The following is a 69476-nucleotide window of genomic DNA, read 5'->3' as shown; positions in this document are numbered from 1 at the left end:
ACTGATTAATAAAATATTTAATCAAAGTTTTTTGTGCAAAAAAATAGTCATGTTAAAATACCTATCAAATTACACATTTAATAATGAGAGAATGCATTTGAAACTTCATGCACAGTAAAGCTTTTGTATGACCATACAATTATTTAATCGCTAGGAGTGGGGAAAAAAGGTTATTGTGCATTGATAAGCACACCAAAGACGGCATTAACGATCAAATAAAGACGTCACTTCAACACTCCTATTTCACACCGTAGCCTGAACTTAGATTTCAGCAGGCTGTGGTTAAAGTCAGCGGCAGGGGGACAAGACATATTCACCGTCGTAGTACGGATAAAGCCTGAGCTGGAATGTGAAGCTAACTTAGGCTAGCTAGCTTTAGAAAACCCTAGGTCTAGCTTGTTTCGTAGTATACCACTCAGGAGTTGTGACACCTAAGACTATAATTAACAACCTCTGCATCATTCAAGACTATTGCTTTGTGAGAAGGTGTCAAAGTTCACAGTTAGCCAATGTTATGTAAATGCACCAGATTTAAAGTACCCAGGGCCTTGCCTCCAAATTAGAACAAGTCCGCTGGAGCCATGGCCCAGTGAGAAACGGGGTTCCCGGCCTGCGTAAGTGGAAAAGTCTGAGCCTTTTTGGTACAACACTGAGGCAAATCCTTGTTGGAAATGAGTCATTACTGTCTCTTTCCCCACTCTGTCTGTCTTTGTTTTGTCTGTGATAGGAACATGTATCCCTCTTTACTAACTCCTACCCACCTGGACCCCCATCTCCGTCTCTAAGTCTCTATTTTTCTTGTGGTAGTGTAGTTTGTCCTTCTCCTACCCCCTTTCCTCCTCACACATTTATTTGTGCCTGTACTATGAGTAATAAGGTAAGGAATTGTCCAAAAATGCAAAATAAATGAACCCACACAGCCACTATGTAACAGATAGGCAATAACACAAGTCCAAATGTAGTGTTGCAAACATCATGCTGCTTCTAACCATATTCCATGCAACTTCACCATTGGTTTTCATGTCCTACCCTGACCCTTTCACAGGGTTGACCATTTTTGTTCATAAAACAGCCATAACTCCGCTTGTGACGGGGGAATGGAAGCTTGTTTTGTTCAATAGTGAGGGGCAATTGAATGCAAGCTTCACAAACGAAATCTATCTTATCTATGGGTAAAAGGGTTCACGTGTTATGCTCGACTCAATCAGTTTTCCACCACAAAACACCAGAAAATGGCCAAACAGAGTAGAACCAGCTCACCTATTTTTACACTATGATTTGACTATATAATGCTCAATGTTTCTTTGAATAAAAAAGGAATAGTTTCACCATATCAGAACAAGTGTTACTCATTAATCACATTAAATAAATAATGATCTTCAGTAATTACTTTGTCAAATAATCGAAATAACCAGGACTTTACAACGATGGTGAAAACTTGGGGAAATGTTGGGGTTAATTGGGTTAAAATCTTCCTAGAAGTCAGAAAAACATGACGTGGGACATGCCAAAATTGGGATTTTCATTACTATTGAAATTTTGACCATAGTTGAATTTAGTTACAGCAGTATGTAACCCAACTGTTGAGTGTTTTTATCAAAATGTACACACAATGTCACAAGGACATTAAATGCATTCGTAGAACAACCTTTTACATATTTGGGTTGGGACGATCCCGAATTGCTTCAATAATCACAAAGGTTGGTAAAATAACAGTATGCAGGAGAAAACTTTTGTTATTTTGATGTGGAAGTGTGAGTTGACAATGTTTGTTCCTCCTATGCCTTTACTGTAGGCCATTTATAACCATCCCTCTTTCTCCTGTCCTAATTAACCCTTACATCTGATTCTTATCTGTTCCTATCTAACTCTGTCAAAAGAGGATTTTCTCTTCCCTATAAATATACCCAGTGAGCTTGTTTATTGGATTACCCCTGCCCCGCCCTGCTCCAGTCTGAGCCAATTACCATCACCCCCATCACTCAGAGAATTACTACCCCTCCCCTCCTCACAAAAACAATCCCTGGCCTCTGAACTGTATTCTCTGAGCTCCTCCAGATAGAAGTTGCCCACAGGCCCAGTGTAGGTTCCTAACCTGGACATACCCACAGGCCCAGTGTAGGTTCCTAACCTGGACATACCCACAGGCCCAGTGTAGGTTCCTAACCTGGACATACCCACAGGCCCAGTGTAGGTTCCTAACCTGGACATACCCACAGGCCCAGTGTAGGTTCCTAACCTGGACATACCCACAGGCCCAGTGTAGGTTCCTAACCTGGACATACCCACAGGCCCAGTGTTAGATCCTGACCTGGACATACCCACAGGCCCAGTGTTAGATCCTAACCTTGACATACCCACAGGCCCAGTGTTAGATCCTAACCTGGACATACCCACAAGCCCAGTGTTAGATCCTAACCTGGACATACCCACAGGACCAGTGTTAGATCCTGATCTGGACAACCCACAGGACCAGTGTTAGATTCCTGATCTGGACAACCCACAGGCCCAGTGTTAGATCCTGACCTGGACATACCCACAGGACCAGTGTTAGATCCTGATCTGGACATACCCACAGGCCCAGTGTTAGATCCTGACCTGGACATACCCACTTTTTGTGAAAGTAAAGTCATCTGCTGTAACTAACAGTTACAGTAACAGCTCTAATGCTGAATTTTCACCTCAACCTACAGAATCAAAGAGAGCAGAATCAAAGAGCAGAATCAACAACATCTGGGTCATCAAGACAGTTGCTTTGTGAGAACGTGTTAACCATAGAGAGGTGTTAACCCTTGTTCACAGTAACCATTGTTATGTAAACAAAGGCTGAAAAGTATCAGTGGCCAGGCCTTGGCCCCAAGTCAGTGTAGGACCGTTGAGGCCATGGCCCAGTGAGACACAGGTGCCGGTCCGTGGAGATAGATTCATACAAGTCTGAGCCCTTTGGGTTAAACACTGAGGGAAATCTCAGGTGGAAACATGGCATAATTATATGTGCTTCATGGCTTCAGATCAATATTGGCACATTTCTGGGAATGTCAGAGTTTGTTCGTAAACAGTCGTATTAGCTACCATGCCAGGAAACCCCTGCGTTACACAAGCAGTTAATTGAGTCAACGTGTGAGTACGTCTGTCCGTCTGTCTGTGGTAGGGATGTCTTCTGGTCTTCAGATAGACGGGAGCCTCATTCTGTGGCCTGGGAAGAGGATCCTCGTGGGTTCTTACTGACACATATAGGTAATACGGCTGAACCTCCGTGACCTCTCCATCTGTGTCACAGGTCTGCATTGGCCAATGACAACATTCAGGCTGTTTATTTTTCCTGACCGTAGCAAACCGCAAGAAGCAGTACACTGTAAAGCATATTCCATACAACTACTGTACTTATAAAGTCTCATTGCCTCAGGGTCAATATAAGCAGCTATAAACCTAAAAATATGGTGGAAAAAAGGGGTGGAAAAAAGAGTTTGGAGGCTTTTAATGAACATACTCAAATTCACCATTGCTAATGTGATTTCTTTTCAGCAGAATAGCGCAGAAAGGGCACTTAAAGAGAGTAAGTGATATTGGAAACAAGGACAGGGAAACCTTTTAAGAACTAGAAAAAACAAACTCTAGGTCTACCCAAACAATGCCTTGGTGGGACCCAACCCAAACCTTCAGAGAGAGAGTGAGGGAACGAGGGAGAGAAAAGGGAAGGGGTCCTAGATAAATACCAGTTAATGGGTCATAATGAGGCTTAATGACAGACGAGACCTTCCTACTGAATACAGAGAACAGCAGAAACAAACAATTGATAACAACAATCATAACAACTATGTCCGCCTCCGCCTTTGTAGGCGTCACATGATAAAGGTGACAAGCAATGAGTCGTCTGCTCCCATTTCTTGAGAATCTCCCCACAGAGAAAGTCAACACAGTTTGGCCTTTACTGAAGATGAGAAAACCCATACATTTGGGTTCTTGAGCAATTGAATGATTTTCATGAATGTAAAGGATGTCCATAGGCCAACATTTTACACATCAACCAATGTGCTCTTTGGTCCAATATTGATAGGAAGCCAATAAGGTGAATATTTATTTTTATCTCAAATTAAATAGTTTTCTTTCTCTTTAAAAGCAGTGCTTTTTTCTTTCTCTTTATTTAATGCTTGAGTTAAAGCTCTAGAGTCATGTAATATTGATTAGGGACTTCTATAGCCTGATTGAAACACTGTGAAGACAAATACGTCTATATGAAGATATCCTGAAGCAATAAAGACAAAATCCTCACATTACATAGACAAGAGTGATCTTGTCTATGTAATATCTTGGTTTGTTACTGGTTGTTGTCACCTGATCAATTTCATTATATTGCATCACGATCATATCATTCAAAAGGAAAAACTATACTGCAGAGGAGATGAACACCTCCATCCATGTGCTTTAACGGACTACTTTGTGGCACAGGACTGGACATAAGACACGACACGAGACTGGACATAAGACTGGACACGAGACTGGACATAAGACTGGACACGAGACTGGACATAAGACTGGACACGAGACTGGACATAAGACTGGACACAAGACTGGACATAAGACTGGACACGAGACTGGACATAAGACTGGACACGAGACTGGACATAAGACTGGACACGAGACTGGACATAAGACTGGACACGAGACTGGACATAAGACTGGACACGAGACTGGACATAAGACTGGACACAAGACTGGACATAAGACTGGACACGAGACTGGACATAAGACTGGACACGAGACTGGACATAAGACTGGACACGAGACTGGACATAAGACTGGACACAAGACTGGACATAAGACAGGACACGAGACTGGACATAAGACTGGACACGAGACTGGACATAAAACTGGACACGAGACTGGACATAAGACAGGACACAGGACACAAAGCCAAGAGAACACCAAAACAAAGAGAAACGTACAAAAGGAGTAACAATACGAAAGAGACATCTAAAAGATAACAACCAAGATGGACACCCTGGATCCCTCCGCTCTCGCAGGTACCACCTCCGCTGTGACCTATGACTCCAAATCAGAGATGGTGACCCTACCAGGAGGGGTTGTCTCCGTGGCAGGCATCACTGTGATAACCGGGGGCGCTGAACAGTCTTGTGGCTCCTGCATGCTAGCCTTTGGTGTTTGGGGCACTCTGATTGGCCTAAGCGTGGTTGCCCTGGGAATCTGGGACCAATCAGTGCAGGTCGGGGGCCGGACCTCGGACCTCCTGGGGCTGGAATTGGTGGTTCTGGCTATCAGTTTTGGGGTTGTGGGCAGTGTGGTGGGCTTTCGCTTCCTGACGAAGAGGAGGAGAGAGATAATGAGGGAGGATGGGAAGGTGGTGCTCATAGGGGAGAGAGGGAGGAGTGTTATAAAAACTGTGACAGTAAAAATGAAAAAAAGAGAGAGGAATATGTTTTCAAGTCATGATTATTGCACAGTCACACTAATATTTAGTGGAAGAAAAGTCATGTTTTATATGTATGTTATGAATTTGTTACACACCATAAACATTTATTTTGGTTGAGTAATTTTAAGATAAAATATTTGACAATCTCTGGTTCCATGTGTAAACGCCAATTCTATCCCCTCATGTTATGGTGTCACATAGACCTTTATCTCTCTCTCTTTTCCCTCCTTCATCTTCCTCAATCTCCCTCTTCAATCTAGGTGGAATGCAACAGGAAAGGGTGACGATGAGCGGTTTCCTGTGGAAAACAAAACACAATTTTCTATGTAATGCAAGTATTTTATAAGATTAATTTTCACATGGTCAGTGCGCGTCGCTCTTCACTCTTTCTTGATTCAGACAGGTTCACCATTTGTAAAACATTGCATAACATTTCCATTATAAAATCAAATCAAAGTTTATTGGTCACATACACAGATTTGCAGATGTTATCGCAGGTGCAGCGAAATGCTTGTGTTTCTAATTCCAACCGTTTAGTAATACCTAGCAATAATATTCCAGAAGCAAAATATATATACTGTACATGATTAGAATACAGTATATACAGTACCAGTCAATAGTTTGGACACACCTACTCATTCCAGAGTTTTACTTTATTTTTTACATTGTAGACTAATAGTGAAGACATCAAAACAATGAAATAACACATATGGACTCATGTAGTAACCAAATAAGTGTTAAACAAATCAAAATATAATTATATAAATATAATTATATAAATATAATATTATATAAATATAATATAATATAAATATAATATAATAATATAAGTTGTCATCCTTTTCCTTGGTGAGAGCTTTGCACACGATTGGTATTCCCTCAAACAGCTTCACCTGGAATGCTTTTCCAAAAGGAAGGAGTTCCCACATATGCTGAGCACTTGTTAGCTGCATTTCCTTTAATCTGAGGTCCAACTCATCCCAAACAATCTCAATTTGGATGTGGTTGGGTGATTGTGGCGGCCAGGTCATCTGATGCAGCACTCCATCACTCTCCTTATTGGTCAAATAGACCTTACATAGCCTGGAGGTGTGTTGGGTCATTGTCCTGTTGAAAAACAAATGATAGTCCCACTAAGCGCAAACCAGATGTGATGGCGTATCGCTGCGGAATGCTGTGGTAGCCATGCTGGTTAATTGTGCCTTGAATTCTAAATAAATAACTGACAGTGTCACCAGCAAAGCACCCCCACACCATCACACCTCCATGCTTCACGGTGGGAACCACACATGCAGAGATCATCCGTTCATCTACTCTGCGTCTCACAATGGCACGGTTGGTTGGAACCAATTATCTCAAATTTGGACTCATCAATCCAAAGGACAGATTTCCACCTGTCTAATATCCATTTGTCACGATCGTCATAATGAGGAGACCAAGGCGCAGCGTGGTAAGCGTACATAACTTATTTAATGAAAGAACGAACACTATACAAACTATACAAAACAACAAAACAAACCGTGAAGCCATATGACTAGTGCAAACAGGCAACTAAACATAGAATAACAACCCATAAAATACCCAAGGAATATGGCTACCTAAATATGGTCCCCAATCAGAGACAACGATAAACAGCTGCCTCTGATTGAGAACCAATCTAGGCAACCATAGACATATAAAAACCTAGACTAGAAAACCCCCTAGACATACAAAAACTAAACAAACCACCCTCGTCACACCCTGACCTAACCAAAATAATAAAGAAAACAAAGATAACTAAGGTCAGGGCGTGACACCATTGCTCATGTTTCAAGCAAGTCTCTTCTTATTATTGGTGTCCTTTACTAGTGGTTTCTTTGCAGCAATTTGACCATGAAGGCCTGATTCATACAGTCTCCTCTGAACAGTTGTTGTTGAGATGTGTTACGTGAACTCTGTGAGTCAATTATTTGGGCTACAATATCTGAGTCTGGTAACTCTAATGAACTTATCCTCCACAGCAAAGGTAACTCTGTGTCTTCCTTTCCTGTGGTGGTCCTCATGAGAGCCACTTTCATCATAGCGCTTGAAGGTTTTTGCGACTGCACTTGAAGAAACTTCTTGAAAGTTCTTGAAATTTTCCAGATTGACCATCATGTCTTAAAAGTACTGATTGACTGTAATTTCTCTTTGCTTATTTGAACTGTTCTTGCCATGATATGGACTTGGTCTTTTACCAAATAGGGCTATCTTCTGTATACCACCCTTACCTTGTCCCAACACAACTGATTGGCTCAAACGCATTAAGAAGGAAAAAAAAAATTTCCACAAATGAACTTTTAATAACAATGCACACATGTTAATTGAAATGCATTCCAGGTGACTACTTCATCAAGCTGGTTGAGAGAATGCCAATAGTGTGCAAAGCTGTCATCAAGGCAAAGGGTGGCATCTTTGAAGAATCTGAAATATAAAAATAATGTGTTATTTCATAGTTTTGATGTCTTCACTATTATTCTAGAATGGAGAATAGCAAAAATAAAGTAAAACCCTTGAATGAGTAGGTGTGTCCAAACTTTTGCCTGGTACTGTATATAAAAAGTGGGTAAATGAGTATGTAACATTATTAAAGTGACTACTGTCCAATGACTCTATGTACATAGGGCAGCAGTCTCTAAGGTGCAAGGTAGAGTACCGGGTGGTAGCCGGCTAAAACAGTGACTAAAGTTCAAGGCAGGGTGCATGGCAGAGGCCGGCTTGTGGTGGTTATTTAACTGTCTGATGGCCTGGAGATAGAAGCTGTTTCTCAGTCCCTCGGTCCCAGCTTTGTGGACGGTGCAATTGCAGTACCAGGCGGTGATACAGTCCGACAGCATGCTCTCAATTGGTGCATCTGTAGTTTGTGAGGGTCTAATAGGCCAAAGACAAATTTCTTCAGCCTCCTGAAGTTGAAGAGGAGTTGTTGCGCCTTCTTCAGTACGCTGTCTGTCTGAAGGGACTGTTTCAGGTTGTCTGTGATGTGTACGGCAAGGAAATTTTGACCCTATCTACTACGGCCCCGTCGATGTGAATGGGGGCGTGCTTTCGCTGCTGTCTCCTGTAAGTCTACGATCAGCTCCTTTGTTTTGTTGACGTTATTTTCCTGGCACAACTCTGCCAGGGCCCTCAAATCCTCCCTGTAGGCTGTCTCACCGTTGTTGGTAGTCAAGCCTACCACTGTTGTGTCATCAGAAAAATTGATGATTCAGTTGGAGACGTGCAGGGCCATGCAGTCATGGGTGAACAGGGAGTACAGGAGTGGGTTGAGCACAGATTTTATTGGTCACATACACGTGTTTAGCAGATGTTATTGCGGGTGTAGCGAAATGCTTGTTTTTCTAACTCCGAAAGCACAGTAATATCTAACAAGCAATATCTAAACATTTCACAACATGTATCCAACACACACAAATCTAAGTAAAGAAATATAATTAAGAATATATAAATATATGGATGAGCAATGTCAGAGTGGCATTGACTAAGATACAGTAGAATAGAATACAGAATATACATATGAGATGAGTAATGCAAAATAAGTAAACATTATTAAACTGACTAGTGTTCCATTTATTAAAGTGGAAAGTGATTTCAAGTCTATATACATAGGCAGCAGCCTCTAATGTGCTAGTGATGGCTATTTAACAGTCTGATGGCCTTGAGATAGAAGCTGTTTTTCAGTCTCTTGGTCCCAGCTTTGATGCACCTGTACTGACCCCACCTTCTGGATGATTGCGGGTGAACAGGCAGTGGCTCGAGTGGTTGTTGTCCTTGAGGATATTTTTGGCCTTCCTGTGACATCGGGTGCTGTAGGTGTCCTGGAGGGCAGGTAGTTTGTCCCGGGTGATGCGTTGGGCAGACTGCACCACCCTCTGGAGAGTCCTGCGGTTGCGGGCGGTGCATTTGCCATACCAGGTGTCACACCCTGATCTGTTTCACCTGTCCCTGTGAATGTCTCCACCCCTCCCAGGTGTCGCTTATTTTCCCCAGTGTATTTATCCCTGTGTTTCCTGTCTCTCTGTGCCAGTTCGTCTTGTATGTTTCCAAGTCAACCAGCGGTCAACCTGTTCGCCTGCTTTTTGCATTTCTCCTTTTTCTAGTCCTCCCGGTTTTGACCTTTGCCTGCTTCTGGACTTTGTACCCGCCTGCCTGACCATTCTGCCTGCCTTGACCACGAGCCTGTCTGCCACTCTGTACCTCGTGGACTCGGATCTGGTTTTGAACTTTTGCCTGTCCACGACCATTCTCATGCCTACCCCTTTGGATTAATAAACATTGTAAGACTCCAACCATCTGCCTACTGTGTCTGTATCTGGGTCTCGCCTTGTGTCATGATACCAGGCGGGGATACAGCTCGACAGGATACTCTCAATAATTGTGCATCTGTAAAAGTTTGTGAGGGTTTTAGGTGCCAAGCCAAAAAAGGTTAAAGCGGCGCTGTTGCGCCTTCTTCACCACACTGTCTGTGTGGGTGGAATATTTCAGTTTGTCAGTGATTGTGTAGGAACTTGAAGCTTTCCACCTTCTCCACTGCGGTCATGTCGATGTGGATAGGGGGGTGCTCCTTCTGCTATTTCCTGAAGTCCACGATCATCTCCTTTGTTTTGTTGACATTGAGTGGGAGGTTATTTCTCTCCGGGAAGAAGGGCAGAGGTATATGTTTCATGATTAACGACTCATGATGTGATTGTGATAACATACAGGAAGTCAAGTCCTTCTGTTCACCCAACCTAGAATACCTCACAATCAAATCCTGACAGTATTTTCTCCCAAGATAATTTTCTTCGGTTATAGTCACAGCCGTGTATATCCCCCCTCAAGTCGATACCACGATGGTCCTCAAAGAACTTCATTGGACTTTATGCAAACTGGATAGAACATTTTCTGGGCTAGGGCAGTGTGCAGTGCAATGTTGATTGCGTCGTCCGTGGATTTGTTTGGGCGATATGCGAATTGTAGTTGGTCTAAGGTGTCGGGTAAGGTGGAGGTGATATAGTCCTTAACTAGCCTATCAACGAGCAAGAAAAAGTATGTGAACCCTTTGGAATGACCTGGATTTCTACAGAAATTGGTCCAAAAATGTGATCTGATCTTCCTCTAAGTCACAACAATAGACAAACACAGTGTGCTTAAACTAATAACACACCAATTATTGTGTTTTTCTTGTCCACATTGAATACACCATTTAAACATTGGAGATTGGAGATGTTGGTTAGAGCAGCCCTGCAATATGAAAAAAACAATCACAAGACGTGAGTTTGCTATTCACATGAAGCATTGCCTGATGTGAACAATGCCTTGAACAAAATCTCAGATCTCAGAATTGTTGACTTGCATAAAGCTGGAAAGGGTTACAAAAGTATCTCTAAAAGCCTTGATGTTCATCAGTCCATGGTAAGACAAATTGTCTATAAATGGAGAAAGTTCAGCACTGCTACTCTCCCTAGGAGTAGCCGTCCTGCAAAGTCGACTGCAAGAGCACAGCACAGAATGCTCAATGAGGTTAAGAAGAATCCTAGAGTGTCAGCTAAAGACTTGCAGAAATCTCTGTAACATGCTAACATCTCTGTTGACGAGTCTACGATACGTAAAATACAAAACAAGAATGATGTTCATGGGAGGACACCATGGAAGAAGCCACTGCTGTCCAAAAACATTGCTGCACATCTGAAGTTTGCAAAAGAGTATTCGGATGTTCCACAGCACAACTGGCAAAATAGTCTGTGGACAGATGAAACTAAAGTTGAGTTGTTTGAAAGAATCACACAACCCTATGTGTGGAGAAAAAAAAGGCACAGCACACTAACATCAAAACCTCAATCCAACAGTAAAATATGGTGGAGGGAGCATCATGGTTTGGGGCTGCTTTACTGGCTCAGGGCCTGGACAGCTTGCTATCATCGACAGAAAAATGAATTTCCATGTTTATCAAGACATTTTGCAGGAGAATGTAAGGCTATCTGTCCTCCAATTGAAGCTCAGCAGAAGTTGGGTGATGCAACAGGACAACGAACCAAAACACAGAAGTAAATCAACAACAGAATGGCTTGAACAGAAGAAAATACACCTTCTGGAGTGGCCCAGTAAGAGTCCTGACCTCAACCTGATTGAGATGCTGTGGCATGACCTCGAGCGGTTCACACCAGACATCCAAAGAATATTGCTGAACTGAAACAGTTTTGTAAAGAGGAATGGTCCAAAATTCCTCCTGACCGTTGCGCAGGTCTGATACACAACTACAGAAAACGTTTGGTTGAGGTTATTGCTGACAAAGGAGGGTCAACCAGTTATTAAATCCAAGGGATCACATACAGTGCCTTGCGAAAGTATTCGGCCCCCTTGAACTTTGCAACCTTTTGCCACATTTCAGGCTTCAAACATAAAGATATAAAACTGTATTTTTTTGTGAAGAATCAACAACAAGTGGGACACAATCATGAAGTGGAACGACATTTATTGGATATTTCAAACTTTTTTAACAAATCAAAAACTGAAAAATTGGGCGTGCAAAATTATTCAGCCCCCCTTAAGTTAATACTTTGTAGCGCCACCTTTTGCTGCGATTACAGCTGTAAGTCGCTTGGGGTATGTCTCTATCAGTTTTGCACATTGAGAGACTGACATTTTTTCCCATTCCTCCTTGCAAAACAGCTCGAGCTCAGTGAGGTTGGATGGAGAGCATTTGTGAACAGCAGTTTTCAGTTCTTTCCACAGATTCTCGATTGGATTCAGGTCTGGACTTTGACTTGGCCATTCTAACACCTGGATATGTTTATTTTTGAACCATTCCATTGTAGATTTTGCTTTATGTTTTGGATCATTGTCTTGTTGGAAGACAAATCTCCATCCCAGTCTCAGGTCTTTTGCAGACTCCATCAGGTTTTCTTCCAGAATGGTCCTGTATTTGGCTCCATCCATCTTCCCATCAATTTTAACCATCTTCCCCGTCTCTGCTGAAGAAAAGCAGGCCCAAACCATGATGCTGCCACCACCACCATGTTTGACAGTGGGTATGGTGTGTTCAGGCTGATGAGCTGTGTTGCTTTTACTCTAAACATAACGTTTTGCATTGTTGCCAAAAAGTTCAATTTTGGTTTCATCTGACCAGAGCACCTTCTTCCACATGTTTGGTGTGTCTCCCAGGTGGCTTGTGGCAAACTTTAAACAACACTTTTTATGGATATCTTTAAGAAATGGCTTTCTTCTTGCCACTCTTCCATAGGCCAGATTTGTGCAATATACGACTGATTGTTGTCCTATGGACAGAGTCTCCCACCTCAGCTGTAGATCTCTGCAGTTCATCCAGAGTGATCATGGGCCTCTTGGCTGCATCTCTGATCAGTCTTCTCCTTGTATGAGCTGAAAGTTTAGAGGGACGGCCAGGTCTTGGTAGATTTGCAGTGGTCTGATACTCCTTCCATTTCAATATTATTGCTTGCACAGTGCTCCTTGGGATGTTTAAAGCTTGGGAAATATTTTTGTATCCAAATCCGGCTTTAAACTTCTTCACAACAGTATCTCGGACCTGCCTGGTGTGTTCCTTGTTCTTCATGATGCTCTCTGCGCTTTTAACGGACCTCTGAGACTATCACAGTGCAGGTGCATTTATACGGAGACTTGATTACACACAGGTGGATTGTATTTATCATCATTAGTCATTTAGGTCAACATTGGATCATTCAGAGATCCTCACTGAACTTCTGGAGAGAGTTTGCTGCACTGAAAGTAAAGGGACACTGAGTGAGCTCTTTCATGACATAGACTGACCAGGTGAATCCAGGTGAAACCTATGACCCCTTATTGATGTCACCAGTTAAATCCACTTCATGTCTCAATTGTCTCAAGGCTTAAAAATCCTTCTATAACCTGTCTCCTCCCCTTCATCTAGACTGTCTGGATTGTGCATGCATGCCATTCAGAGGGTAAATGGGCAAGACAAAAGATTGAAGTGCCTTTGAATGGGGTATGGTAGTAGGTGCCACGCGCACCGGTTTGAGTGTGTCAAGAATTGCAATGCTCAACCGTTTCCTGTGTGTATCAAGCATGGTCCACCACCCAAAGGACACCCAGCTAACTTAACACAAATGTGTGTTTGCCTCCCTCTGCTGGAGAATGTACTGTACTCATTCTTCACGCCCTTGCTAGCAATACTCAAAACTAGTTTCATTTTCTATAGTTCATGCGAAGGCTTATGAATTGCCTAAGAGTACTGACACATTTCCTTCACTTCCCAAAACCATTTGTCATTACAGTAGTCACTCATGTTACGCAAAAATGACACTTTTCCTGCAATTTCAGCGCATAGTCAGCACGATTTTCTGTAAACACAACTGGATCTGGTTAATATACAGTAGCCTATGGAATGACTGCGTAGAGGAAATTGGATACCTGGCCACGTTTTTGCAAACATCTGCTGGTCTTTGCAGTGTTCAGTTGTTCACATAGTTATACTGTACTTGATTAACCACTGGGAAAAACAGTCGGTGAAAAAAGGAGTGAAAGGTCATATTACGTGAAACGTTTAGACAGGTATTAGAGAAGGTCACCTGACAACCCTTCAACGTTCCCCTCATCACGTGTCATTGTTCAAGTTAGGAACTTGTTTTTACTCACAAGACCAGCCATGTCCCGCCTCTTTTACACGGCCGTTGGACACTGAGAACAGCCTATCACTCCGATAGGCCAGAATAGGAATTCGGTCAACTGAGTCTAAATGAAACCACATCCCCTTCTTCAAACTCGCTGTAGGAGTAATTGATATCTTCTTCAAAGTAAACGACTGGAATATTACCCGTTTCAACAAATGATATACAAGTTTTGGGAACTAAAGAGACTCAAAGGTGAGTTAACATATAAAAAGACAGAGTGAACGTTTTGGTTCAGTTCTCCCGAACTACAGTAGGCTGAACAGTTGGCCAAATGAAATGAAGGTGATCTCGTAAAATCTATAAGGTGACTGTTGTCAGTCAATGGTTTATTTATACCGCAAACGCCATCATGTTATTGCACTTGAGACCGGCTAGATCGAGTTGGTGTTTATTGCTTAGGCTGCATCGTCGATTATTCTTTGGACGTCCGTCTGTTCCTGTCATTCAATATCGTGTGTGTGTGTGTGTGTGTGTGTGCGCGCGTGTGTGTGTGTGCGCGCGTATTTGTAGTACTACAGTACCCAGCAATACGAACGACCTATTCAGCAACAGGTGGTAAATGTTTGTACAGTCTGAATCGTCTTGGAGGACAGACTGCCTAATAATCTGACAGTTACTTTATTTTCATGTTTTTATTTTATTTCATCGTTATTTAACCAGGTAGGCCAGTTGAGAACAAGTTCTCATTTACAACTGCGACCTGGCCAAGATAAAGCAAAGCAGTGCTACACAAACAACACAGAGTTACTCATGGAATAAACAAACATACAGTCAATAATACAATAGATCAAGTATATATACAATGTGTGCAAATGAGGTAGGATAAGGAAGGTAAGGCAATAAATAGGCCATAGTGGCGAAATAATTACAATTTAGCAATTAAACACTGGAGTGATAGATGTGCACAAGATGAGTGTGCAAGTAGAGATACTAGCGTGCAAAGGAGCAAAATAAATAACATTATGGGGATGAGATAGTTGGATGGGCTATTTACAGATGAGCTATGTACAGGTCCAGTGATCTGTGAGCTGCTCTGACAGCTTGTGCTTACAGTTAGTGAGGGAGATATGAGTCTCCAGCTTCAGTGATTTTTGCAATTCGTTCCAGTCATTGGCAGCAGAAAACTGGAAGGAAAGGTGGCCGAACGAGGAATTGGCTTTGGGGTGACCAGTGAAATATACCTGCTGGAGCGCATGCTACGGGTGGGTGCTGCTATGGTGACCAGTGTGCAGATAAGGCGGGGCTTTACCTAGCAATGACTTATAGATGACCTGGAGTCAGTGGGTTTGGCTACGAATATGATGCGAGTGCCAGCCAACGAGAGCATACAGGTCGCAGTGGTGGGTAGTATATGGGGCTTTGGTGACAAAACGGATGGCACTGTGATAGACTGCATCCGATTTGCTGAGTAGAGTGTTGGGGGCTATTTTGTAAATTACATTGTTGAAGTCGAGGATCGGTAGGATAGTCAGTTTTACGAGGGTATGTTTGGCAGCATGAGTAAAGGAGGCTTTGTTGTGAAATAGGAAGCCAATTCTAGATTTAATTTTGGATTGGAGTTGCTTAATGTGAGTCTGGAAGGAGAGTTTACAGTCTAACCAGACACCTAGGTATTTGTAGTTGTCCACATATTCTAAGTCAGAATGTGGGCAGCGATCGGTTGAAGAGCATACATTTAGTTTTACTTGCATTTAAGAGCAGTTGGAGGCCACGGAAGGAGAGTTGTATGGCATTGAAGCTCGTCTGGAGGTTTGTTAACACAGTGGCCAAAGAGGGGCCAGAAGTATATGGTGTTGTCTGCGTAGAGGTGGATCAGAGAATCACCACTTTAAAATAACAATGAACAAGAATTAAACGTCATCAGTGATATACGTATCCAGGGACAAGGCTTGCCAGACATTGGTCTAGGTTACTTGGGATCCACTGCCTGTAGGTGTGAGGCATAGACCAGGGTAGTGGGTACTGTCATGTGTTTTGATCCCCAGTTAGGAGCCTGTAGGTGTGAGGCATAGACCAGGGTAGTGGGTACTGTCATGTGTTTTGATCCCTAGTTAGGAGCCTGGTGGTGTGAGGCCTAGACCAGGGTAGTGGGTACTGTCATGTGTTTTGATCCCAAGTTAGGAGCCTGGTGGTGGTAGAAGGAGGGATCTGTGAGGAGGACAGGTGTGCCTGCTAGGGCAAATCAGGGTGGGAAACACGGAAAGTCGTGTGTGAGAATTAAAAGGAGTAGGCTTACTACCCGTGCATGGAGTCATTTTGCTTAGTAATGCTAAATGTTAAGTCATTCCAATTCTGTATACTGCCAGGTCACTTGTCTAAAGGCACAACCTGTTATTGGAGAGAGCAACAGACATATGTAAAAGTAGACAAGACTCATAGTGTGAATAAAGTAAATAACTCGATACACACTGTAGCACTTCTATGTTTAGAGTTCACATTCTAGCCCTCACAGTGAGAGACAGGAAACAGAACAGAAAGAGAAAGAGATGATGGTGGTTTGATTGTTGTAAAGGGGGTTTTACTTCTAAAAAAAATAGTCATGTAGTATGTACCTGCAAGCCTATATTTCCTCAAATGAAAAAAAACAAACATTTCCACTGACATTGTAGAAATGATTATGATTATGTTTTTTTCTCTCTCTTTCAGAATGGGCACCAACCCCCCCTGACATCAGCTTCATCTAGAGCAGAGGAAGGGGCATCAAGGGGAATAGGGGGGTCATTTACTGTAGAAATGGAGGAAGGACCATGTACAGTGGAGAGATGGATGAAATGGGAGTAGACATGAGTGTGAGAGGTCTAGATAAACTAGGTGGGTAGGTATTTATATATGAGGAAGAAGTGTATTGACAGACACACAGTTCATATACTCATATCAGCTGAGACCCATTAACTTATATATAGAGAGGGATGGAGTGTGGAGAGAGTATCCTGTGTGGGTCTGGGGAGCTGGATCTGGACCCTGACATTGTGAGTGAAGAGGCCGGGAAACTGTACTCAGAACTACAGGTAAACACACATCACATCCACCACTCAACTGCTTTCTGTCCTATCGCCCCTTTCCTGTCTCTCTATCTCCTAGCTGGCTTTTCATTCCTCGGTCTCTTCTCCATCACCACCCACACTCATCTGATGCTACCCCCCCATCCCTCTTTCCCTGCTACAGACAGTGATAGAGACCCATGGCGTAGGGGTTGTGGAGTCCCTGGTGCCCATCCTAGTATGGGTCCTGGAGGGTCTGGCCAGCTGCAGAGCCCAGCTCAGAGAGAGGGAGGAGGAGGCCGAAAGAGAGAAAGGAGAGCGAGATGCGCTATTGGAGAGATACCAGAGTGAGAAACTACTGAGGAGAGAGAGCCAGGAGGTGAGAGGGGATGGAAGTGCTTATGGTTTATCATTTTTTTTAAATGCAAATGTGATATGGGGTCAGGGTTTGGGTTCTATTCTTTTTCAACTCAGTCAATTCAGGGTGTTGATTAAAATTCATAAATAAAACGTTTCATATACAGTGCCTTGCGAAAGTATTCGGCCCCCTTGAACTTTGCGACCTTTTGCCACATTTCAGGCTTCAAACATAAAGATATAAAACTGTATTTTTTTGTGAAGAATCAACAACAAGTGGGACACAATCATGAAGTGGAACGACATTTATTGGATATTTCAAACTTTTTTAACAAATCAAAAACTGAAAAATTGGGCGTGCAAAATTATTCAGCCCCTTTACTTTCAGTGCAGCAAACTCTCTCCAGAAGTTCAGTGAGGATCTCTGAATGATCCAATGTTGACCTAAATGACTAATGATGATAAAGACAATCCACCTGTGTGTAATCAAGTCTCCGTATAAATGCACCTGCACTGTGATAGTCTCAGAGGTCCGTTAAAAGCGCAGAGAGCATCATGAAGAACAAGGAACACACCAGGCAGGTCCGAGATACTGTTGTGAAGAAGTTTAAAGCCGGATTTGGATACAAAAAGATTTCCCAAGCTTTAAACATCCCAAGGAGCACTGTGCAAGCGATAATATTGAAATGGAAGGAGTATCAGACCACTGCAAATCTACCAAGACCTGGCCGTCCCTTTAATCTTTCAGCTCATACAAGGAGAAGACTGATCAGAGATGCAGCCAAGAGGCCCATGATCACTCTGGATGAACTGCAGAGATCTACAGCTGAGGTGGGAGACTCTGTCCATAGGACAACAATCAGTCAGTCGTATATTGCACAAATCTGGCCATTATGGAAGAGTGGCAAGAAGAAAGCCATTTCTTAAAGATATCCATAAAAAGTGTCGTTTAAAGTTTGCCACAAGCCACCTGGGAGACACACCAAACATGTGGTAGAAGGTGCTCTGGTCAGATGAAACCAAAATTGAACTTTTTGGCAACAATGCAAAACGTTATGTTTGGCGTAAAAGCAACACAGCTGAACACACCATCCCCACTGTCAAACATGGTGCTGGCAGCATCATGGTTTGGGCCTGCTTTTCTTCAGCAGGGACAGGGAAGATGGTTAAAATTGATGGGAAGATGGATGGAGCCAAATACAGGACCATTCTGGAAGAAAACCTGATGGAGTCTGCAAAAGACCTGAGACTGGGACTGAGATTTGTCTTCCAACAAGACAATGATCCAAAACATAAAGCAAAATCTACAATGGAATGGTTCAAAAATAAACATATCCAGGTGTTAGAATGGCCAAGTCAAAGTCCAGACCTGAATCCAATCGAGAATCTGTGGAAAGAACTGAAAACTGCTGTTCACAAATGCTCTCCATCCAACCTCACTGAGCTCGAGCTGTTTTGCAAGGAGGAATGGGAAAAAATTTCAGTCTCTCGATGTGCAAAACTGATAGAAACATACCCCAAGCGACTTACAGCTGTAATCGCAGCAAAAGGTGGCGCTACAAAGTATTAACTTAAGGGGGCTGAATAATTTTGCACGCCCAATTTTTCAGTTTTTGATTTGTTAAAAAAGTTTGAAATATCCAATAAATGTCGTTTCACTTCATGATTGTGTCCCACTTGTTGTTGATTCTTCACAAAAAAATACAGTTTTATATCTTTATGTTTGAAGCCTGAAATGTGGCAAAAGGTCGCAAAGTTCAAGGGGGCCGAATACTTTCGCAAGGCACTGTAGTTTAATGAATTTTAATAAACTTTTGTTTTTTGCCTTTAGCGGTATCTGGAGTTGGATGACCAGATTGAGCAGGAGCGGAGGACGATGAGGGGAAGAGAGAAGGAGAGAGAGAGGAGGGAAAAAGAACTGGAGAAGAAGGCCAGAGAGCAGGCTGACCAATGTGAGTGTCTGACTGGGTCTGGGTGTCCATCGCTTCCTCCCTCTATCTCCCCCTTTATCTCTCAATTTCAATTCGAAGGGCTTTATAGGCATGGGAAACATATGTTAACATTGCCAAAGCAAGCGAAATAGATAATTAACAAAAGTGAAGTGAACAATCAGAAATGAGCAGTAAACAGTACACTCACAGCAGTTTCAAAAGAATAAAGACATTTCAAATGTTATATTATCACTATGTACAGTGTTGTAACAATCTCTATCTATTTCTCTCTCTCTTTATGCTTACCCTCTTCATGCCCGTGTAGATTATTTTACATTCACATCCTTCATTCCCATCTTTTGTGTTACAAACTGAGGATGTTTGATAAGACCATGGCAAGTAGGCTAGGGCAGAATCAGACTGGGACCCTGGTCATTGAGACACACTGTACTGTATGTGATGCTAATTGCTACTGTGTGTTGTTTCTGTGACAGTGGTGGCCTTGGAGGAGCAGAGGGCTGGACTGGGCAGAGAGTTGAACACACTGAAGCACACTCACAACAAGGTCAGACGACAGCATGTTTAGACTGACGAGGCTGTTTGGGACTCAACCTCTGTGTACTCTTCTCTCAGTAACAGCTGCTGTCCATCATTGTGGAAATGTATTTTATTATCCCTGCTGTCCTTCTTTTTCTATCTCCATTTTCACTTTCTCTCACTCTCTCTCAGTTGGTGCTCAGTTATAAGGATCTGCTGGAGAGGAAAAGGGATCTAGAGAGAGAGGGATCTCCACTAAGGTTAGCCACCGCTCAATTCAGTTAATATGACTACAACAACATGGAACGGTATGCAGTCTTTCCATTCTAAAGATATCTCTTTCACTGTGGTTCATTCATTTGATGGTTTCTGATTTTCACTGCGTTATGATGTTACAATTGTTCCCTGTCTGTCTTTAGTAACCATGTGCGCTCCAAGAATTCACAATCTACCCAGGGCCAGTCAGAATCCTGTGTTAGCGGGTCGGAGGTACGTTCTCTAGATTTGATAACCTCTGTACTGTCTTGTAGCAGTAGTATTTTTCTATGGAAGTTGTCCTTACTGACTCCTCCCCTTTTCAAGCTAACTGATCGAAGGCCAGAAACACCTCCTTGTTCTGTCCTGTTGGAAGAACCGGTAACCAAGGACGATAGGGTGATTGACATTGTCGTAAAGCCAGACAGAGATGCGTCCTTCATCAATGACATCATAAGCTCCACCCCTGAGCTGGCGAAGTTTCATGGCCTTATGAATGCCAGGTATGTCCTGTATGTGTGCACTTACAGTGCAAGATGAACTGTACTGACTTTATTGCATTACCAAGAAAGCTTTTATTTTACACATTCATAACAATAAACCAACTCAGCCACAACTAGTTAACTGTAAATCAGACTACTTCCCTTCACAGGTCTGTCATGGTTCAGAAAGACTCTTGATGGGACATCTCCCCAACACACATTTTACTGTTGGACAAACTGACACCTACTGCCCCCAACCTTTTCTCTGTTACCCATGTTCCCTAGCACCCCGGTCCGAGCAGACGCCAAAGAGCCATTCAGAGACAAGACCAGCATGGGGGAAGAAATTAAGGAGGTGGAGGAGAAGGAAGGAGAGAAGAAGGAGGAGGAGAAAAAAGAGGAAGGAGCAAAGCAGGAGAAGGAGGATGAGGAGGAGGATATGGATAGTCTGGAATGGGAGCTGAGGAACACGGAGTCTGTGTTCTCAGAGCTGTCTGAGCTGAGTCAGGAATACATAGAGAGTGTGGACCAGGGGGCCAGTGTCAGAGGTACGGCCATTAGGCAAGGGCACACCTACGCCCCCTGTTTGCAGTGAAACACTGCACTGGTTGTTCACATAAGATGAAATGTATGCCCTTTGCTCTCTTAACACATACAACCTAATTTTACAGCCAGAGGAAGGCTAGGGGGAAAGAGCTGAGGCAGATGGAGGGGGTATCTTAGGCAGTGCTGGGCAGTAGGCACAAGTTAGAGTGGCCTGAAGTGTCAATGTCATGAGAACTGGCATGAGCAATTAAAAGCTAGTTGTTCTGTAAAGGGTTGACTTAGGGTTACGGTATGGGTTAATGCTATTTGTGGTGAGAACTGTTTGTTTTTTCTTGTCTGTGCAGGCAGCACCGACCAGTTTGAGGAGATTCTTTCTCAGTATGAGGAACTGAAACACAACCAGTAAGTCCCCGTGTTTATCCCACCGTTATTATTACCCTACTATGTCTAGTCCTGTATGACTAACTGTGTGTGTAGGGGGCTTACCATTCACTATGCCTCTGTTTCATTTAGATACGTTGACAGAGTGCACATTGGGCCTGAAGTAAAACGGAGCACAACGGGTCCTTTGTTTACTGTATTTACTCACTTTTGCATTCTGTCATTCATTTTCTCTCTCACTCACTCTTACATTATCTACCTCTCCCAGTGAGTTAGTGAATGCTGCCCGGAAAGCACTGATCTCTCGTGTGGAGGAGCTGACCAATGAGAGGTCAGCTCTTAAGGTGGAGGTGACTTCCTGCCAGGAGACTGTCACCCGATTGGAGGGAAGAATGAAGGAGATGGAGGAGGAAACCAAGAGGTACCCAACTCTAGTGTCAGGTTGTTGATGGTTGGCAGAATGAGACGAAGGTACAAACAATACAAACAATATTTGTTAATGTGGTGTGATTCATTGATTGCGTGTGTTTCTGCTTTTATGTAGACTTCGGAAAGAACTGGAAGCAAATCAATCAGATGATGATGTAAGAGGGCTTTCTTTGTATTGTCTCTTTATATTCTGCTAATAGATTTGTTGTAACTTTTTTTTGTTTCTCTAATGGACTTGATGTACTCTAACTAGAATGTTAATCTGTTACCCATAGTCCTCTCTGCCCATATCGCTGCGTCGGTTCTCTCGTTCGGAGATGTCCCGTGTTGTCATGGAGAAGAACCAGTATAAGGAGCGTTTGTTTGAGCTGCAGGAGGCTGTGAGACGCAGTCAGACCATTCGGTAACCATGCCTGCCTGTCTCCCCCATAGAAGTAGACTGACAGGAGGTTTCATAGTCCTGTGGAGAAGGGAATAACTCAACTCTCCATCTCACATCCCTTCTTTTCAGGGCCACCCAAGAAGAGAGGATCACAGAGAGAGAGAGGACTAGTGTGTGGAGAAGGTGAGAGTGAGGGAGTGAAGAATCAGGAAGGAAAATATAACTTTTTAATTTGGCAATTATTGCAGTAAAGAAGTCCACAGATACTGTTAACCACTTTCTTCACTTTAAACCTTGAGCTGCTAACAGGCACACAACCACACATATTTGGCCTGGCTCTGACCCCTGACTTCACAACATTTAGCTCAATAGCTGTTCATATTTACCTGTGGCTACACAGTCTATAGCCCAAGCACATGACCAGAGTGCCTATGGGAAAGTTATGTGTAAGAGTTATTGTATTCCTGTGAGGTGGGCAGAGCTTCTGGTCAATTGCAGTCAAATTAACCATCTCTCTGTCCATTCAAGATTCAACCGTTTGTTTGGCCTGAACAAGAACCCCTTGGTTCCGTCTGCTGCTCTAGCGCTGACCCTGCCGACGTCCCCGTCCCTCACTCATTCACCAATGGGGTCTCCACGGCAATTGGCTGTCAGTACGACTCAGACAGTGTACGTTGATATGATGATAATGGGATTACATGTCTTTGGAGCTCTTTCCAACAGCTCAAAGTGCTTTACATTGTAAGGTTTGAAGTGAACTCACCTCATCTACTACCATAGGTTACATTAGTAACTATCATAAAGCAGCACATCTTTTTAAACCACTCTCTCACCTACTGCCCCCTCTTCCCCTCTGTTCTTCCTCTTCCCGCTTCCTCCCAGTGGTGCCTCCCCTGCTACAGCCCTGTCTCCGCGGGTCAGGAGGAGGGAGCTGTACAGAGACATCCGCTCCCATGTCTGGGGAACCCTGGGAAAACGCCAGGTTCATGGCTGGAGCATGCCGCTGTCTCACACACAGGTGAACATGCATACACACACATACAGTGCCTTCAGAAAGTATTCACACCCCTGGACTTTTACACATTTTGTTGAGTTACAAAGTGGGATTAAAATAGATTTAACTGTAATTTTTTGTCAACGATCTACAAACAATAATCTGTAAGTAATGTCAAAGTGGGAGAAATTATCATATTTGAAACATTTATGGAAAATAAAACACTAATCTATCTTGATTACGTAAATATTCAACCCCTGAGTCAATAGATGTTAGAATCACATTGGGCAGCGATTGCAGTGAGATTATAAATAGTATTTTTGGCTAAATCTCTAAGAGCTTTGCACACCTGGATTGTACAATATTTGCCCATTTATTATTCTTTTGAAACTTCTTCAAGCTCTGTCAAGTTGGTTGTTGATCATTCCTAGACAGACATTTTAAAGTTTTGGCTTATTTAAGTCATGTAGGTTATTGTGTTTTAGGTTATTGTCCTGCTGAAAGATGAATTTGTCTCCAAGTGTCTGTTGGAAAGCAGACTGAACCAGGTTTTCCTCTAGGATTTTTTTCTGTGCTTAGCTCTATTACATAAATGTTTTTATCCTTAAAAACTCCCTCGTCCTTGCAGATGACAAGCATACCCATAACATGATGCAGCCACCACCATGCTTGAAAATATGAAGAGTGGTACTCAGTTATGTGTTGTTTTGGATTTGCCCCAAAACATAATGCTTCGTATTCAGAACAAAACATTTCTTTGCCACAAAAAAATGTTATTTACCGCATGTTTTCCAGTATTACTTTAGTGCCTTATAGCAAACAGGATACATGTTTTGGACTATTTTTATTCTGTACAGGCTTCCTCATTTCTCTCTGTCATTTAGGCTAGTATTGTGGAGTAACTACAATTTTATCCTATCACAACCAGTAAATGTTTAAAATCACCATTGGCCCCTGAGCGGTTTCCTTCTTCTCCGGCGACTGAGTTAGGAAGGACGCCTGTATCTTTGTAGTGACTGGGTGTATTGATACACCATCCAAAGTGTAATGAGTAACTTCTCCATGCTCAGAGGGATGCTCAATGCCTGCTTTTTTTTTGTTGCATCAGTGCTTAAAATTCACAACTCTACTGAGGGACCTTCCAGATAACCTTATGTGTGGGGTACAGAGATGGAGTGGTCATTCAAAACAGGATGCACACTGAGTGAATCCATGCAAGTTATGTGACTTGTTAAGCCACACTTTTACTCCTGAACTTATTTAGGCTTGCCATACCAAAGGGGTTGAATACATATTAACTCAAGACATTTCAGCTTTAAAATGTTTTATTTATTTGTATAATTCCACTGTGACATGGGGTATTATGTGTAGATCAGTGACACACACTCTCAATTGAATCCAATTTAAATTCAGGCAGTAACACATCATAATGTGGAGAAAGTCAAGGGGTGTGAATACTTTCTAAAGACACTGTAGGTAAACACAATATTTACTTCAGAGGTGAAAATACTCACACAGACTGTGGAAGAAGACACAAACCTTAATCTGGTACATACAGTATATTGTGTGGGATTATTGCAGGATTCCTCAGAGCCGACCCCTGAGCCCAAAGATGTGCCTGTCCTAGTGCAGCTCAGACTGATGGACCAGAGAGATTCTACAGCCAAGGTAGGACATACTATTCAGAAACATGTCTACAGTCAGTGCTATGGTTTTTAACCCAGACAGTCTTTTCCCAGAAGACAGTCCATAACTTGTGTTTTCTCTCTGTAGCTAAACTGTGCTGTTGCTGTTACACCTGAGATCTCAGGCGAGACAACGGTAAGGTGGTCATTACTGTCAAATTACTAGTTCTAGTCACAGTAACTACCACTTGCAGTACCATCTAACCACCATTTTCAGACCATGTCATGCCAATGGTTTCCTCAATGCCAAATCGACCAACTACCAACTAGCACAAATCGACTAACTACCAACTGGCACTTCTTGTAGATCTGGGAGGTTTGATAGGTAGAATCAATAGGGTAGTAGCTCCATGTCCACTGACAGGCTAGATGGAACCATATTGTTTAGCATACTGTTTACACCCATCCAAACCGTTTAGGTCTACACACAAACACCTAGTGGGTAGGGGTTAGGGCAGTGTTTCCCCAGCTCGGTCCTGGGGACTCCAAGGGGTTTTGGTTTTTGCCCTAGCACCACATAGCTGATTCAAATGATCAACTCATCACTAAGCTTTGATTATATGAATCCGCTGTGCAGTGCTAGGGCAAAAAACAAAACGTGCACCCCTTGGAGTCTCCAGGACCGAGTTTGGGAAACACTGGGCTAGGGATTGATCTGTCATTTCTCAATAGTAGGCATCACTCCTCTCTCTTCCATCCACTCTGTCAGTGTGCAGTGTGGGTGGTCTCTGGTCCCGCCTCCAGTAGTGATGTCACAGTGATCAACCCTGCGCGGTCCAATACGGTGCTGGATCAGTTCAGCCTCCCGCCCACCTCGCCCGTCCTATGCATCTGTGCTGTGCCCCCTACTGGTCAGTGCTATCTATTACTCTCCGGGTAAAAGGTACCCTTAGGCACAGATCTAGGATCAGCTTACCAATTTTAGATTTCTGTAGACTTGTTAACCATAGCCACCATCATTTCCAAATCATCACTCAACTAGTTATTTCCATTAGCATTGCCAGTGTTTAAAGCATTGTTATCGCTTACTGTCTCTGTTCTGTTTCTGTGTCATCAGGTGACACCTCAGGAACTGTGTGGATTGGAACTCAGGAAGGAAGGTGAGGTGTGGAGATCAGAACCATGCTGTTCCATGATATGTTAAACAATTAACAGTTGCTCATTCTCCCTCTCCTCTCTTTTTCTCTTTCTTCCTCCATTCCCAGTGTATTGGTACACTCCGCGTCCACAGCTAGAAGGCGCTGTCTGCAGTCTATCTCTCTGTCTGAGGGTGTGCACTCTCTCACGTGAGTACTCCTGTACCCAGTCCGATATAGACCACAAGCCCCTACAGTTGGACACTTGGATGACTAGATCTGAAAGGATAATTGTGTACCAGTTTGAATATTGCATGTTTTGTCTTTGTTTACTTTCAACTCTAAACCTTTCAGGTATTCACAAGGTCATGTCATTGCTGGATTAGCCAATGGGACGCTTGCATTCTTCTCGCACAACCCAGGTAATTCCCCCTCTCAGGTTACTGTCAGGATTAGGTCAGGTTACTGTCAGGATCAGGTCAGGTTACTGTCAGGATCAGGTCAGGTTCCTGTCAGGATCAGGTCAGGCTACTGTCAGGATCAGGTCAGGTTACTCTCAGGCTATGGACAGGATCAGGTCAGGTTACTGTCAGTATCAGTTTCCTGTCAGGATCAGGTCAGGTTCCTGTCAGGATCAGGTCAGGCTACTGTCAGGATTAGATCAGGCGATCAGGCTACTGTCAGGATCAGGCCAGGCTACTGTCAGGATCAGGTCAGGTTACTCTCAGGCTATGGACAGGATCAGGTCAGGTTACTGTCAGTATCAGTTTCCTGTCAGGATCAGGTCAGAATACTGTCAGTATCAGTTTCCTGTCAGGATCAGGTCAGGCTACTGTCAGGATCAGGTCAGGCTACTGTCAGGTTACTGTCAGGATCAGATCAGGTCAGATTACTGTCAGGGTCAGGTTACTGTCAGGATCAGGTCAGGCTACTGTCAGGATCCAGTCAGGTTACTATCAGGCCATGGTCAGGATCAGGTTAGTTTACTGTTAGGATCAGATCAGACGACTGTCAGGATCAGGTCAGGGTACTGTCAGGATCAGGTCAGGTTACTGTCAGGCTATGGTCAGGATCAGGTTAGTTTACTGTCAGGATCAGGTCAGGTTACTGTCAGTATCAGGTTACTGTCAGGATCAGGTCAGGTTACTGTCAGGATCAGGTCAGGTTACTGTCATGATCAGGTTACTGTCAGGATCAAGTCAGGTTACTGTCAGGATCAAGTCAGGTTACTGTCAGGATCAGGTCAGGTTACTGTCAGGATCAGGTCAGGTTACTGTCAGGATCAGGTCAGGTTACTGTCAGGATCAGGTCAGGTTACTGTCAGGATCAGGTCAGGCTCCTGTCAGGATCAGGTCAGGATCAGGTCAGGCTCCTATCAGGTTAGGTTACTGTCAAGATCAGGTCAGGTTACTGTCAGGATCAGATCAGACTGCTGTCAGGATCAGGTTCCAGTCAAGCTACTGTCAGGTTCCAGTCAAGCTACTGTCAGGATCAGGTCAAGCTACTGTCAGGATCAGGTCAAGCTACTGTCAGGATCAGGTCAGGTTACTGTCAGTTTTCTGTCAGGATCAGATCAAGCTACTGTCAGGATCCAATCAGGTTTCTGTCCGGATCAGATCACTTTACTGCCAAGATCAGATCAGGCTACTCTCAGGATCAGGTCAGGCTACTGTCAGGATCAGGTCAGGCTACTGTCAGGATCAGGTCAGGCTACTGTCAGGATCAGGTCAGGTTACGGCCAGGTTCTTATCAGGATCAGGTTAGGCTCCTGTCAGGATCAGGTCAGGCTCCTGTCAGGATCAGGTCAAGCTACTGTCAGGATCAGGTCAGGTTACTGTCAGGTTCCTGTCAGAATCAGGTCAGGCTACTGTCAGGTTCCTGTCAGAATCAGGTCAGGCTACTGTCAGGATCAGGTCAGGATCAGATCAGGCTACTGTCAGTATTAGATCGCCCGATCAGGCTACTGTCAGGCTACTGTCAGGATCAGGTCAGGTCAGGATCAGGTCAGGCTATGGTCAGGGTCAAGTTAGGTTATTGTTAGGATCATGTCAAGTTCTGGCCAGGATCAGGTCAGGCTACTGTTAGGATTAGATCTGGTGATCAGGCTACTGTCAGGATCAGATCAGGCTACTGTCAGGATCAGATCAGGCTACTGTCAGAATCAGGTTAGGCTACTGTCAGGATCAGGTCAGGCTACTGTCAGGATCAGGTCAGGCTACTGTCAGGATCAGGTCAGGCTACTGTCAGGATCAGGTAAGGCTCCTGTCAGGATCAGGTCAGCCTCCTGTCAGGATCAGGTCAAGCTACTGTCAGGATCAGGTCAAGCTACTGTCAGGATCAGGTCAGGTTACTGTCAGGTTCCTGTCAGGATCAGGTCAGGGTACTGTCAGCATCAGGTCAGGCTACTGTCAGGATCAGGTCAGGATCAGATCAGGCTACTGTCAGGATTAGATCGGGAGATCAGGCTACTGTCAGGATCAGGTCAGGTCAGGCTATGGTCAGGCTATGATCAGGATCAGGTCAGGTTACTGTCAGGATCAGGTTACTGTCAGGATCAGATCAGATTCCTGTTAGGATCATGTCAGGCTACTGTCAGGATCCAGTCAAGTTCCGGCCAGGATCAGGTCAGGTTACTGTCAGGATCAGGTCAGGCTCCTGTCAGGATCAGGTCAGGCTCCTGTCAGGATCAGGTCAGGTTCCAGTCAGGCTCCTGTAAGGATCAGGTCAAGCTACTGTCAGGATCAGGTCAGGTTACTGTCAGTTTCCTGTCAGGATCAGGTCAGGCTACTGTCAGCATCAGGTCAGGCTACTGTCAGGATCCGATCAGATTTCTGTCCGGATCAAATCACTTTACTGTCAGGATCAGGTTACTGTCAGGATTAGGTCAGGATCAGATCAGGCTACTCTCAGGATCAGGCTACTGTCAGGATCAGTTCAGGCTACTGTCAGGATCAGGTCAAGCTACTGTCAGGATCAGGTCAGGTTACTGTCAGGTTCCTGTCAGGATCAGGTCAGGCTACTGTCAGGATCAGGTCAGGATCAGATCAGGCTACTGTCAGGATTAGATCGGGCGATCAGGCTACTGTCAGGATCAGGATCAGGTTACTGTCTGGATCAGGTTGCTGTCTGGATCAGGTTACTGTCAGGATCAGGTTACTGTCAGGATCAGGTTCCTGTCAGGATCAGATCAGATTCTTGTTAGGATCATGTCAGGCTACTGTCAGGATCCAGTCAGGTTACTGTCAGGATCCTGTCAGGTTACTGTCAGGATCCTGTCAGGTTACTGTCAGGATAAGGTCAGGTTACTGTCAGGATCAGGTCAGGTTACTGTCAGGATCAGGTCAGGTTACTGTCGGGATCAGGTCAGGTTACTGTCGGGATCAGGTCAGGTTACTGTCGGGATCAGGTCAGGTTACTGTCGGGATCAGGTCAGGTTACTGTCAGGATCAGGTCAGACTCCTGTCAGGATCAGATCAGGCTACTGTCAGGTTACTGTCAGGATAAGGTTACTGTCAGGATCAGATCAGGCTACTCTCAGGATCAGGCTACTGTCAGGATTAGATCAGGTGATCAGGCTATTGTCAGGATTAGGTCAGGCTACTGTCAGGATCAGGTTCCTGTCGTGATCAGGTCAGGTTCCAGTCAGGCTCCTGTCAGGATCAGGTCAAGCTACTGTCAGGCTATTGTCAGGATCAGATCAGGCTACTGTCAGGATTAGATCAGGTTTCTGTCAGAATCAGATCACTTTACTGTCAGGATCAAGTTACTGTCAGGATCAGATCAGGCTACTCTCAGGATCAGGCTACTGTCAGGAACAGGTCAGGCTACTGTCAGGATCAAGTCAGGTTCCTGTCAGGATCAGGTCAGGTTACGGCCAGGTTCTTATCAAGATCAGGTCATGCTCCTGTCAGGATCAGGTCATGCTCCTGTCAGGATCAGGTCAGGCTCCTGTCAGGATCAGGTCAGGCTCCTGTCAGGTTACTGTCAGGTTCAGGTCAGGCTACTGTCAGGAACAGGTCAGGAACATATCAGGCTACTGTCAGGATTAGGTCGGGTGATCAGGCTACTGTCAGGATCAGGTTACTGTCAGGATCAGGTTACTGTCAGGATCAGGTCAGGTTCCTGTTAGGATCAGGCCATTTTTCTGTCAGGATCAGGTTCCTGTCAGGAATCAGGTCAGGTTCCTGTTAGGATCAGGTCAGGTTCCTGTCAGGATCATTTCAGGTTCCAGTCAGGCTCCTGTCAGGATCAGCTCAAGCTACTGTCAGGATCAGGTCAGGTTACTGTCAGTTTCCTATCAGGATCAGGTCAGGCTATTGTCAGGATCAGATCAGGCTACTGTCAGGATCAGGTTACTGTCAGGATGAGGTCAGGATCAGATCAGGCTACTCTCAGGATCAGGATACTGTCAGGATCAGATCAGGCTACTGTCAGGATTAGATCAGGCGATCAGGCTACTGTCAGGATCAGGTCAGGCTACTTTCAGGATCAGATCAGGTTCCTGTTCGGATCACTTTACTGTCAGGATCAGGTTACTGTCAGGATGAGGTCAGGATCAGATCAGGCTACTCTCAGGAACAGGCTACTGTCAGGATTAGATCAGGCTGCTGTCATGATCAGGTCAGGCTACTTACTGTCAGGATCAGGTCAGCTTACTGTCAGGATCAGGTCAGGCTACTATCAGGATCAGTTCAGGATCCTGTCAGGCTACTGTCAGGATCAGGTCAGACTAGTGTCAGGTTCAGGTCAGGTCACTTTCAGGATCAGATCATGTTACTGTCTGGCTCCTGTCATGATCATATCAGGTTACTGTCAGGATCATATCAGATTACAGTCAGGATCATATCAGTGCATATGAAGGAAAGGAGGGAAGAAGTGGTACCATTTAAGTTTTAGATACAGTGGTTCTGGCTAGAAGGGATACAGTTTATTTCAGAATGGACCTTTCGTAGCAGGTTAGGACAACTTATGCAACAGGTTAAGAGAATTAGCGTAGCCGGTTAGGATGATTAGGTTAAGTTTAAGAAAAGGGTTAGGGTTAGCTAAAATTCAAAGAAATGACGTCAACTTGACATAAACTGTATTCCATCTATCCATAACCACATACAACCTGTGATTTGTAAGAGACTGATGACTGATAATCATCACTATATTTGACAGGTGGATGGGATCTCCAATCACATGAGGTTTTGCCTCTGGGATCAACTCCACTGCAGCCCATTCGCTGTTGCCTAGCGAAGGGTGCGTACTTATGGGTAGGATATTGGAATCGGGTTCATGTGGTCGATGTCGAGAATAGAAAAGTGGAGGTAAGAGTTTGACGAACCTGAAAATATTGTGTGTGTGAATTCAGAATGGTTTGCACATTGTATTATTTTGTCTATTTCCCACCTCTCTTTCAGCAAACTTTAACCGTCTCGGAGCGCAGTGAGCAGCAGGTGCGTTTCCTGTGTGCGGCAGGAAGTGGTGTGTGGACGTCCTGCCGGCTCGACCCTACACTTAGGCTTTTCGATTGGTCCACTGGCCGGCTCCTGCAGGATGTGGATCTGACCCCTCTGGTCACCAAAACACTGGGTAGGAGCAGGAACAGGATTCTCAGTTCATTAATCTGTTTATGTTTATATTGCTGATGTGAGCATGTAATGGCCCACATAGAAGTTAATGTACAACTTTGAATACATTTTCTTCAATTTTGCTTCAATCCTTACCTCCTCAACCCAAAAACGGAACCCACTCTGCTTGAATGGATAAGCTCCTGACTGTTGGTCTCTCTGTCTCTCTTCTCCAGGCCCTGCCTTCTTGTCTCTCTCCCCGCTGCAGATCTCCTCCCTCACCGTCATCTCTGGCCGGCTGTGGGTGGGAACAGGAAGTGGCGCCATCTTCTCCATCCCTGTGTCTCTCAGTGAGTACTAACCTCTGGCCCCCAGAGGTCAACAACAGAATCACCTGAAAGATAATGCCCTTACACTGGTCATATGTCAATTGTCTTCTTCTCTGCGTTCCATAGGTTCAGAGTCTGCCTCTATACCATACTGCTCTTTGGCGGCAGCACAACTGTGTTACCATGGACACCGCCAGGCTGTCAAGTTCATCATTGCTGCACCTGGTGAAAATCTCTTATCGTTGTTAATTCATTCACTGTTGTGTAACAATGCAGTTATTCTACAGTAGGTCTATTCAACTGGCCGCCCCTGGCCCTTTGATCAATTCTGAACATTAATCAATGATCTGCAAAAAAAATCCCCTCCAAAAGCTGACGTTCAAGGTCAAAATGACAAGCACTATAGTGGTTGTCTATAGTGTAGTTTCTAGTGTTTTTTGTGGTTTCTAGCGCCTATGTGGCATGTTGATTATTTTTTCTTCATATGAATTTGTCTCTAGTGTTTGAACGGTTTAAGCTACAACATATTATGACCCCATTCCTGAAAGCTACGACTCTCAGCAACACTACGTGCCTTCTGTTTCCCTCTCTGATGCTCACAAGGACTTGTTAGAAGGGAGTGGGATAAATAAATGCACCTTATGACTGTGAGAAATGAATTCAAAGCTTCCGTCCCACAGACTGGAATTTGGCATCACCTGATTTTACATATCTTTGTGTTCTTTATTAAGATGCTTAGTTTTCAGATTTTAAAATGACCTAATTACGTGTAAGAAGCTTTTACTAGTTAAAATAATGAGCGAGTTTTGTGACTTCCTTTTCAATGATGAGCCTCGACTCACGTTCGTTGAGCGCCCTCCACTTCTTTCCTAATTACTTTTAGCAACATTTAATTTGAAGAAAGTTGCTTTTTTGGTCATGTGCGTTGCTTTTTTTATACAGTTCTTCCGAAGATGAATTGCATGTGGAAAATGTCTGTCCCCCTTAAAATGAACCTTTCTACCTTTCTATCTGGCCCCAGTAGGAATGTAGTTGAATAGCCCTGTTCTACAGTATTAAATACTATGCAGTTATTGCATAGTTATTAGACAGTATTATATTGTGAGACTATGTAGTTATTACATAGTTATTAGACAGTATTATATTGTGATACTATGTAGTTATTACATAGTTATTAGACAGTATTATTGTGATACTATGCAGTTATTGCATAGTTATTAGTATTCTATATCTGTGTTCCCCAGGCTGTGTGACCAGCTCCTCTACAATAGGAGGCGGTGCTGTAACTCTAGTCTCTGCCTCTCAACTCATTCTCAGTGGAGGAGAGGGCTACATCAACTTCCGCATCGGTGAGTTGAGGACATCACGTGGTTGTCATTAGTGGTTGTCTGACTGACTCTGTCTCCCTCTTACCTTTCCCAGGCGACGACGCGAATGACGGTGCGCCCGAAGCTGCCCCGCTGCGATCAGACCGCAGTCACATGATCATCTGGCAGAGCCCCACCCCCTCCCTGCCCAGCGCCGCCCTTTGACCACACCCACATCTAGTCTAGAATGAGACAAGGAAGGATTAGACAGAGATGTCATACAAGAGACCAGGAAGTACAAATGGGAGCCATGTTTTAATGGGCTTCATTCACTAGGAGTTCCATTTGGATTTTTGTTCTAGAATCTTGGGATTAAATTAAGACATCGCAACTTAATCCTTCTTGTCTCATTCTGTTATTCAGTTGCTACCCTCATCCCCTTGACTAAACCTTTCACCTGGTTAACCCAGTCTCCTCTGTGTGCCTTAATGTGATTTGACAATCGTTGCTGTGAGATTGGTTATTGTACAATGTTTTGTGTTTTTTGTGAAACATGTTTCCTCATCATGGTAATCATATATGGGCAGCAGGTAGCCTAGCGGTTAAGAGCGTTGGGCCAGTACCTGAAAGATCACTGGTTTGAAAACCTGAGCTGACTAGGTCAAAAATCGGTCTGTGCACAAGAGCAAGGCGCTTAACCCTAATTACTCCTGTAAATCACTCTGGATAAGAGTGTGTGCTAAATGACTCAAATGTAAATATCATCATCACTGTAGCAAAGTATTTTACAGTAAGAGTCATCATCTCTGACTTTTGGTTGGTCAGTTAAGAATGGTTTGGGTTTGTTTTAACCACAAAACATGCACACTCAGTAGCATATCATTCCATGACGTTGGCACAAGGCATTATACCCTTGTTCAAACTCGTTTACATTGATACTGAGATGTAGCGTTGAAGCTGCTGGGTTCATAATAACTATTCTTGCATAAGACCCTGGCCTTCAGTTCCCATTGCATGCTGGGTAAATCTGCAGCGTAATTGCACTTTATTATCGTGTGTGTGTGTGTGTGTGTCTTAAATCTTTTGAAATGATTGGCTAATCCTCTTAAAGATCCCAGAGAAATGATCTTATGTCTGCTCGTTATGACTTTGTGAAACACACATGGTTTGTTAAAACAAAAAAAATTAAGTTTTCATTTGCAGAGCGATAAGGGAGTGGAAGTCTCAAAAGATACTTAAAGTATTTTATGCCAGTTTTGAAAGTGTGTTTGTGTGTGTGAATCATGTCTGAAAATGTTCATCATAACTGGACTCTATGCAAGATAATCTGTATCTACTTAAATCTATGAAAAATAAACTTTGGGAAATACTTTCATAAAAGATCTGTTTTCAAATCAATATAATGTAATACTTTTCATCCCAAATCTTCACAAATGACCTATGGTAGGTTATTTTATAGTTTTAATACAATTTTATAATTTAATACAAAAACCCTATTATGATTCAAAGAACCACAAAACATGGATTATTATGAATATAAAGACCAATTATTTACAGAGTCAAGCCTAAACAAACCAACCAAGTGAACTATGAATAGCCTCCATGCTTGATCGTTTAAAATCCTATTCAGACAGTCTGTACAATTCTGTTATCTACCGGAGGTGTTTCAGCAAAGGTCAAGTCACAATAAAAAGCAATGACCGACTGTTTTTACATCTTGCAATTGACACTAGTGAACTAGCAGTATGTAAGTCTCTTCCAACCGTGGAGGCGGTGGAACTTGGGTTAAAGAATGAGGGAGTTCTATAAAAAATCTCTTAAAAATGTAATCTTATTCCTGCCCCAGGTGAAGCGGGTTAGAGTTGATTACATTAGTTTTGGAAACGGGCTCCCTCCCGGTCGTGAGCCCAGTGCCCCGTTTTGGCCGACGGCGAAGTCAGCTCCTCAAAAAAAAGTGACAGGTTAACCACATGGAATAATGAGTAGGATTCTGGGTTTTTACATACACAAATGATTGCTTTTTGATAAAAAGGCTATCTGCCTTCAAACTAGTTTGAAAATGTGAAAATATGCTGCCTTGATGACAACATGAACGAACGGCACAGATTACTGTTTGATTTGAGAAGGGTGCTCCTCCCAACCCCTCTTTTGCCCGTTCACATCACGGGCCATAGCCTGGTTCATTTAATAGCACTCCCTCAATGCTAACAATACCGCTCCCAGACCCCCAGGCAGTTTGACTATCAGGGGCCAATAGTCTAATGGAGACAGTGAGGACCCTCCCCTACAACCACACCCTTCTCCTACGCCTGACCATGAAGCATCATGAGGGGCTACTGTGGCTCCTGGGGAGTCGTATCCTGCGGCTGAGGGAGCGGGCCAGCCGGTCCATGGCACCCATGGTTCCCCCTAGCTCCTTCCTGGAGGTCAGGCCCTCAAGGTTCCCGCTGTACCACATGACCCATCCTCCCAGGGACATGAGCATCAGTAGAGCCCCAGAGTACACCAGCAGGTCCCCAAAGTCCTGTCCCTTAATCTCTAATGGGGCAAAGACCCCCACCAGCAGAGCAGACACACCTAGCAGGTCCATCAGTATGGCAAACGCCAGGGCCAGCTTACAGTGGGACAGACCATCATAGTGCTGCGCCATGGTCACTCACCTGGGGGACAAAGAGGTGGGGGAGGTGAGGTGTGTGGCACATTGACAGACATACATCTTGTGCATTGACATTGCTCAGAGTAAAATCACAACAGTCACCTCTGGCAATGATAGGGAGTTCACTAGGCCTACTGGTCGAGTGGGAGGATATTGTATGAACATAAACATGACACCATGGCGTGTATGTTCTGTAGCTATTAAAGTACAGCTATGTATGAAATAATGTAACCATGGTCAAATAACTACAGTATGTTATTTAAATATTTACTGTGTCTGTGTATTTAGGCCTACACTTAAAAAAAAAAAACGTTTTATATAACATTGTAGGTTCCTACAATACTCTTCAATGTATCTTTATTCATAGGAAAAACAGGTGCCACACCTGAGCGCTATGATACTCCCAGCACAACCAAGACACTTTTGTGTTTCGATGCCCGTTAAAAAACGGATTTAAACACAGAAAAACACAACAGATTAATACTCACCTCATCACAGGTGCAAATGCGTTTTGATTAGTATCTTTTCAATGTTTATCTCTTAAAAATGTAAGTAGAATCCACTCAAACTGTATCCTTCCGGTTCTTCACTGGCAGGTAAAAACAGTGACTCATAAATGAATAATGTTACCTGACACCTCTCCACTCCCCCATCACCTGAACTTTTCTGCACTGACGAATATCATTGGTCCGGTGTCCTTTGGTAAGAGCAGCACTAAACGAAATCAAGAAAAACCTGTCAAACAATATTTTACTTTTCAATTATTTTCACACTGACATTTATTTTGGAATATGAAATATAATGTATATACTAAACAAAAATATAAATACAACATGCACAAATGTCAACGATTTTACTGAGTTACAGTTCATATAAGGAAATCAGTAAATTGAAATAATTGAATTAGTCTCTAATCATCTGAGACCAGCCACCCATTGGGGAGCCAGGCCCAGACGATCAAAATTAGTTTTTCCCCACATCAACTGTCCGTCCAGGTGGCTGGTCTCGGATGATCCTGCGGGTGAAGAAGCCAGATGTGGAGTTCCTGGATTGGCGTGGTTACATGTGGTCTGCGGTTGTGAGGAACGTTGGATGTACTGCCAAATTCTCTAAATACGAAGTTGGAGTCGGATTATGGTAGAGAAATTATAATTCAATTATCTGGCAACATCTCTGGTGGACATTCCTGCAGTTAGCATGCCAATTGCACGCTTGCTCAAAACTTGAAACATCTGTTGCATTGTGTTATGCGACAAAACTGCACATTTTAGAGTGGCCTGACTGTACAGCAGCGCCTTTTCGTTACAAACTACATTTTGGGAAATATTAGACTCTCCCTTAGGTAACCGGAAATGACGGCAAAGGACGTAAACAAGACTTGTAAAATAAACGCTAAATTGTTATTGTTCTAGCTAGGTACGAAAGCTGACAGAATGAACGGGATTTACATATGAAATACGGTGTTATAACGACTGAATAACGGTTCGTATATCATTGATTTGTGGAGAACTCCGCCAGAAAATAGTTTGTGCGTGTAAGAAGCAGTGAGCTTGCTACTAGTAAAATAGCTAGCTGCGGACTATCTAGCTAGCCTGTGTAAGATGAGTCCTTATGGCAATTTGATGTGTAGCTAGCTAACATGTCCATTGTTTATTATAACGCTACATCTTGCAAACTAGCATGTCAGCGACGAACATCGTGTATAATGTGCTAATATAACTTTCTAGTACGCTCGCAAGTGTAACGTTAGACAAAGGGGAATACAGCGATAATAAGTAGGTAATTTATTCTGCATCTCAGCTGAGAATTGCCATACAGTAACTAACTACTTGTAATTACATTTCTAGTGACATAATTGCATCCACGAATGATTAGTTAGCAAGCTGAAGGCAACACTTCGAAGTTATTACTAAACTGACTGCACACTTTTACATTTGCAACGAAACATCGTCAATGGGAATTGTTATCCATCATTGGATGTTGTGTGCCAAATGTAATGCATTAATAAACCTGTATTGTTTCTGTACAATGAAGGGTGCACGAGATGCAGGAGGGAAATATTAATGACGCTTTGCCTACCTCCAAGAACCACACAGGCTCCCACCCCATGCAGAGTAAGATTGTGAAACCTTCTAAAATCTGCATCATTGATATAGATGTGTATTAACCTCTTCATGACAAAGTGATAACAGTTATTTATCCATAATAATGCCTACTGTATATTTCTCCCTCTGTAGCTCCGAAGAATGAGGATGCCTATGAAATCTCCATTCCCTTTGAGGAGAACAACTTTGAGCAGCAAGGCTTCTTCAATCAGAATGAGCAGAGTTTTGAAGGTTCATATCAAAGCTTTTATTTCCTACTAGATCAGAACCCATACCATAGATGAATGTAGTTGAATGACCATCTGGAAGGACAGTCCAGTAAAACAACTCACCTAGTTTCTCCGGTGTGAATCAGTTAGTGATTAAGATTAATCCTGATATTCATTCCCTGACCCTTCCTGTGTGTGTTTCTCAGAGTCGCCCCCTCCCTCGGGTGCCCCCCCGCCAGGCAGCTCGTACCTGCTGATAACCAACCTGCGGACGCAGCTGCAGATCTCCCTGGAGAAGAACTCGTGGCTGCACAAACGCATCGATGACCTGGAGGAGGAGAGGGACTTCTTGCGTTGCCAGCTGGACCGCTTCATCTTCTCTACCAAGACCCAAGGCCATCAGAACCAGGGCCCCTGCGAGAGCCAGTACAGCAACGGTGAGAGAGGGGCATGGAGAGGTTTTGGGAAGGAGGCTGGACACAACCATGATGTAGAAAGATGTATTGTGATTAGAGAAGTTCTACCATGCTAACCACACCACCCATGTTGCGTGCACGAGCGTTGCTAAATAAATGTACACATGTTATTCAATAATTTCATCCCAACTGCTTGTGCGCCTCAACCAGCGTCTGCTTAGCCAGGCGCTAAAATAGAACTTGGTTCTATTTTAGACGCTTGATGTGCTGCAAGACCCGCCTCTCCCATCTCCTCATTGGTTTTTAGGAGCATATACCCATGTGGGTGATTGAAAGATGGAGGTCCACACCACCATTTGGTGGTGGTAATCTACTTTAAATATGGTTGCCAACCACCATATAAAACTCCACAAAAGAAGAAGAATGAACAAACAGCCCCTTTTTGTTTGTGGATTAATTATCGGAGTAGAGAACACATGATTTTGTATGACTCAATATGGGTAAAAATTATAGAAAGATCCAGCAAAAAAAAGGACCATATGCATTTCATGTAAAATAACATCCCAATGTTTATTTTCTAGGATAAATTATCTAGCAACAGCAAGCTAGCTAAATGTCCATGAATGTTTCATGTGTGTTTCAACCTGTCCCCAAATTAATATAGTTGGTCCACAGTTGGTTTGGTATTTTAACCTGTATGTCATGAACGCGTCTCGTGGGGATAGACAAAATCAGCAGGTAGACGCACGCACGCGTGGAGCCGGTTTGTCAGCATGTAAGACAACATATTTTTTACAGGCATAGATTTATTCTCGGGAACCGTTGTTTTTCCTCCTGCAGGCTATGACTCTAGACGTTTTGAATGGAAGCCGAGGAGAGAGGGGGAGCGGCCAGCTGGTAAGGATTGCTTTATGACCTCACTAGTCCCTTGTTGTTCATGATACATGTATCTAGATTCAGAGCATATTCTATATATTCTCATCACCTCTCACCACTACTGGTCTCAGTTCACTGATCACTCTCATTGATCTTCTCTTTGTTAACCCTTTCAGAGCAGAAGTCCGAGTCACAGCGTTTCACATCTCGTCAGATATTCCAGCGAAGACCATCCCCCACTGCCATGGCCCCACCCAAAAACCACACTTCCAGCACGATAGCCAATCAGATGGCCGCGATGAGCTCCATGTTCAGCTCCGGGGCCTCCCAGAGCCTCTTGCAGGGGCACAGCAGTGGCAGTAGCAGCGCTATTAGAGCCACCATGAGTGACATGAATGCACACGGGAGCGTAGGGCCAGGTAATGGGATCCAGACTAGAGGTTGACATATGAACAGGACTCTTACAGGTGCCAAAGGATTCTGGCAGGAATGGGAGATTCCTCCCGAGTAAGTGCAGTGGTCTAAGGCCCTGCATCGCAGTGCTAGCTGTACCGCTAGAGATTCTGGGTTCGAGTCCAGGCTCTGTCGCAGCCGGCCGCGACCGGGAGACCCATGATTCGGCGCACAATTGGCTCAGCGTTGTCCGGGTTAGGGGAGGGTTTGGCCGGCAGGGATATCCTTGCTTATGTATATTTGAGAAATTCCATTTACTTTTGATACTTTTGATACTTAAGTATATTTAAACCCAATACTTTTAGACTTTTACTCAAGTAGTATTTTACTGGGTGACTTTCACTTTTACTTGAGTAATTTTCTTTACTTTTACACAAGTATGACAATCGGGTACTTTTTCCACCACTAATCAGGACAGTACAGGGGGAAAAATGGACAGTACCAGATGGGACAGGAATAAATGTTCACTTCCGTGACAATCTCTAATCCAAACTATGAGGACCTCTTGTCTAGCACCTCTAGTCTAGCACCTCTATCCGCTCTAGTCTAGCACCTCTACCACCTCTAGTCTAGCACCTCTAGTCTAGCATCTCTACCGCCTCTAGTCTATCACCTCTATCCGCTCTCTAGTCTAGCACCTCTACCACCTCTAGTCTAGCACCTCTAGTCTATCACCTCTATCAGCTCTAGTCTAGCACCTCTAGTCTAGCACCTCTACCACCTCTAGTCTATCACCACTAGTCTAGCACCTCTATCACCTCTAGTCTATCACCAATATCACCCCTATCAGCTCTAGTCTAGCACCTCCAGCACATCTACTCTAGCACCTCTATCACCTCTAGTCTAGTACCTCTATCAGCTCTAGTCTAGCGCCTCTGTCACCTCTAGTCTAGCACCTCTATCAGCTCTAGTCTATCACCTCTATCATCTCTAGTCTATCACCTCTGGTCTAGCACCCCTATCAGCTCTAGTCTAGCATCTCTATCACGCTCTAGTCTAGCACCTCTATCAGCACTAGTCTAGCACCTCTAGTGTAGCACCTAAATCACTTCTAGTCTAGCACCTCTATCACCTCTAGTCTAGCACCCCTAGTCTAGCACCTCTAGTCTATCACCAATATCACCCCTATCAACTCTAGTCTAGCATCTCCAGCACATCTACTCTAGCACCTCTGTCACCTCTAGTCTATCACCTCTATCAGCTATAGTCTAGCACCTCTATCAGCTCTAGTCTAGCACCTCTATCACTTCTAGTCTATCACCTCTAGTGTAGCACCTCTATCAGCTCTAGAATATCACCTCTGGTTTATCACCCCTAGTCTATCACCTCTAGTCTGGCACCTCTATCAGCTCTAGTCTAGTACCTCTATCAGCACTAGTCTAGCACCTCTATCAGCTCTAGAATGTCACCTCTGGTCTAGCACCTCTATCACCTCTAGTCTATCAGCTCTAGTCTAGCACCTCTAGTCTAGCAACTCTAGCACCTCTAGTCTAGCACCCATATCAGCTCTAGTTTAGCACCTCTATCACCTCTAGCACGTCTAGTCTATCACCTCTATCACCTCTAGTCTAGCACCTCTATCACCTCTAGTCTATCAGCGCTAGTCTAGCACCTCTATCATCTCTAATCTATCACTTCTAGTCTATCACCTCTAGTGAAGCACCTCTAGCACCTCTAGTCTAGCACCTCTATCAGCACTAGTCTATCACCTCTAGTGTAGCACCTCTTGCATCTCTAGTCTAGCACCTCTATCAGCACTAGTCTATCACCTCTAGCACGTCTAGTCTAGCACCCATATCAGCTCTAGTTTAGAAACTCTATCACCTCTAGCACGTCTAGTCTAGCCCCTCTATCAGCACTAGTCTAGAACCTCTAGTGTAGCAACTAAATCACCTCTAATCTAGCACCTCTATCAGCTCTAGTCTAGCACCTCTATCTCCTCTAGTCTACCAGCTCTAGTCTAGCACCTCTATCAGCTCTAGTCTAGCACCTTTATCTCCTTTAGTCTGTCAGCTCTAGTCTAGCACCTCTAGTCTAGCACCTCTAGTCTATCACCTCTAGCACCTCTATCTCCTCTAGTCTATCAGCTCTAGTCTAGCACCTCTGTCAGCTCTAGTCTAGCACCTCTATCTCCTCTAGTCTGTCAGCTCTAGTCTAGCACCTCTAGTCTAGCACCTCTAGTCTATAACCTCTAGCAACTCTATTACCTCTAGTCTAGCACCTCTATCACCTCTAGTCTATCAGCTCTAGTCTAGCACCTCTATCACCTCTATCAGCACCAGTCTTTCACCTCTAGTCTAGCAACTCTATCAGCTCTAGTCTAGCACCTCATGTCTATCACCTCTAATCTAGCTCCTCTGGTCTATCACCTCTATCAGCTCTAGTCTATCACCTCTATCAGCTATAGTCTAGCACCTCTTTCAGCTCTAGTCTATCACCTCTATCATCTCTAGTCTATCAGCTCTAGGCTAGCACCTCTATCACCTCTAGTCTAGCACCTCTGCCAGCTCTAGTCTATCAGCTCTAGTTTAGCACCTATTTCACCCCTGTCAGCTCTCGTCTAGCATCTCTATCACCTCTATCAGCACTACTCTAGCACCTCTAGTCTAGCACCTTTATCAGCTAGTCTAGAACCTCTGTCACCCCTATCAGCTCTAGTCTAGCACCTCTAGTCTATCACCTCTAGCACCTCTAGTCTAGCACACCTATCAGCTCTAGTCTAGCACCTCTACCAGCTCTAGTCTATCAGCTCTAGTCTAGCACCTCTTTCAGCTCTAGTCTAGCACCTCTTTCAGCTCTAGTCTAACACCTCTATCAGCTCTAGTCTAGCACCCCTATCACCTCTAGTCTATCAGCTCTAGTCTATCACCTCTCAGCTCTATTCTAGTACCTCTATCACCTCTAGTCTAGCACCTCTGCCAGCTCTAGTCTATCAGCTCTAGTTTAGCACCTATTTCACCCCTATCAGCTCTCGTGTAGCATCTCTATCACATCTATCAGCACTACTCTAGCACCTCTAGTCTAGCACCTTTATCAGCTCTAGTCAAGCACCTCTCATCTAGCACCTCTATCAGCTCTAGTCTAGCACCTCTATCAGCTCTTGTCTAGCACCTCTATCAGCACTAGTCTTTCACCTCTAGTCTAGCACCTATATCACCTCTAGTCTAGCACCTCTATCTCCTCTAGTCTGTCACCTCTAGTCTAGCACCTCTAGTCTATCACCTCTAGCAACTCTATTACCTCTAGTCTAGCACCTCTATCACCTCTAGTCTAGCACCTCTATCACCTCTAGTCTAGCACCTCTATCACCTCTAGTCTAGCATCTCTATCAGCTCTAGTCTAGCACCTCTATCACCTCTATCAGCACCAGTCTTTCACCTCTAGTCTAGCACCTCTATCAGCTCTAGTCTAGTACCTCTATCACCTCTATCAGCTCTAGTCTAGCACCTCATGTCTATCACCTCTAGTCTAGCACCTCTGGTCTATCACCTCTAGCAACTCTATTACCTCTAGTCTAGCACCTCTATCACCTCTAGTCTAGCACCTCTATCAGCTCTAGTCTAGCACCTCTATCGCCTCTAGTCTATCACCTCTATCAGCTATAGTCTAGCACCTCTTTCAGCTCTAGTCTATCACCTCTAGTCTATCACCTCTAGTGTAGCATCTCTATCACCTCTGGTCTAGCACCTCTATCACCTCTGGTCTAGCACCTCTATCACCTCTAGTCTATCAGCTCTAGTCTAGCACCTCTATCACCTCTATCAGCACCAGTCTTTCACCTCTAGTCTAGCAACTCTATCAGCTCTAGTCTAGCACCTCATGTCTATCACCTCTAGTCTAGCATCTCTAGCACCTCTATCAGCTCTAGTCTAGCACCTCTAGGCTAGCATCTCTATCAGCTCTAGGTTATCACCTCTATCACCCCTATAGCTCTAGTCTAGCACCTTTATCACCTCTTGTCTATCACCTCTAGTCTAGAACCTCTATCACCTCTATCAGCTCTAGTCTAGCACCTCATGTCTATCACCTCTAGTCTAGCACCTCTGGTCTATCACCTCTATCAGCTCTAGTCTATCACCTCTATCAGCTATAGTCTAGCACCTCTTTCAGCTCTAGTCTATCACCTCTATCATCTCTAGTCTATCAGCTCTAGGCTAGCACCTCTATCACCTCTAGAATATCACCTCTGGTCTAGCACCACTATCAGCTCTAGTCTATCACCTCTAGTCTAGAATCTCTAGCACCTCTATCAGCTCTAATCTAGCACCTCTAGGCTAGCATCTCTATCAGCTCTAGGTTATCACCTCCATCACCCCTATAGCTCTAGTCTAGCACCTCTATCAGCTCTAGGCTAGTACCTCTATCGCCTCTAGTCTATCAGCTCTGGTCTAGCATCTCTATCAGCTCTAGTCTAGCACCTCTAGTCTAGCACCCCTATCAGCTCTAGTCTAGCACCTCTATCAGCTCTAGTCTAGCACCCCTATCACCTCTTTCAGCACCAGTCTTTCATCTCTAGTCTAGAACCTCTATCACCTATATCAGCTCTAGTCTAGCACCCCTATCAGCTCTAGTCTAGCACCTCTAGTCTAGAACCTCTATCACCTCTAGCACCTCTAGTCTAGCACACCTATCAGCTCTAGTCTAGCACCTCTACCAGCTCTAGTCTATCAGCTCTAGTCTAGCACCTCTTTCAGCTCTAGTCTAGCACCTCTTTCAGCTCTAGTCTAACACCTCTATCAGCTCTAGTCTAGCACCCCTATCACCTCTAGTCTATCAGCTCTAGTCTATCACCTCTCAGCTCTATTCTAGTACCTCTATCACCTCTAGTCTAGCACCTCTGCCAGCTCTAGTCTATCAGCTCTAGTTTAGCACCTATTTCACCCCTGTCAGCTCTCGTCTAGCATCTCTATCACCTCTATCAGCACTACTCTAGCACCTCTAGTCTAGCACCTTTATCAGCTCTAGTCTAGCACCTCTATCAGCTCTAGTCTAGCACCTCTATCGCCTCTAGTCTATCACCTCTATCAGCTATAGTCTAGCACCTCTTTCAGCTCTAGTCTATCACCTCTAGTCTATCACCTCTAGTGTAGCATCTCTATCACCTCTGGTCTAGCACCTCTATCACCTCTGGTCTAGCACCTCTATCACCTCTAGTCTATCAGCTCTAGTCTAGCACCTCTATCACCTCTATCAGCACCAGTCTTTCACCTCTAGTCTAGCAACTCTATCAGCTCTAGTCTAGCACCTCATGTCTATCACCTCTAGTCTAGCATCTCTAGCACCTCTATCAGCTCTAGTCTAGCACCTCTAGGCTAGCATCTCTATCAGCTCTAGGTTATCACCTCTATCACCCCTATAGCTCTAGTCTAGCACCTTTATCACCTCTTGTCTATCACCTCTAGTCTAGAACCTCTATCACCTCTATCAGCTCTAGTCTAGCACCTCATGTCTATCACCTCTAGTCTAGCACCTCTGGTCTATCACCTCTATCAGCTCTAGTCTATCACCTCTATCAGCTATAGTCTAGCACCTCTTTCAGCTCTAGTCTATCACCTCTATCATCTCTAGTCTATCAGCTCTAGGCTAGCACCTCTATCACCTCTAGTCTAGCACCTCTGCCAGCTCTAGTCTATCAGCTCTAGTTTAGCACCTATTTCACCCCTGTCAGCTCTCGTCTAGCATCTCTATCACCTCTATCAGCACTACTCTAGCACCTCTAGTCTAGCACCTTTATCAGCTCTAGTCTAGCACCTCTATCAGCTCTAGTCTAGCACCTCTATCGCCTCTAGTCTATCACCTCTATCAGCTATAGTCTAGCACCTCTTTCAGCTCTAGTCTATCACCTCTAGTCTATCACCTCTAGTGTAGCATCTCTATCACCTCTGGTCTAGCACCTCTATCACCTCTGGTCTAGCACCTCTATCACCTCTAGTCTATCAGCTCTAGTCTAGCACCTCTATCACCTCTATCAGCACCAGTCTTTCACCTCTAGTCTAGCAACTCTATCAGCTCTAGTCTAGCACCTCATGTCTATCACCTCTAGTCTAGCATCTCTAGCACTATCAGCTCTAGTCTAGCACCTCTAGGCTAGCATCTCTATCAGCTCTAGGTTATCACCTCTATCACCCCTATAGCTCTAGTCTAGCACCTTTATCACCTCTTGTCTATCACCTCTAGTCTAGAACCTCTATCACCTCTATCAGCTCTAGTCTAGCACCTCATGTCTATCACCTCTAGTCTAGCACCTCTGGTCTATCACCTCTATCAGCTCTAGTCTATCACCTCTATCAGCTATAGTCTAGCACCTCTTTCAGCTCTAGTCTATCACCTCTATCATCTCTAGTCTATCAGCTCTAGGCTAGCACCTCTATCACCTCTAGTCTAGCACCTCTGCCAGCTCTAGTCTATCAGCTCTAGTTTAGCACCTATTTCACCCCTGTCAGCTCTCGTCTAGCATCTCTATCACCTCTATCAGCACTACTCTAGCACCTCTAGTCTAGCACCTTTATCAGCTCTAGTCTAGCACCTCTATCAGCTCTAGTCTAGCACCTCTATCGCCTCTAGTCTATCACCTCTATCAGCTATAGTCTAGCACCTCTTTCAGCTCTAGTCTATCACCTCTAGTCTATCACCTCTAGTGTAGCATCTCTATCACCTCTGGTCTAGCACCTCTATCACCTCTGGTCTAGCACCTCTATCACCTCTAGTCTATCAGCTCTAGTCTAGCACCTCTATCACCTCTATCAGCACCAGTCTTTCACCTCTAGTCTAGCAACTCTATCAGCTCTAGTCTAGCACCTCATGTCTATCACCTCTATTCTAGCATCTCTAGCACCTCTATCAGCACTAGTCTAGCACCTCTAGGCTAGCATCTCTATCAGCTCTAGGTTATCACCTCTATCACCCCTATAGCTCTAGTCTAGCACCTCTATCAGCTCTAGTCTATCACCTCTAGTCTAGAACCTCTATCACCTCTATCAGCTCTAGTCTAGCACCTCATGTCTATCACCTCTAATCTAGCTCCTCTGGTCTATCACCTCTATCAGCTCTAGTCTATCACCTCTATCAGCTATAGTCTAGCACCTCTTTCAGCTCTAGTCTATCACCTCTATCACCTCTAGTCTATCAGCTCTAGGCTAGCACCTCTATCACCTCTAGAATATCACCTCTGGTCTAGCACCACTATCAGCTCTAGTCTATCACCTCTAGTCTAGCATCTCTAGCACCTCTATCAGCTCTAGTCTAGCACCTCTAGGCTAGCATCTCTATCAGCTCTAGGTTATCACCTCTATCACCCCTATAGCTCTAGTCTAGCACCTCTATCAGCTCTAGGCTAGTACCTCTATCACCTCTAGTCTATCAGCTCTGGTCTAGCATCTCTATCAGCTCTAGTCTAGCACCTCTAGTCTAGCACCTCTATCAGCTCTAGTCTAGCACCTCTACCAGCTCTAGTCTAGCACCCCTATCACCTCTTTCAGCGCCAGTCTTTCACCTCTAGTCTAGCACCTCTAGTCTAGAACCTCTGTCACCTCTATCAGCTCTAGTCTAGCACCCCTATCAGCTCTAGTCTAGCACCTCTAGTCTATCACCTCTAGCACCTCTAGTCTAGCACACCTATCAGCTCTAGTCTAGCACCTCTACCAGCTCTAGTCTATCAGCTCTAGTCTAGCACCTCTTTCAGCTCTAGTCTAGCACCTCTTTCAGCTCTAGTCTAACACCTCTATCAGCTCTAGTCTAGCACCCCTATCACCTCTAGTCTATCAGCTCTAGTCTATCACCTCTCAGCTCTATTCTAGTACCTCTATCACCTCTAGTCTAGCACCTCTGCCAGCTCTAGTCTATCAGCTCTAGTTTAGCACCTATTTCACCCCTGTCAGCTCTCGTCTAGCATCTCTATCACCTCTATCAGCACTACTCTAGCACCTCTAGTCTAGCACCTTTATCAGCTCTAGTCTAGCACCTCTCATCTAGCACCACTATCAGCTCTAGTCTAGCACCTCTATCAGCTCTTGTCTAGCACCTCTATCAGCTCTTGTCTAGCACCTCTATCAGCACCAGTCTTTCACCTCTAGTCTAGCACCTTTATCAGCTCTAGTCTAGCACCTCTCATCTAGCATCTCTATCACCACTAGCCTAGCACCTCTATTACCTCTCGTCTAGCACCTCTAGTCTAGCACCTCTAGTCTAAAGTTGTTTTTTTTCAGGTCTTGTTTGTCTGTTCAGATTCCCTGTCCCTCCTGGGGGAGGCCGAGGAGTTCCTGGAGCAGGATGGCTACATGAACGAGGAGGAAATGATTTCAGGAGAGGAGGTGATGTCAGAGGGCATGAGCAGCGGTGGGCACCCAGGGATGAAGAGGAGGCGGGTCTTCCGATTCACCAGGGAGAGGCAGAGAGGTGAGGGACAATGGCAGCCATGTTACTCATGCCATGTTCCAATGCTTTGGAAATGCTTCTTTCCTTCCTTCCTCGAAGTAGGCCTAATCAATCCCCACTTCCCTCCATCTCCTCCCCCTCTAGTCAAAGACGCTGCAGGGGTTCTGTTTCGCTACAAGAAGATCCTGCTGACCTACCAGCGGCTGAAGAACATGTCTAAGGCCTTCCAGATCCACGGCGTAGACCGCAACACGGTGGCCTCCACCACGCCCATCGCTGAGATGCTGCTGGTGGCCCCGGAGAAGGTAGCGGAGGTGGGCGAGTTTGACCCGTCCAAGGAGAAGCTGCTGGATTACGCACGGCGCTGCTACGTTGCCCTAGACGAGGAGACGCTAAGCAGGGTGCAGGCCCTGAAGAAGAACAACCTGCTACTACCCATCTCCTACAGGTTCAGACACTGATGGGGGGAGGGACGCTGGGGCCAAGGGGACAAGGGGAATCTGGAGGCCAAGGGGATGAGGGGAATCTGGGGGCCAAGGGGATGAGGGGAATCTGGAGGCCAAGGGGATGAGGGGAATCTGGGGGCCAAGGGGATGAGGGGAATCTGGGGGCCAAGGGGATGAGGGGAATCTGGAGGCCAAGGGGATGAGGGGAATCTGGGGGCCAAGGGGATGAGGGGAATCTGGAGGCCAAGGGGATGAGGGGAATCTGGGGGCCAAGGGGATGAGGGGTGCTCTGGGGGGAGGAGGGCTTCATTTAGTCTTGGAGAAGAGCAGGGTGGGACTTTTGGAGAAGGTCATCACTCAACCATCTCCCTAAGATTCAGACATTTATGGAAAGTTAAGATTTGTGTATTGGAGCACTGGATATGTAGGGGAGGTTGTTGCCCATCCCATACACAGAATCTGTTTTCTATTCTTAACTATTTGTTCAGAATCCTTTTGAAGCTGAGGTAATGAACTATAGCATTCCTTATTTCTGACCAGAGTACTATTGAACTTTGTAGTACTTTATTTCAGTGCAATTTTGACACGTAGGGCCACATTTTGCTCATGCCAAAAATTGGTGCTATTGTCTGAAGAGGCCGTGCTACTCCCAAATACTTACATTAGCAGCATGAAGGTACAGTGACCAAATTGTAAATTTGTAGCATTCCAAACTGGCTCTTTATTTTCATCACACTTGAAATAAGTGCCATGCTGACTATTTGAGGTAATACGGTCTTTTCTGACAATCATCTATTTTGCGCTGTCAGAATTTCACCTTTTAGTGTCTTCATGTAAAAGTGGTGTCATATTCTGCACCCTCACAACAGCAATGTCAATACTATACATCTTTATTTACAGATAAATGTTTGTTGTTTGGATAACATTCTCTCATCTTTTTCCTAGCACTTCAAAAACAAGTGTATTATTTGTGCACTTAAATGATGACCTTATTTAGATATTTAAAAAAGCCCACACCCAGTGATTTTGGATCTGTCTCTCATTTCTCCAGGTTGAAAGGAGGAGAGGATTCTCTTAAAGAGAAGGAAACTCACGCGACCACAAACTGAACAAAGCAAAGAGTAGTTGCACACTCTATTGCTCAGATTCAATCCTTTAGTAGAATCATTCCAGTGTTCTGTCAGAAAGCTTCCAGGTTCTGAAACAAAGGAAGTTAGCTAGCTGACTGACCACTGGTGTTGTGTCTGCACCAGAACAACAGAATAAGCAGATATTCTTTGCTTTGGAAGAAGGATGGGGACAGTTTTGGGGACAGTTCTACTGTTGTACCACAAATACATCTTTTTTTTTTTGTTGCACCAGAATATATTCTGTCACTGTAAAGTGCCACTGTAGCATACAGTTGTGAGATGTGTCATTTGACTGAAGTGTGGTGTAGTATAACATCACGTACCCTTTGTACTGTGCTACGAAGATGAGTTTTTACTATAATAGTAGTACGATTTACTGTGCTATTTCACCATCAGTTGACATTTGTGCTTTCTTTTTTCAGTCCTATACTGCAATACTTTGTTTGCTTGGGAATAATTTATTACAATTAGATTGCATACTATTACGTTTCTCTTTTTTTGTGTTCCAGTAAGCTCAGTGATTTCCACAAAAGGGACAAAATACAAAATGTAGATTTTTATTTGAACATGTCTATGTAAATCAATATCAATCACCAGTTCCCCATTACAATTGCATGTGAAATTAACTCTTGTTGGTCAGTTATTTAGACAGAGCTGTTGTTGAACTCAATAATGATGTTAAAAAAACAATAGCAGTAGTATTGGCGATGGTGTAATATAGTGGTATATTGTGTGTGTGTTATACTGAAACTGGTACAAGGAATTGCTGAGACACCAGGTTGTCTGAGTGTGTGAAAGGGTACCTCTCACTTAAACTTCATGTCTTACTTATTCACAACACAAACTCTCCCAGGGACGGGTATCAGTGTGTACAACTGCTGAAATCATGTTATGTTCCAACACCTTTTATACGGGTCAGAGATGTCATTTTGACTTTAATAAGGAACCAATCATTTACTGAAAGGTAGCATACAACCTGTATAATTTAAGATACCGGTATCTGTGTGCAGCATTTCAAAAATGTTTAATATTGTATTTCTCTTCAAGAATAATGAGGAGTAGCCGGTAATTCAAAAACTGATAATGTTTGGTTGATTATACAAATTGTATGGACTGTAAAAATAGAAATGCCATTAAAGCATTTGATTTCTTAAAAAATCCTGATTTGACTTATGTTTCTCTCTGAGTGTGTGGAAAGGGAGATGCTAGAGGAAAAACATATGCAGTGGCCCTGGGTCAAACTCCTTTCTGTTGTAATCACAGATCTGAGAGGTTGTTTCTGAAATCAATAAAGGGAAATCTAGCTTTCACGTATCCAATGCCAAAATGTCCAATGTAATAACTTGTTTGGTGCTAGAGCAAAGAGAATATACTGTATTTACATGTTTTGCAGGTTGAATAACAGGCCCAAAGGGGGCGCTAAAAGTAAAAGGTGTATATCAACTTCCGGTGTCACGGGGTGCCTGGGAGACGAAACGCAAAAAGCGGGCATACCGGACATATTCCGTATTTTCTCATTGTATACATTTAATTGCAAAACATATATATTGGGACGATTTCAAACACCAACAGGACAGACGGCATAACATTGGATGTGCAATTGTACCAGCATATCCGTATTCACTCGATTTGCTAACTAGTTAGCATTAGCTCACTACCACGACTCCTTCAAGAACAGGCCCCAGCCTGGACTTTGCTTTAGCTATCTAACTAGCTAGCACAAGATAACGCGATTTCTTCGTCAATGTTATGGTCTTAGTGTAAACTAGAACCACATCTTTATAACTCACTTGGAGTTGTTCATGTTGATGTGTGGTTCATTTAGATATTTCTAAACCGCTGCATTGCCGTTGTGTATCTAGTTAGCATTTACTAAGTGTGTTGTGCACTTTTTTCGCTAGCGACCTCGTCCATTTTACAGTCACAACTAACTAGCTAGCTAGGGCTAGCAAATAAGAAACGGCGATGTCGGATTTCGACGAATTCGAGAGACAACTGTCTGAAAACAAACAAGGTAAGCTAGCTAGTTAATCACTTATGTTTTATAACCAGGTTCTAAACTAGTTAGCAATCAACATATCACAACACAAGAGCGCGGGCTGGCTAACTAGCTAGTAGGAACGTTGGCTGCTGGAGTCCACACTGTCGCAGCTGTCGTCCCAGGCACATTCGTGTGGCTATAACTAGCTATCCCATTGTTTAAAAGTAACGTTTTTTTGTCACTAACCGTCCCTGTTTTGAATCAGCTGACGTTTTCCAGCTCGGTATATGTTGAAGTTGTCAGTTAAAATATTAATCCATGAAAAATTAACATCTCTTGGCCATACAGTAGCTATATCCTATGAAAGTAAACACGTAACGGTGTCCATCCTCTTGCCCCCTGTACCATCTTCTCTCCTCCCCATCTCTATGGTCCTCTGTAGCTCAGTTGGTAGAGCATGGCGCTTGCAACGCCAGGATAGGGCGCTCGATTCCCGGGAACACCCGTACGTAAAATGTATGCAAGCATGACTGTAAGTCGCTTTGGATAAAAGCGTCTGCTTAATGCCATAACTATATTATTTTAACTCAACCGTTTTCTCTCCCCCTCTGTTTTTTTCTTCCTTCTTCCTATTGTTTCACCGTTCCTTCCCCTTTCTTTCCCTTCCTCCAGCGGAGAAGGACAAGGAGAACCGCCACCACCGTCGCTCCCCCTCTCGCAGCCGCAGCAGAGAGAGGAAGAGGAGGAGCAGAGACAAGGACAGACGCAGCAGGGATCGCCGTGGAGACAGCAAGGAGCGCAGACCGAGACGCAGGTAACTACAGCATTGTTTTACTGCACACTCTCAGGTGTGTAAGAGCCCTAGTTACGTGCAGGTACTACGTACTGGAGTAGGGCTATCTGCACACCTAATGAGTGAACAGTATAAGGACACTTGGAAAATAAGCAACCCAGGCAACACTGACTTTACCTGAAATAGAAAGCTCTCACAAGCATATTGATGCACAATATTATTCCTCTGTCTGAGGTAGCCCACCTATTGTCCTGACAGTGAGATGCAAGTTTGTGGAGGAAGACTCACATCTAACAGTGTTCACACACACATTGAATATTCTACACCTGGTCCCTGAAGTTGTTTTCGTGGAAAGAGCCATAGCGTACACTTACTAGTCCTCAGTGTTCTGTAGAAGATTCCAAATTGGTCCCTATCCCTAGGCCCTACTAGTAGATCTGAAAGGAGTGGATGTGGTGAGAGCTCCAGCAGAAGACCATATTACTTATGCCTATCCAATCCTTTAGCATCTATGTGACGTTCATTCAAACAGTGGCTTGGGGCTAATTTCCAATTGCACTCTAGCTCCACTTCCTGCATTGGAACTACCTGTGACCTGGGTTGGAGTGAAATGAAATGTGAACTCCTTCCAATGTCATTTCAGCTCACCATCCCAACAACAACCCCAAGAGATTGCTGTAAGGTAATACAGCAAACTAACACAGAGCTTGTTTCTGCATTATTACAATATCACTCCAGTCACTCTAGCAAGTGATCTCTCCTCTGATTGTGTACTATCCACTCATGTTTACGACAGCGTATTATATCCTGTGTATACCATTGTGTGGGAAGGTTTCGGTAAGGGGTTTCTATGGAGAGAGAGAACAATGAGGGCCAACTCTGTAATAATGGGTTAGATTTGTAGGGCTCTGTGACATCATCCACTGTAAATGTCATTTAAAAGTAGTATGTCATTTGAAATCACTTGTATTTGTAAAAGGTATAATAATTTATAACATGGATTCAGAAGTGTAAACCTGGTGTTTCTCATAGATGGGTTAAAGAGAAGCTGTAGGTTTCTCTAAAGGCCTGTTTCAAGTAATGACTTTTATTTGTCTTTTTATGTCATCTGTTTCCACCTGCGCTCCTCTGTTGGTCTTTCTATCCTCACTCCTCCTGTCCTATTTTCTCTCCATCAGTCGTTCCCCGCACCGTGAAACGAAGAAGAAGAACAAAGTGAAGAAGTACTGGGACGTCCCTCCTCCTGGCTTTGAACACATCAGTGTGATGCAGTACAAAGCCATGCAGGGTAAGAGAGGAGGCCTCACTTCCTTGTTCTCTCTCCACTCTATTTTTATCTACTCTATTCAACTCTTTGACCCTCGTTTGGCCTCTTATTTAACTGTGTTCTTACTAATACTGTCTTGTTCTGGAAGCTGTATGAATGTTGTTTTAAACATGTGACTTCTCCTCAAGCTGCGGGTCAGATCCCAGCCACGGCCCTGCTGCCCACCATGACCCCAGACGGCCTGGCCGTGACCCCCACTCCCGTCCCTGTGGTGGGAAGCCAGATGACCAGACAGGCCCGTCGGCTTTATGTGGGCAACATCCCCTTCGGCATCACAGAGGTCAGTTAGCTCCTGGATGGATGTAGGGACAGAGATCAGAGAGATGAGTAGGTAGAAGTTGATACAGGTTAACAGGGCTCTACAGTGCTGCCATTTAACTTGCGTATGTGACTAAATATGTAGCTGTGCAACCTGGAATTTTTATTTAGGAGGACCAGTGTGCCTAGAAAAATTAAGGATTCTAGCTTTTATTTCCTCATATGTTTCATTGTGCTCCTAAATTTCTTTGTTTGCGCCTACATTTTTGACGTGCTCCTCATAAAACAAGTTCTGCGTAGAGCCTTGACAGGTTAAGGATAGGGGCCGGGCCACCTGATTCTGTCAACTAGTATTTCAAGCTCAGGGGGATCAGAGAGTGCATAATAAATACTGTTGTTGGAGTGAGTCTTCCAGAGTATTGCCCCAATGTCTCTCCCTCTACCTGTGTAGGAGTCCATGATGGATTTCTTCAATGCTCAGATGCGTCTGGGTGGTCTCACTCAGGCTCCAGGGAACCCCGTCCTCGCTGTTCAGATCAACCAGGACAAGAACTTTGCCTTCCTCGAGGTGGGTCTCAACACCCACTTGACTATACTCAATACTGGAGAAGAAATGTGACCTTCCTCAATAGTCCAAAAGGGCCTCTTTTCCTTTTATCTGAGTTTTCTGAAATAATCTGACAGGAGAAAGTTAACCCTCTACCTTTCTAAAACCTGGTCTGTGTTTGTTGTCCCAAAGTTCCGCTCAGTGGATGAGACAACCCAGGCCATGGCGTTCGACGGCATCATCTTCCAGGGACAGAGTCTGAAGATCCGCCGTCCCCATGACTACCAGCCCCTGCCCGGCATGAGCGAGAACCCCAGCGTCTACGTGCCTGGTCTGTCCGCCTGTCTGTCTCTGTCTGAACGTCTGTGGCTGACTGCTTCACTCTCTATTTAGTCCATCTTTAAACCCTTCTTAGTCTGGCCTATTTCGTCTCTATTAGAGGTCGACCGATCATGATTTTTCAACGCCGATTACATTACAATCCATGCGCAGACTGTGTGGCAGGCTGACCACCTGTTACGTGAGTGCAGCAAGGAGCCACGGGAAGTTGCTAGCTAGCATTTAACCTGTCTTAAATAAAACAATCTTCAAATAATCACTAGTTAACTACACATGGTTGTTAATATTACTGGGTTAACTAGCTTCTGCGTTTCATATAATCAATGCGGTGCTTGTTCATTTATCATCGAATCACAGCCTACTTCGCCAAACGGGTGATGATTTAACAAAAGCGCATTTGCGGGGGAAAAACACAATTGTTGCACGAATGTACCTAACCACAAACATAAAAGCCTTTCTTAAAAATCAATACACAGAAGTATATATTTTTTAAACCTGCATATTTATCTAAAATAAATCCAGGGTAGCAGGCAATATTAACTAGGGAAATTGTGTCACTACTCTTGCGTTCATTGCACGCAGAGTCAGGGTATATGCAACAGTTTGGGCTGCCTGGGTCGTTGCGAACTAATTTACCAGAATTTTACATAATTATGACATAACATTGAATGTTGTGCAATGTAACAGCAATATTTAGATTTAGGGATGCCACCCGCTAGATAAAATACGGAACGGTTCCGTATTTCACTGAAAGAATAAATGTCTTGTTTTCAAAATTATATTTTCCGGATTTTACCATATTAATGACCATAGGCTTGTATTTCTGTGTTTATTATATTATAATTAAGTCTATGATTTGATATTTGATAGAGCAGTCTGACGGAGCGGTGGTAGGCAGCAGCAGGCTCGTAAGCATTCATTCAAACTTTACTGCGTTTGCCAGCAGCTTTTAGCAATGCTTGAAGCACAGCTCTGTTTATGACTTCAAGCCTCAACTCCTGAGATTAGGCTGGCAACACTAAAGTGCCTATTAGAACATCAAATAGTGAAAGGTATATGAAATACAAAATGGTATAGAGAGAAATAGTCAACGCCTCATAATTCCTATAATAACTACAATCTTAAACTTCTTAACTGGAAATATTGAAGAACACCAGCTTTCATATGTTCTGAGCAAGGAACTTAAACATGTTTCTTACATGGCACATATTGCACTTTTTCTTTCTTTTCCATCACTGTTTTAGCATTATTTAAACCAAATTGAGCAGTTTCATTATATATTTGAGACTAAATAGATTATATTTATGTATTATATTAAGTTAAAATAATTGTTAATTCAGTAGTTATAATTGTCATTACACATACACACACATATATATATATATATATACACACACGCATGCATGCATACATACATACATACATACATACATACATACATACATACATACATACATACACACACACACACAGTGGGGCAAAAAGTATTTATTCAGCCACCAATTGTGCAAGTTCTCTCACTTAAAAAGATGAAAGGCCTGTAATTTATCATAGGTACACTTCAACTATGACAGACGAAATTAGGAGAAAAAAATCCAGAAAATCACATTGTAGGATTTTTAATGAATTTATTTGCAAATTGTGGTGGAAAATAAGTATTTGGTCACCTACAAACAAGCAAGATTTCTGGCTCTCACAGACCTGTAACTTCTTCTTTAAGAGACTCCTCTGTCCTCCACTCGTTACCTGTATTAATGGCACCTGTTTGAACTTGTTATCAGTATAAAAGACACCTGTCCACAACCTCAAACAGTCACACTCCAAACTCCACTATGGCCAAGACCAAAGAGCTGTCAAAGGACACCAGAAACAAAATTGTAGACCTGCACCAGGCTGGGAAGACTAAATCTGCAATAGGTAAGCAGCTTGGTTTGAAGAAATCAACTGTGGGAGCAATTATTAGGAAATGGAAGACATACAAGACCACTGATAATCTCCCTCGATCTGGGGCTCCACGCAAGATCTCACCCCGTGGGGTCAAGATGATCACAAGAACGGTGAGCAAAAATCCCAGAACCACACGGGGGGACCTAGTGAATGACCTGCAGAGAGCTGGGACCAAAGTAACAAAGCCTACCATCAGTAACACACTACGCCACCAGGGACTCAAATCCTGCAGTGCCAGACGTGTCCCCCTGCTTAAGCCAGTACATGTCCAGGCCCGTCTGACGCTTGCTAGAGAGCATTTGTATGATCCAGATGGGAGAATGTCACATGGTCAGATGAAACCAAAATATAACTTTTTGGTAACTCAACTCGTTGTGTTTGGAGGACAAAGAACGCTGAGTTGCATTCAAAGAACACCATACCTACTGTGAAGCATGGGGGTGGAAACATTATGCTTTGGGCCTGTTTTTCTGCAAAGGGACCAGGACGACTGATCCGTGTAAAGGAAAGAATGAATGGGGCCATGTATCGTGAGATTTTGAGTGAAAACCTCCTTCCATCAGCAAGGGCATTTTATTTATTTTATTTTTATTTAACTAGGCAAGTCAGTTAAGAGCAAATTCTTATTTTCAATGACGGCCTAGGAACAGTGGGTTCAGGGGCAGAACGACAGATTTGTACCTTGTCAGCTCGGGGATTTGAACTTGTAACCTTCCGGTTACTAGTCCAACGCTCTAACCACTAGGCTACCCTGCCGCCGAAGATGAAATGTGGCTGGGTCTTTCAGCATGACAATGATCCCAAACACACCGCCCGGGCAACGAAGGAGTGGCTTCGTAAGAAGCATTTCAAGGTCCTGGAGTGGCCTATCCAGTCTCCAGATCTCAACCCCATAGAAAATCTTTGGAGGGAGTTGAAAGTCCGTGTTGCCCAGCAACAGCCCCAAAACATCACTGCTCTAGAGGATATCTGCATGGAGGAATGGGCGAAAATACCAGCAACAGTGTGTGAAAACCTTGTGAAGACTTACAGAAAACATTTGACCTCTGTCATTGCCAACAAAGGGTATATAAAAAAGTATTGAGAAACTTTTGTTATTGACCAAATACTTATTTTCCACCATAATTTGCAAATCAATTCATTAAAAATCCTACAATGTGATTTTCTGGAGATAAAAAAATCTCATTTTGTCTGTCATAGTTGAAGTGTACCTATGATGAAAATTACAGGCCTCATCTTTTTAAGTGGGAGAACTTGCACAATTGGTGGCTGACTAAATACTTTTTTGCCCCACTGTATATATACACACATGTGCCGATTAATCGGTCGACCTCTAGTCTCTGTAGGTTCAGACTGGATTTAGGCTGTTTATATCAATGTTTGGTTGACTTTAAATAACTTCTCTCTCCTTCTCTGTCTGTGTAGGCGTGGTGTCCACAGTGGTGCCTGACTCGGCCCACAAGCTGTTCATCGGGGGCCTGCCCAACTACCTGAATGATGACCAGGTCAGTGAGCTAACCATAAGCAGCTTAGCCTTCTAACCAGGTCACCTGGAGCCACATACTGGGGTGTGCTGGCTGCTCACCTCCCGTGACGTCCCAGTCTGGCCCAGTGAAAACCTCCTCTTTCCTCACATGCCTAGTCAATGCTGGACGCGGTTAGCAGTGTACTGAAGTAACACTGTTGATGGAAGCCAGACAGCTTGAAAGAGCTCCAATAGTCTGAGATGTTAAGTGTTCAACAATGTCTCCTCTCCTCGTCTGACTGTTCTCCCATTTCCCCTGTCCCTCCCATCGTTTCCCCTCTGATCTCTATGGTAATCTTTCCTCTCTGTGTTCTCCAGGTGAAGGAGCTCCTGACATCGTTTGGGCCTCTCAAGGCCTTTAACTTGGTCAAGGATAGTGCCACAGGTTTGTCTAAGGGTTATGCGTTCTGTGAGTATGTAGACGTCAACCTGAACGACCAGATCACCATGGAGAATCAGGTAGCTAACCACCCCCTTCATTTTTACTTCTTCACACACCATGTCATGGTTTTGGACTTGTTCCGGTTTAAAAATATCTTCACATTTTTAATTACTTGCATATCAATAAAAATGTAAATGTTATAAAAGGGGAACTATATTGCTCTTGAGATATTATTAAAATGTATTATGTGTTTCATATATACACGTTAGCCCCCACAGAAAGAGACACAACTCTTGACAAAATTATTTCATATGTTTACACTCCCAATATTTCAGGGTTCTCTGTTATGATTGAACTCAATTGCAGTAACAAAAAAAACGAAAATGACCGTCTGTAGAAAGGGAAAAATACTAAATTCTTTTTTTGGTTGGGTTCTTGAAAGGGGGAATTTCAATATATAATGTGTGGAAGTGCATAGACCCTGGGGGGTTTGTCCCTGCTGATGATTGACAGCTGTATTAAACTTGGAGATGCCCTGTTCCCACAGGCCATAGCAGGACTCAACGGCATGCAGCTGGGAGATAAAAAACTCCTGGTGCAGAGAGCCAGCGTGGGATCCAAGAACGCCACTCTGGTAAGACTGAGATCTGGGAAGGCTGGGAATATAGTGCTACAGTGGAGAGGGAAGTAGAAGGTAGAGTGAAGCTCTTGATCCAGGGAGCCATCAGGACATCTGAGAAAGATACACTTGGATAGAGGATCTTGTGCAGAGGGGGTAAGAGGATCTTGTGCAGAGGGGGTAAGAGGATCTTGTGCAGAGGGGGTAAGAGGATCTTGTGCGGAGGGGGTAAGAGGATCTTGTGCAGAGGGGGTAAGAGGATCTTGTGCAGAGGGGGTAAGAGGATCTTGTGCAGAGGGGGTAAGAGGATCTTGTGCAGAGGGGGTAAGAGGATCTTGTGCAGAGGGGGTAAGAGGATCTTGTGCAGAGGGGGTAAGAGGATCTTGTGCGGAGGGGGTAAGAGGATCTTGTGCAGAGGGGGTAAGAGGATCTTGTGCGGAGGGGGTGAGAGGATCTTGTGCGGAGGGGGTAAGAGGATCTTGTGCAGAGGGGGTAAGAGGATCTTGTGCAGAGGGGGTAAGAGGATCTTGTGCAGAGGGGGTAAGAGGATCTTGTGCGGAGGGGTAAGAGGATCTTGTGCAGAGGGGGTAAGAGGATCTTGTGCAGAGGGGGTAAGAGGATCTTGTGCAGAGGGGGTAAGAGGATCTTGTGCGGAGGGGGTAAGAGGATCTTGTGCAGAGGGGGTAAGAGGATCTTGTGCAGAGGGGGTAAGAGGATCTTGTGCAGAGGGGGTAAGAGGATCTTGTGCGGAGGGGGTAAGAGGATCTTGTGCAGAGGGGGTAAGAGGATCTTGTGCAGAGGGGGTAAGAGGATCTTGTGCGGAGGGGGTAAGAGGATCTTGTGCGGAGGGGGTAAGAGGATCTTGTGCGGAGGGGGTAAGAGGATCTTGTGCGGAGGGGGTGAGAGGATCTTGTGCGGGGGGGATGAGAGGATCTTGTGCGGGGGGGATGAGAGGATCTTGTGCGGGGGGGGGGGTGGGGGGGGGGGGGGGTGAGAGGATCTTGTGCGGAGGGGGTGAGAGGATCTTGTGCGGGGGGGGGTGAGAGGATCTTGTGCGGGGGGGGTGAGAGGATCTTGCGCAGGGGGGGTGAGAGGATCTTGCGGGGGGGGGTGGGGGGGGGGGGGTGAGAGGATCTTGCGCAGGGGGGCGGGGTGAGAGGATCTTGCGCAGGGGGGGGGGGGTGAGAGGATCTTGCGCAGGGGGGGGGGTGAGAGGATCTTGCGCAGGGGGGGGTGAGAGGATCTTGCGCAGGGGGGGGTGAGAGGATCTTGCGCGGGGGGGGGGGGGGGGTGAGAGGATCTTGCGCGGGGGGGGTGAGAGGGTCTTGCGCGGGGGGGGGGTGAGAGGGTCTTGCGCGGGGGGGGTGAGAGGGTCTTGCGCGGAGGGGGAGCATATGTTGTGCCCTTGGGGCGGCCTGTGCTGTGTCTGTTCTACTTTTCCAATCCCTCACTGCATGTTCTGTATCCACCGACACTCCTTCTCCAACCCTCCCCTCTCCCCTCCAGACAAGTATAAACCAGACCCCGGTGACGCTGCAGGTGCCGGGCCTGATGAACAGCTCAATGACCCAGATGGCTGGCCTGCCCACAGAGGTGCTGTGTCTGATGAATATGGTGGCTGTGGAGGAGCTGGTGGATGAAGAGGAATATGAGGAGATCGTGGAGGATGTGAGGGACGAGTGCAGCAAGTACGGCCAGGTCAAGAGCATCGAGATCCCCAGACCTGTGGATGGGCTGGAGGTCCCTGGCACTGGCAAGGTGAGAGAGAGAAGCTTCTGTCTGTCTTCAGCTTTATGACTATGTCTTTTTGAATGATCTCCATTGAACCTCCTTACATTTCCTCTCTGTCCTATAGATCTTTGTGGAGTTCATGTCAGTGTTTGACTCCCAGAAGGCCATGCAGGGTCTGACGGGCAGGAAGTTTGCTAACCGGGTGGTGGTGACCAAATACTGCGACCCTGATGCCTACCACCGCCGAGACTTCTGGTAGAGGATGACGACAGACGAGGATAGTGAGGGGGGATGGATTGTCATATTTCAAATCGACCCCTAACCCCATACCGCCTAGGCACTTGTTTTGACCTGAAAAGGTGTGAGCGACATAATGTTTCACCTAGTCCATCAGAAGGCCAGGTGGAGTTCAGAGAAGTACCCGGGGGTAGGGGCTGGGGATCCATTTGCTATTGGGCAAAAGAGAAGGGAGAGATGAAGGGTTTGTATTCTGATGAAAACCGGGGGGGGGGTTCAAAGATTTTTGTGAATTGTGTGTAGTAACAGGACAGGGGTAAATGATTTTTTTTTTAAAAATACTTTGTGAGAAAGAGATGGGTCATTCTGGGGGGGTCTTGCCACACCTTATGGTTTGTATTTAAATGGAGGGAGCCTGTTTTAAGTACTTTAGGAAGGTGTAGAGAGGGGGAAGTGGACTGGTCTACTCTATAAGAGTGGTGGATAGATGGATGGAGAGGAGTATTCATCATTTCATATGGGGAGAGGGAGTTGGTGACATTTTTTATTTGGCCCACCAATGTAGATAACATGATCAGTTTCTTGTTGTGAAAAAGGGGAAGGAAAGCTGGAAAACTATTGACAGGATAGCATGGAAAACTATTGACAGGATAGCATGGAAAACTATTGACAGGATAGCATGGAAAACTATTGACAGGATAGGATGGAAAGCTATTGACAGGATAGGATGGAAAGCTATTGACAGGATAGGATGGAAAGCTATTGACAGGATAGGATGGAAAGCTATTGACAGGATAGGATGGAAAGCTATTGACAGGATAGGATGGAAAGCTATTGACAGGATAGGATGGAAAGCTATTGACAGGAATGGCCTCGTTTTGCGATTTTTATTTCTCAGATTTGGACCTTTAGATTTCCTTGTTTCTTTTCTTCCATGTACATCAGACTAAGCCCCTCTCCCTCTCCCTGTGTGTGTAGCGAGAGGGGGAGAAGCTGTAACTACACATAACCAACTCCAATGTCATATTGGACTAATTTATCTGAATGTCAGCTGTTGTGGTTTATACTGTCACACCTTGTATTGTCACCAGGGCCGACGTTTGAGTACCATACGTTTTTATTACTGTCTGTGTCTTTGACGTTTTTTTTTGTTTTTGGATTGAAACCTTTCATCTAGTGTGAATTTATCCATCGCCATTGTTAGCAGGCAAAATAATTCTGTCCCTACACCCTACCCTTACCCATAAGAGAGACTGGGAGAGGGGGAAGGCAGACTTTTGAAGTTTTGAATTGTGAGTGTTAAATATTGGATTGGTGTTGAGTAGGGCTCGATCTGATTCTGATTAAAAGCCTTGCTATTTTTCATGTCACATTCAAGATAAAAATATATGGAGTACTCATTCATGTCTGTGCTTAGCAAGTTTGTCAATACATGGAGTCATTTCATGCTTTGGTATTTTCAGTTAACAATGATTTAAGATTGTAGTCAGTATTGAAGTTGTATTTCTTTGTCTGGAATGAGCTTCTTTTGTTTTGCTTCCTGTTTCAAACCTACCTATAGAATATTGGACTGCTCATACAGAAATCTCTTTGGCCCAGGTAGTGTTTGTAACTTCTCACCTCAGCAGACAAAATAAAGGTATAAAGACTAATACCACTGTTTCCTGTTCTACTGCCCACAAATAAAATGCACTATTTACTTTGACCAAGTTATCAGGCTTTTAGTAACCATAGAAGTCAGGTAGTATTGTGTGATTGTACACCTCTTCTGTTAAGTAATGGGTTTGTTGTCACAAAGGGTGAGATGGAGATGTTAAACAGATGGTTTTTTAACTGAAGGGGGGTGCAGTCTTTTGGACAGGTTCTCAAGTGTTCTATTGGACTGTTCAACAATGTTCATACTCATCAAAAGGTTGTCCCCTCAACTGTATATATGGTCTCACTTCTTCCTCATCTCCCTCAACCTTTGTCATTACGACTCCAAGGACCACTGGTTATGCTATGGGGTTGAGAGGGAGTTCCCATGATGCTTTGTGTTCAGACCTAGAGTTGGGCAGTACCAGTGAAATGTGACTTCCTCCCTTTCTAAAATTAGCTTTTTAAATGTTACCATGTCATTTAATTTGAGCTTTTTGGGGGGGGAAATGTGATTTCTTAAGTGAATTAATGGAATAAAAAATGGCTAAAACCACATGTAGTTTATAACAAGTGTGGATCTTTTATTGAACCTTTTATCTAACTAGGCGAGTCAGTTAAGAACAAATTCTTATTTACAATGACGGCCAAACCCTAACCACACTGGGCCAGTTGTGCACCACCCTATGGGATTACGAATCACAATTGGCTGTGATACAGCCTGGAATTGAACCAAGGTCTGTAGTGATGCCTCTAGCACTGATATGTAGCCTTAGACCACTTTGCCACTTGGGAGGCCACTTAACTTCTGATTATACACACTGAAAAGCAGGAGTTGACTAAAAGTGCAATTAGACTTGGCTTGTATGTTTACGTTTGAGTCATTTAACCACGACTTCCAGTAGTGAGTGCATACATTTTCATACTGGTCCACCGCGGGAATCAAACCCACAACCCTGGCATTGTAAGTGCCATGCTCTACCAACTGAGCCACACAGGACTGAGTTTGACTGTTTCTCCATTGAAATGTCAAGGTGACTGGTTCAGAACCACAGTACACATAAACCTGAGCTGACTGGTCAGCAGTATTCATGGGTAGAGGCTTGCCTAAGTGGCATGAAAACAGGTTGACACTGCAGCATTCAGTACTCCCTCTATACTCACCTGGGGCTTATTCAGGAGGGAACAGCTACAGAAGTGTATAGCGCAGCACAGACATGACACTCGTGGGAGTAATGAACCGTGTCTCTACATCCCATGTCTGTCTGCGCCGTTGCACTCCACTGAGGAAGGCCAGCAATATGGTGCAATCCCTCCAGACCAGGCAGGTAGATGTTGCCAGAAAGCACAGAATCTAAGATCAGTTTACCCACCCCAATCCCAAGAGGGAAAACAAGACTGTCCTTGGATCAGTGTAAATGAACAACTTCATCCTACTCCAATGGGAATCAGTATAGAGACTCAGGGACGATCTCAATTGCATACTCCTCGTGTCCTCTCTCCTCGTCTCCTCCTCAAAACCCATTGGATGAGAAAGCCAGAAGTCCTGCCCCTCTGACCTTCTCCTCCAATGAGTTTTGAGAAGGAGACAAGGAGAGAGGACATGAGGAGTATGCAACCATAGGAGCCCAGCCCAGGCAGGTCTGATGCTGCAGTTGTATATCCATGCACTGCTGCCCTCTAGTGGGAAGTCTACACCACACCTCCCACTGATCAGCATTCAGAAAGATAGAACGCTGCAGTGGCTAGGGAGAGAGCTACTCTAAACACTACATCAAGGGATAGATGCTGTGTGCCTGTGTGTGCCTGTGTGTGTACGTGTGTGTGAAAGCAGAGCACAATTTGTAAATGCATAGGTTTAAGGTTCAGATTTCTCTTGTCATGTAGATCAAACAAACATTTAGTGTTTTTTCTCTTCTATGCAGTCCTTAGTTCAACTATAGAATATCTTATAGATGACATCATGCAGTGTGTGTGTGTTCCGTTGTGTGTGTGCGCGAGCTCGCGCGCGTTTTGGTGTGCGTGCTTACATGAATGTTTGCGTGTGCATGAGAGTGTGTGTGTGTGTGTGTGTGTGTGTGTGTGTGTGTGTGTGTGTGTGTGTGTGTGTGTGTGTGTGTGTGTGTGAGCACACATCACTCCGGTGGTGACAGAAGAACTTTGAGTGATGTGTATATGAGAGCCTGAGGTTGATCACTTCAGCACACCATGTATTATAAAAGACCTGAGATTACCACTGTCTTCCTATCAGACCATATGAGGGAGGAGAGGTAAAGCCGTACACCCAGGACAGAGGCACAGTGCCAGAGTCCAGTCTACAGCAACTAGAAAAATGTTACGAAATAAAGCACACAGGTATAATTGTATTTTGACAGGAAAGCTAATTTGCATAGGCAAGATGAAATAATGTAGGCCACCTTTTATGATTGATACCACATTAATTCAATGCATCTATATGTCAAATCTGACAGCCCCCCTTCCCTCATGTCTTGCGTGTTTCTGGACCCTTGCCCACACACCCAGGGTGCTAGGAAAATGAATCCAGTTGAATGGATGTTTGGCTATTCATCAAGCCCATATGCCCACCATATTGTCCACTTTCTGAAAATAATCATCACCTACAGAACAAGCGTGTTGTTATGCTGCAATCCCAGGAACTGGTGAGGAACTGAGATGAGTGGTGACTGGGGGAGGGGTATTCCTGTCAGCCCCGTACCTCATTCGTTGAGTTCCCCGTGACTCTCTGCCACTCGATCTCTCTCTCCCTCTGCCTCAATTAGCTTTCTCGCTCAGTGTCGCTACTCTCACTCTCTCTCTCTCGCTCTTTCTCGCTCTCCCTCGCCCTACCTTCCTCCCTCTATGTTTATATCTCTTTCTCTAAGTCTGTCTCGTTCTCTCTCTCTCTCTCTGCCACGTGTCATGTGTAACCCAAACTGTGAGCAGTACAGCAGAGCAGGAGCTGGATCATGTGGAGAACATCCATGAGACCAGGCTGGACCTGTCTCTACACTCTGCTTCCTTAAAGGGAGGTTATGTACTATAGACCACTGACTGGGCTTCTGATTGTGCTATTCTGATAGTGATTACGGTTCTAATTTTCTTTAGAACGTTGAATGGGATTCTACTCTGCTTTAGAACAACGACTACAGGAAAGCAAACTGTATGAAATGTAGTTGTACCTTGACTGCTCTTGTCGTCTCTTTCTCCAACACACTGCCTTTTTCTACAACCTTCTTTTCCCACAACTTTCCACCACTTCTTTTCCTCTGTAGTTCTCTCTTTCCAAGTGTGTTTCTGTCTGTCATTCAGTCAGTTGCAGTTTGTCTCTCTCTGTCTTTCTTTCCTTCTGTCTTTCTCCCCTAATCCCTCTCTGTCTGCTCTGACTCTCTCTCTCTCTCTCTCTGTCTCTCTCTCTGTCTGCTCTGACTCTCTCTCTCTATATTCTCTGTCTGCTCTGACTCTCTCTTTCTCGCTCTCTCTCTCTCTCTCTCTTTCTCTCTCTCTCTCTGACTGCTCTGTGTGCTCTGACTCTCTCTGTCTGCTCTGACTCTCTCTCTGTCTGCTCTGACTCTCTCTCTCTCTGTGTGTCTGCTCTGACTCTCTCTCTCTGTCTGCTCTATCTGCTCTGACTCTTTCTCTCTCTCTGTCTGCTCTGTCTGTTCTGACTCTCCCTGTCTGCTCTTTCTGCTCCGACTCTCTCTCTCTGTCTGCTCTGTCTGCTCTGTCTGTTCTGTTCTGACTCTCTCTCTCTCTGTCTGCTCTGACTATCTCTCTCTCTCTCTCTGTCTGCTCTGACTTGCTCTCTATGAATGCTCTGACTCTCTCTCTGTCTGCTCTGACTCTCTCTCTCGCTCTCTGTCTACTCTGTCTGCTCTGTCTTCTCTGTTTGCTCTGACTCTCTCTCTCTCTCTCTCTCTCCCTCCCCCAGTCTGCTCTGTCTGCTCTGGCTCTCTCTCTGTCCTGTCTGACTGCTCTGACTCTCTCTCTCTCTTCTCTGTCTGCTCTGACTGATCTGACTCTCTCTGTCTTCTCTGTCTGCTCTGACTCTCTCTCTCTCTCTGTCTTCTCTATTTGCTCTGACTCTCTCTCTCTCTCAGTCTGCTCTGTCTGCTCTGACTCTCTCTCTGTCTGCTCTGTCTGCTCTGGCACTCTCTCTCTGTCTGCCCTATCTGTTCTGACTCTCTCTCTCTCTCTACCTGTCTGCTCTGTCTGCTCTGTCTGCTCTGACTCTCTCTCTCTCTGTCTGTCTTCTCTGTCTGCTCTGACTCTCTCTCTCTCTGTCTTCTCTGTCTGCTCTGACTCTTTCTCTCTCTGTCTGCTCTATCTGCTCTGACTCTCTCTCTCTCTCTACCTGTCTGCTCTGTCTGCTCTGACTCTCTCTCTCTCTGTCTGTCTGTTCTGTCTGCTCTGACTCTCTCTCTCTCTCTCTCTCTCTCTCTTTCTGTCTGCTCTGACTCTCTCTGTCTGCTCTGTCTGCTCTGACTCTCTCTCTGTCTGATCTGCCTGCTATTACTCTCTCTCTCTGTCTGCTCTGACTCTCTCTCTCTGTCTTCTCTATCTGCTTTGACTCTCTCTCTCTCTCTCTCTCTCTCTCTCTCTCTCTCTCTCTCTCTCTCTCTCTCTCTCTCTCTCTCTCAATTCAATTCAATTCAATTCAATTCAAGGGCTTTATTTGCATGGGAAACATGTGTTAACATTGCCAAAGCAAGTGAGGTAGACAACATACAAAGTGAATATATAAAGTGAAAAACAACAAAAATTTACAGTAAACATTACACATACAGAAGTTTCAAAACAATAAAGACATTACAAATGTCATATTATATATATACAGTGTTTTAACAATGTACAAATGGTTAAAGGACACAAGATAAAATAAATAAGCATAAATATGGGTTGTATTTACAATGGTGTTTGTTCTTCACTGGTTGCCCTTTTCTCGTGGGAACAGGTCACAAATCTTGCTGCTGTGATGGCACACTGTGGAATTTCACCCAGTAGATATGGGAGTTTTTCAAAATTGGGTTTGTTTTCGAATTCTTTGTGGATCTGTGTAATCTGAGGGAAATATGTCTCTCTAATATGGTCATACATTGGGCAGGAGGTTAGGAAGTGCAGCTCAGTTTCCACCTCATTTTGTGGGCAGTGAGCACATAGCCTGTCTTCTCTTGAGAGCCATGTCTGCCTACGGCGGCCTTTCTCAATAGCAAGGCTATGCTCACTGAGTCTGTACATAGTCAAAGCTTTCCTTAATTTTGGGTCAGTCACAGTGGTCAGGTATTCTGCCGCTGTGTACTCTCTGTGTAGGGCCAAATAGCATTCTAGTTTGCTCTGTTTTTTTGTTAATTCTTTCCAATGTGTCAAGTAATTATCTTTTTGTTTTCTCATGATTTGGTTGGGTCTAATTGTGCTGTTGTCCTGGGGCTCTGTAGGGTGTGTTTGTGTTTGTGAACAGAGCCCCAGGACCAGCTTGCTTAGGGGACTATTCTCCAGGTTCATCTCTCTGTAGGTGATGGCTTTGTTATGGAAGGTTTGGGAATCGCTTCCTTTTAGGTGGTTGTAGAAATTAACGTCTCTTTTCTGGATTTTGATAATTAGTGGGTATCGGCCTAATCTGCTCTGCATGCAGTATTTGCTGTTCTACGTTGTACACGGAGGATATTTTTGCAGAATTCTGCGTGCAGAGTCTCAATTTGGTGTTTGTCCCATTTTGTGAAGTCTTGGTTGGTGAGCGGACCCCAGACCTCACAACCATAAAGGGCAATGGGCTCTATGACTGATTCAAGTATTTTTAGCCAAATCCTAATTGGTATGTTGAAATGTATGTTCCTTTTGATGGCATAGAATGCCCTTCTTGCCTTGTCTCTCAGATCGTTCACAGCTTTGTGGAAGTTACCTGTGGCGCTGATGTTTAGGCCAAGGTATGTATAGTTTTTTGTGTGCTCTAGGGCAACAGTGTCTAGATGGAATTTGTATTTGTGGTCCTGGTGACTGGACCTTTTTTGGAACACCATTATTTTGGTTTTACTGAGATTTACTGTCAGAGCCCAGGTCTGACAGAATCTGTGCATAAGATCTAGGTGCTGCTGTAGGCCCTCCTTGGTTGGTGACAGAAGCACCAGATCATCAGCAAACAGCAGACATTTGACTTTGGATTCTAGCAGGGGGAGTCC

General features: G+C 44.4%; 4 protein-coding genes and 1 non-coding gene across 11 annotated transcripts; 3 read left to right on the top strand and 2 right to left on the bottom strand.

Moving 5' to 3' along the window:
- Positions 1-14085: 14085 nt before the first annotated feature.
- On the top strand, positions 14086-34701 carry LOC139389001 (C-Jun-amino-terminal kinase-interacting protein 4-like). 2 transcript variants are annotated; one of them, XM_071135758.1, is made up of 28 exons: positions 14086-14286; positions 16741-17102; positions 17260-17454; positions 19264-19384; positions 19858-19928; positions 20093-20160; positions 20320-20389; positions 20483-20658; positions 20923-21185; positions 21528-21585; positions 21833-21985; positions 22109-22148; positions 22269-22396; positions 22505-22558; positions 22904-23044; positions 23258-23393; positions 24951-25037; positions 25143-25190; positions 25764-25905; positions 26112-26154; positions 26260-26340; positions 26485-26552; positions 31291-31439; positions 31533-31704; positions 31919-32032; positions 32138-32236; positions 33256-33360; positions 33434-34701. In XM_071135758.1, the coding sequence occupies exons 2-28, from the start codon at positions 17004-17006 to the stop codon at positions 33541-33543; spliced, it is 2991 nt and encodes a 996-aa protein (XP_070991859.1). In that variant the 5' UTR covers positions 14086-14286; positions 16741-17003; the 3' UTR covers positions 33544-34701. The 2 variants fall into 2 exon arrangements, with proteins under 2 accessions (XP_070991859.1, XP_070991858.1); XM_071135757.1 differs by having other exon boundaries at positions 22904-23116.
- Positions 34702-34762: 61 nt separating this feature from the next.
- On the bottom strand, positions 34763-37018 carry LOC139389053 (transmembrane protein 238-like). Of its 2 annotated transcripts, none has more exons than XM_071135761.1 (3): positions 36953-37018; positions 36605-36688; positions 34763-35978 (listed from the first exon to the last, which is right to left on the bottom strand). In XM_071135761.1, the coding sequence occupies exon 3, from the start codon at positions 35966-35968 to the stop codon at positions 35642-35644; it is 327 nt and encodes a 108-aa protein (XP_070991862.1). In that variant the 5' UTR covers positions 35969-35978; positions 36605-36688; positions 36953-37018; the 3' UTR covers positions 34763-35641. The 2 variants fall into 2 exon arrangements, with proteins under 2 accessions (XP_070991862.1, XP_070991863.1); XM_071135762.1 differs by having other exon boundaries at positions 36463-36688; positions 36953-37016.
- Positions 36962-51146, top strand: LOC139389027 (coiled-coil domain-containing protein 106-like). 2 transcript variants are annotated; one of them, XM_071135759.1, is made up of 9 exons: positions 36962-37111; positions 38009-38088; positions 38212-38310; positions 38495-38725; positions 39545-39601; positions 39757-39999; positions 48257-48427; positions 48551-48854; positions 49904-51146. In XM_071135759.1, the coding sequence occupies exons 1-9, from the start codon at positions 36984-36986 to the stop codon at positions 49959-49961; spliced, it is 1371 nt and encodes a 456-aa protein (XP_070991860.1). In that variant the 5' UTR covers positions 36962-36983; the 3' UTR covers positions 49962-51146. The 2 variants fall into 2 exon arrangements, with proteins under 2 accessions (XP_070991860.1, XP_070991861.1); XM_071135760.1 differs by lacking the exon at positions 36962-37111 and adding an exon at positions 37315-37456.
- A 270-nt stretch (positions 51147-51416) lies between these two features.
- LOC139388955 (U2 small nuclear RNA auxiliary factor 2a) lies at positions 51417-63373 on the top strand. 4 transcript variants are annotated; one of them, XM_071135752.1, is made up of 13 exons: positions 51431-51996; positions 52406-52468; positions 52636-52777; positions 53400-53438; positions 53935-54044; positions 54212-54363; positions 54793-54909; positions 55081-55219; positions 58600-58679; positions 59018-59158; positions 59629-59715; positions 61207-61458; positions 61556-63373. In XM_071135752.1, the coding sequence occupies exons 1-13, from the start codon at positions 51948-51950 to the stop codon at positions 61688-61690; spliced, it is 1506 nt and encodes a 501-aa protein (XP_070991853.1). In that variant the 5' UTR covers positions 51431-51947; the 3' UTR covers positions 61691-63373. The 4 variants fall into 4 exon arrangements, with proteins under 4 accessions (XP_070991856.1, XP_070991853.1, XP_070991857.1 ...); XM_071135755.1 differs by lacking the exon at positions 52406-52468 and having other exon boundaries at positions 51417-51996; XM_071135754.1 differs by lacking the exon at positions 53400-53438 and having other exon boundaries at positions 51768-51996.
- Positions 63374-64230: 857 nt separating this feature from the next.
- Positions 64231-64304, bottom strand: trnav-uac (transfer RNA valine (anticodon UAC)). Its single transcript has one exon. It is a non-coding gene; the product is annotated as a tRNA-Val (tRNA).
- Between the last annotated feature and the right edge of the window lie 5172 nt (positions 64305-69476).

Source organism: Oncorhynchus clarkii, chromosome 3 (assembly GCF_045791955.1).
Source record: "Oncorhynchus clarkii lewisi isolate Uvic-CL-2024 chromosome 3, UVic_Ocla_1.0, whole genome shotgun sequence".
NCBI lineage: Eukaryota > Metazoa > Chordata > Actinopteri > Salmoniformes > Salmonidae > Oncorhynchus > Oncorhynchus clarkii.
Note: the sequence above shows the minus strand (reverse complement) of the source record. Positions and strands in the feature narration are given on the sequence as shown.

What these genes read in the sequence shown, in the direction of transcription:
- LOC139388955 (XM_071135752.1), top strand. Translation starts at nt 51,948, where the DNA reads ATGTCGGATTTCGACGAATTCGAGAGACAACTGTCTGAAAACAAACAA. An exon ending in TCCCCTTCGGCATCACAGAG is followed by an intron (nt 54,364 to 54,792) that starts GTCAGTTAGCTC and finishes CTACCTGTGTAG; the next exon opens with GAGTCCATGATGGATTTCTT. An exon ending in AGATCACCATGGAGAATCAG is followed by an intron (nt 59,159 to 59,628) that starts GTAGCTAACCAC and finishes CTGTTCCCACAG; the next exon opens with GCCATAGCAGGACTCAACGG.
- LOC139389027 (XM_071135759.1), top strand. Translation starts at nt 36,984, where the DNA reads ATGATCCTGCGGGTGAAGAAGCCAGATGTGGAGTTCCTGGATTGGCGT. An exon ending in GAAGTTGGAGTCGGATTATG is followed by an intron (nt 37,112 to 38,008) that starts GTAGAGAAATTA and finishes TGTACAATGAAG; the next exon opens with GGTGCACGAGATGCAGGAGG. An exon ending in AGGCTCCCACCCCATGCAGA is followed by an intron (nt 38,089 to 38,211) that starts GTAAGATTGTGA and finishes CTCCCTCTGTAG; the next exon opens with CTCCGAAGAATGAGGATGCC.
- LOC139389001 (XM_071135757.1), top strand. Translation starts at nt 17,004, where the DNA reads ATGGAGTGTGGAGAGAGTATCCTGTGTGGGTCTGGGGAGCTGGATCTG. An exon ending in AGAGAGATTCTACAGCCAAG is followed by an intron (nt 25,038 to 25,142) that starts GTAGGACATACT and finishes TTCTCTCTGTAG; the next exon opens with CTAAACTGTGCTGTTGCTGT. An exon ending in TCGAGAATAGAAAAGTGGAG is followed by an intron (nt 31,440 to 31,532) that starts GTAAGAGTTTGA and finishes CCTCTCTTTCAG; the next exon opens with CAAACTTTAACCGTCTCGGA.
- LOC139389053 (XM_071135761.1), bottom strand. Translation starts at nt 35,968, where the DNA reads ATGGCGCAGCACTATGATGGTCTGTCCCACTGTAAGCTGGCCCTGGCG.